Source organism: Trichogramma pretiosum, unplaced genomic scaffold, assembly GCF_000599845.2.
Source record: "Trichogramma pretiosum strain Unisexual culture from Peru unplaced genomic scaffold, Tpre_2.0 scaffold23, whole genome shotgun sequence".
NCBI classification, from domain to species: domain Eukaryota; kingdom Metazoa; phylum Arthropoda; class Insecta; order Hymenoptera; family Trichogrammatidae; genus Trichogramma; species Trichogramma pretiosum.
In genome coordinates, this window is record NW_019641629.1 from 7,700 (window position 1) to 79,334 (window position 71,635).

General features: G+C 41.3%; 6 protein-coding genes across 6 annotated transcripts; 4 read left to right on the forward strand and 2 right to left on the reverse strand.

Annotated features, from left to right (window-relative positions):
* Window positions 1–22,473: 22,473 nt before the first annotated feature.
* LOC111693695 (ankyrin-1-like) lies at window positions 22,474–26,898 on the forward strand. The gene is made up of 3 exons (XM_023459111.1): window positions 22,474–22,479; window positions 25,120–26,555; window positions 26,634–26,898. Exons 1-3 carry the CDS (start codon window positions 22,474–22,476, stop codon window positions 26,896–26,898), a joined length of 1,707 nt encoding a protein of 568 aa, XP_023314879.1.
* A 19,037-nt stretch (window positions 26,899–45,935) lies between these two features.
* Window positions 45,936–47,039, forward strand: LOC106652855 (protein ANTAGONIST OF LIKE HETEROCHROMATIN PROTEIN 1-like). Its single transcript, XM_014372010.1, has 2 exons — window positions 45,936–46,674; window positions 47,032–47,039. Exons 1-2 carry the CDS (start codon window positions 45,936–45,938, stop codon window positions 47,037–47,039), a joined length of 747 nt encoding a protein of 248 aa, XP_014227496.1.
* Window positions 47,040–52,046: 5,007 nt separating this feature from the next.
* LOC106652893 lies at window positions 52,047–54,916 on the forward strand. The gene is made up of 2 exons (XM_014372062.2): window positions 52,047–52,937; window positions 54,020–54,916. Exons 1-2 carry the CDS (start codon window positions 52,199–52,201, stop codon window positions 54,535–54,537), a joined length of 1,257 nt encoding a protein of 418 aa, XP_014227548.1. The 5' UTR covers window positions 52,047–52,198; the 3' UTR covers window positions 54,538–54,916.
* Window positions 54,917–55,163: 247 nt separating this feature from the next.
* Window positions 55,164–56,973, reverse strand: LOC106652904 (zinc finger protein 724-like). Its single transcript, XM_014372073.2, has 3 exons — window positions 56,796–56,973; window positions 56,621–56,726; window positions 55,164–56,551 (listed from the first exon to the last, which is right to left on the reverse strand). Exons 1-3 carry the CDS (start codon window positions 56,819–56,821, stop codon window positions 55,535–55,537), a joined length of 1,149 nt encoding a protein of 382 aa, XP_014227559.1. The 5' UTR covers window positions 56,822–56,973; the 3' UTR covers window positions 55,164–55,534.
* A 4,742-nt stretch (window positions 56,974–61,715) lies between these two features.
* LOC106652864 (tankyrase-1-like) lies at window positions 61,716–64,193 on the forward strand. Its single transcript, XM_014372022.2, has 2 exons — window positions 61,716–63,928; window positions 64,011–64,193. Exon 1 carries the CDS (start codon window positions 61,905–61,907, stop codon window positions 63,912–63,914), a length of 2,010 nt encoding a protein of 669 aa, XP_014227508.2. The 5' UTR covers window positions 61,716–61,904; the 3' UTR covers window positions 63,915–63,928; window positions 64,011–64,193.
* Window positions 64,194–65,578: 1,385 nt separating this feature from the next.
* On the reverse strand, window positions 65,579–67,222 carry LOC106652845. Its single transcript, XM_014371999.2, has 3 exons — window positions 66,949–67,222; window positions 66,285–66,829; window positions 65,579–66,208 (listed from the first exon to the last, which is right to left on the reverse strand). Exons 1-3 carry the CDS (start codon window positions 67,085–67,087, stop codon window positions 65,606–65,608), a joined length of 1,287 nt encoding a protein of 428 aa, XP_014227485.1. The 5' UTR covers window positions 67,088–67,222; the 3' UTR covers window positions 65,579–65,605.
* Between the last annotated feature and the right edge of the window lie 4,413 nt (window positions 67,223–71,635).

Here is a 71,635-nt window from a genome sequence, read left to right on the forward strand (position 1 = left end):
GGCACTGGTTCTTGCAGTCCAAAAGCAAACCAAAATAAGCGAGAAAATCGGCTCCCAGGATCGCAAGCGGCACGTCAGCAATGACAAAGTGCCAAGGCAAGTCTCTTCGTAGGCCAATGTTTATTATTGTGTTTGAGTCGCCGTACGTGGAAATTGGCGCGTGATTTGCCGCGTAAAGTGTCAACGGCTGAATCGCGAGAGGCTTCTTAGCCGATGACTTTGGCAGGAGAGAGACTGTGGAACCTGAGTCGACGAGGAAGAGTAGCTTACTGCGCGTATCGCGTATATGCAGGCGTGAATCTGCGCCCGGGCGTCCTGGTGCCTGTGTCCGAGGAGGGCTTAATTGTTTTTTGGTACAAGCGGTGGATCGAATGCGCACGGCAGAGTGCAGCGTTCGGCATCTTTGCCATACTTGCGGTGGTACCAGCAGATTTTGGGAGTGCCAGGTGACTTGGAGCGTGTGCGGTGTTGGCTGGTGTCTCTGCGACGACTTGAAGAGCGACCTCGCTGCTGGGAGTTTCTTCCGTGCGAATAGGATAGCTGCGCGACGACTTGTGCCATCTGTGCTTCCAGGGCGGCGAGTCTCTGTGCGAACATCTGCGAGTCCGCTGGCTCCTGCTGGCTCGACCTCGAGACCGCCATCACTGTGCCTCCGGCTTCTATCAGCTTGTCCGCCGCTTCAGTCAGCTCGTCCATCGAGGCCGTCTTGAGGATGCTCAAGAACATCGACGCGGATTGCGGCAGCAGGTCGAGCCACTTGACTTTGAGCGCATCTTCTAGCAGCTTGTCGCCGGCAAGGGATTTCATTCGTCGCCACAGCACCGACGGCTTGTCGCTGCCAAGTGAAAGGCTTGTTAAAAGCTGGTGAAGTTGCTTCTCGGTCGAGTCGGTAGTACGGTTGAGGATTGCGTCCTTGAGCGTCTTGTACTTGGTCTCGGCGGCCGGTGGTGGGTCGATAACATCCATGAGTTTGACGGCTGTCGTTTGATCGAGTGCGCCGACGACGAGATTAAATTTCATGTCGTCAGACGTTATGTTATTGGCAGTCATGACGCACTCGGCTTGTGTAAACCAGGCTTTCGGAGCTGTGCGCCAAAAGCGCGGCAACTCGAACTTTGTTGACATGTCGTGTGTGTTTTTTTCGTCCTTGTTTTCGGAATTTTCGGAAGACGCTGGTGTTTCAACAATTGATTTATTTTCTTCACTTACTTGATCCTTCTCTGTAACGGTTTTTTCCAATTCTCCGTCACTCGTTGAGGAATCGGCCGAATCGTGCGGTGATTCGTAAGGCGAAATGTTCTTGTCACCAGCTGGTTTATCCGCTTGCTTCTTCTTTGCGTTCTCAAGCTCCTCGGCGCTCTTCTGGAAAGATTGACCAGGGATCCCTTGAAGGCGGGCAGATCGTCTCTGTTCCTCGTCGTTGGGTTTATTGAGTCCTCGTCCTATTCCGGCAAACTTGCGGGATTCGCTCATGCCTAGAATGGCAACAGTCGAAAATTTTCTTCCGCGTCGGCCTTTGAATTTTCGGCAGATTTTTCACGAGGGTGTCACCACTGTAATTCTCGGGGTAGGGACGAAGGAGGAAAGATATCGTGCGTGTTCAATTAGATGTGTGGTTTTATTGCCTATACCTTACATACTAACTTAAAACTAAATAACGAGTATTACATCAATTAACAATTCCCCCTCTCGCCGCAGCTGAGGCGGCTCGACGGGCAGAGGCGCGCGTGACGCGCGCGGTTGACTGAGGCGCCACACATTCACTTTCTAAAACTTTAAACGCGTTTTTCTCGAAACTATGTTTTCTGAATCGAGCGGCAAGATATCTCGAAAAGTACTGCAGTTACAGGTACGCTTTTTTTTTATTTTAAAGCTAATTAAATTGTCTGGAGGTTGAACCGGAGGAATTCGCCCGGTGTCTCCTCGGCTCTTTTCTGTCCTTCTCGCACGTGTACTGGACCACGCTCCTGGCTTCACATCATCAGTCCGACGGGCCACTGCTCATCATCTACCTGAAAACGCGCGAGAGAAGGGAGACACACACGCACTCACTCATACATACGCGCGTGCGCAGTCTCGGCACAACGCATTACGAGTGCTCGACTCGCTTACTCAGGCGAGCTTGTGCTCTTTCACACAGTTAGTCTTCGGGGAGCAATGCGAGTATTACTTTGTGTCTCTCTGTGTCTCTCTGTGTCTCTCTGTGTCTCTCTGTGTGCAAGTGAACATTCATCAGTTTTTACTACAATATAGCCAGTTTAGCTAGCAGTTTCAACCGTTGCGGCGTCAACATAATCGATTTTTATCTCAAGGTACAGAATTTATTGATATTACACCCTAATACAACTTTATCAGAAGTTTTATTTTGGTGTACCGATGAACATATTACAATATTTGCCAATTTGAAGTATACAAACATGTTTATTTTTTTTACTTTCATGGTCCTTTAATTAATTAAAGTGTCCTTTAATTTCTACAAATTTCCAAAAAATTTTGAAAACATCATCAATCGCCACATGGAATTGGTTTTAGTATGGTTACTCGGGCGACTGTGATATATTAAGTTTTAATCAAGCGCCTGCCACGTATTAATTGTTTTAACATTGATAACGATTTTGCTGTCGGCTTGTTGCAACCCTCAAAGTACCTTTGAAGATCAACTGCATAAAACGTACGGCCACGAGGAACGGCCACGTGTCGTTTTCGCTTTAACTAGTTCCAAACCGTGTCTATAGATGGCGTACTTGTTCTCTCTCTGCTCGACTAAACTACTTTCATGCAGCCGACATGCAGCCGAATATGATACACGTATATGATAGACGGGATTAATATCGAGCGTCGCCTCGAGTCGTACAGTTCGGCTACATAACTTTTGAAATTAAGAAAACTACATTCAAAATTTGGCAAAGGATAATCATTGTTCGGTAACTAGACATCCAAATTTACTGTAATGCAACATTCTTTTTTGCATTTGCGGGTTTTTTTACCAAACGTTTAAAATCGAAAACGATCTTTTCACGCGCGACGACAAAGTGTTTTCTGATCCAAAGTGTTGGACCTTTATTACGTCTTGTTTTGATTGATTCAAAATATTCATTATTTAATTATCATTGATAAAAGATAGATTCGAGAGAATATTGATTCAATTGAATGTACGATGCGTTATGAAAAGTGTATGAAATATGACCATGAGATAAGTTTCTTCCCGTCTCTTTGCACCAAATCTGTTCAGGATCACGCGCCGTCGTGAAGTGTACCCACTCGTCGAACAATTTCATGATCGTCAAGGCTACGCCACGATCCATCTCGTATCCCCGCTGCTCGAGAAACGTCAGTACCAGCAGAGCACGACCCACTCTGTCCGCCTTGGTTAACAAATCGTCGTCTTCGCGGTAACCGAGCGCCTCGTGGAAGTCGTTCCTGCTAGGAAAAACGAACGCGGCTAGATCCGCGCCGTTGGCCAAGAGCAAGTGGACCTCTTGCGGCAGAAGATTCGCCACGGCCAATTGCAGCGGTGTACGGCCTTGGTCGTCCACGGCATCGACCTCCAGCAGCTCCTCTTGCGATTTGCACATCTGGAAAAATTTAAACGCCGTGTTTTCCTTGAGATCGTCCCTGCTGCAAAGCAAATGAAGAGGCGTCTGGCCCTCCTCATTGGGCAGATTCGGGTCGGCTTGATTTCTCAGCAACAATTGTACCATATACCGGTTGCAGCAGCCAGCAGCCAGGGCCAAATGCAGTGGAGTGTTGCCCCTCTTGTCCTGGTCGTCGATCCGCACCTCCAGATCCATATCGAGGGCAACCTCGAAGAATTGCGCCGCCAAGCCGCCGTCGACGTCTCTCTTGCAAATCAAATGCAGAGGCGTCGATCCTTCATCGTTGTATGCGTTAGGATCAGCGTCTCTTCTCAGCAGCAACTTGACCAATATCAAAGAGCCACCGGCGGCAGCCAAGTGCAGCGGCGTATTGCCCTCCTTGTCTCGGGCATCGACCTCCACTGTCGTCTGGACGGCATCGATCATCTTGAAAAATTGCCTGAGCAAGCCGTCGTCCTTGTCTCTCTTGCATATGACGTGCAGAGCGGTATATCCCTCATCGTTGCCCAGATTAGGGTCGGCCTGTCTTCTAAGCAATGCTTCAGCCGCCCTTCTATTGTTGATGGCCAGTGCCACATGCAACGGTGTGTTACCTAATTTATCCTGTGCATTGACTCGCAACGGCCGATGTGACTCTGACAGGATCTGGAAAAATTTGTCGGCCAAAAAGTCGTGGGCTACCGCCGAGGCAATAACGTGAAGACTCGTCGTTCCCTCTGAATTCGTTCGACGCGGATCGGCCCCCTCTTTCAGCAGCAATTCCACCATCTCCCTTTTACCGTGGACCACTGCAGGAATATGAGATCCCGGGTCTCGGTGTTGCGAGGACGGTACGGGCCAGGTGATGAATAATTAGAGCACAGCTTGATTAACGAGATGGATTTATTCAATGCGCTCAGCTCGAGAGCTGCAATACAAGTGACGAGTTCCCACTGCCCGCTCTCCGCGCCACCTAGCTGCGCAGCGGAGAGAGGGAAAGGAGGGGAGTATCCCCACAGTGGTATAGGGTGGAGAAAAAAAAAAATTCAGCGGTGTCCATCCCTTCGAGTCCTCGGCGTTGACATCCAGCGTCCGTCCGACGTCTTTGCAGGCCTCGAACAACTTGCTAGCCAAGGAACGAGAACCGCGCTCCCTCCTGCAAACGATATGCAAGCCCGTCTCTCCCGCTCCATTGGCCAGATTGGGATCTGCCCCGTTTTTCAGCAGAAACTCGGCCATCCTCCAGTGACCTCTGGTCAGAGCCTCGTGCAGCGCCGCTTCGCCCGAGCTCGTCCGGGCGTCGAGCGGCAGCGGCAGATACTCGTCCCTGCAGAGCTCGAGCAAAATCTCGGCCTGACCGTCGCAGTCGCCTTTGCGGCAGATCACGTGCATGGGAGTCGATCCATCCGCGTTGGCCAAGCCGGGATCTGCGCCTCTCCTCAGCAGCATCCGCATGACGCCGATGCAGGCCCCGGCCGCGGCCAAGTGCAGCGGTGAGTCGAGCGTCTTTTCCGCGAGGACATTGGGATCGGCCTGGCCGCGCTCCAGGAATAACTCGACGATTTTTTCTAAGCCGCGCCTGCAGGCCACATGAAACTGCGACAATCCAGACTCGACGTCGATGTAATTCTCGTTGTAAATGTCGAACAATCGCTCGATTATGTAACGCCCTCGTTTGATGGCGCGATGCACCGGTGTGGTGCGATGCAGCACCAGCCTGACGCCGCTCTCGTCGAGCTCGGGCTCGTCTCTGTAGCCGCTTGCAGCTACGAACCTGATGATGGCTGCTCCTTTGTTTTTCCTCGAGCGCGCCAAGCCCTCGACGAACATCAAGGCTGCCGAGAGGAGAAGATCGATTTCTTCGGGCTGAAAGATTTCCCGGAGATTCGGATAATCGCCCTTCCAATTCCTGATCAAGAGATCAAGTTGATGGATGAATGCCCATAGATGCTCTTCGATCGACCAATCAACGACGTTTTGCCGTAAGCTCTTCAAGGGATTTGCTACCTGAAGAATTTTCAAAAAAACGATTTTTTTTTATTACATTTTTGAAAAGTATATGGGCTATTTCACAACAGGTATTGTAGGCCAAAAAAATGAAGTTGAAACGAATCATTTACTCTTCAAGAAAACAATGAAAAATGAAAATCCTGAACACCACAGCCCCCTAGGTCCAACCCTCATTTATCTACAGGAGCTCAAAGTTGGACTTTCATGTTTTGAGGATATTCTGCATGTTACTCTGCTTTTCTAGGGTGCATATGAAAAAATTTCCAAACCATGTTTTTTCATATAAAATTTGACGTAGAATTCAAATCTGTACTCAAACAAGACATTCATAATCTCAAAACCCCTTAAAATTGAAAAAATAGTGTAAAAAACCATGAAAGTCAAAAAAAACATGTTCGTATACCTCAAATTGGTCAATATTATAAGAAGTTCATCGTTACACCAAAATACAACTTCTGATAAAGTTTAGTATCTGAGTCACCATTATAGACAATGCAGGGGGGCGCAGCCCCCCTAGTTTGTATATATAGGCAATAATCGTGGCTGGCCTGGCCTGCACAGCGCGACTCCTTTTTTTACGCGTCGAGCTCTCGGGCGTGTATACTCGCGACAAATGCATATACACAGGCACACCACCTGCGAGTGTAAGAAAAAGAAAAAAAGCAACAATGCATATACACAAGAATGTATATTCGCGAGGCGCGAGTAGAACAGCAGCTCGGCGCGCGTATCACACATCCGTATAGGCGCTTACGTTACATCGCGGCCTGTATAACCTCGAAACGCGCGTGTCGTGCGCGCCCGAAACTCTCTGTGTGTGTATATAGGAGCAGCTTAATTGGTAGGCTGCGAAGCAGCGAGTACCGAGCGGCCGCTGACTGCTGCTTTTCTCCCCAAACGAATTTACTATCCTTTTTCAGTAACGCGCTCAACGGAGCTGCTATTTGGGCGAAGTTACGTACAAAACGTCAAAAATAGCTTGCCGTTCCAATAAATCGCCGAACCTCGTGTTCGTTTCGCGGAGCTGGAAATTCTGATATCGCGACTATCTTTCTCTCTCCCGGCTTAATTTCATTTTTGCCAACGATCAATCCGACGTATTCGACTTCCTCGAGACCGAAACGACATTTACGTAACTTAAGCATCAGTCGAGCCTCGCGTAATAATTGTAAAATTGTTTCTAGCTTTTCTAGTAATTCGTCCCATGTTTTCGCGTATACAAGCATGTCGTCAAAAAAGAATAGCGCGAGCTTATTCAGAAAATTGCCGAAGACCTTTTTCATCAGTTTTGAAAAATAAAACGGTGCGTTCATAAGGCCGAACTCAGCTCTCACGAACTGGCCAGTCTCGTCGGGTGTAATAAAAGCTGTTTTCCCTTTCGCGCGCTCCGTCAACGGAATTTGCAAGTACCCTTGTGCTAAATCTAAAATCGCGAAAATATTTGCGCCGTGCAACTCTTCTAAACCATCGTCTATATTAGGCAAGGGAAAATTCATGCGAACGGTATTTTTATTTAGCCGCCGATAATCGACCACGAGACGTTTCGATCCATCAGGCTTATCAACTAGCAGACACGGACTCGCGTACGGGATTGCGTTTCTGTGACAATGCCTGCTGCCTTCCACTCGCCAACAATGTTTTTCATCTGCTCTCGTTGCTTTGCACTGGCTTTATGCGGTTTCGAATGAACGGGCGTCGCCGAAATAAAAAGTAAACGTAAAAAAAAAACGTAAAATAAAAAGTAAATTTGAAATAAAAAGTAAACGTGGATGAAAAATAATTTAATCCCTTGAGAGATTCAAAACGCAGTCTATTCTTTTGACAGGAAATGATCTTTCAAAATAATTAATGAATGCTCACACATGCATGCGTTCGATCATGCGTTCGATCAATAAGAATAATTAATTAATGCTCACACATGCATTGCGAATGATTTTTTAGAATAATTAATTAACGCTCACACATGCATTGCGAATGATCTTTTAGAATAATTAATTAATGCTCCCACATGCATGCATTAGAGGCGTGTCACTCGATCTTGTGACAGTGGACTAAATGATTAATTGTTTTACTTGGAAAGATGAAAGAATTGCCCACATAAGATCTCTGTTTGTTCTACGGTTGTAATTGATGTTCACTCGAAGGCGACGGACACGCTGCATTTACAATTTAAAAGTAGGCAGCACTCGTGTACGCGCGTACAAGCTCCCGCGTAAAAATCTGAACAATTGGCAATATATGTGCAATATGTTGGCGATTTATATGTGCAATATATCGGCGACGTCTCGCCGAGTCAATCGCCGATATATTGCAACTATAGAGGCAAATGGACACCCGCTCATATATTGCCGATATATTGCGGATACATTGCTAATAAAAATTAAAAATAAATAGCAATGTGCTGCCCAAATATTGCAACCTGTAAAGCAAATTTAAAAAAAATCATTTTCAGACAATATTTTGCAGTCTAGATTTTTTTTATTTTTCATACTTGTTACATTGTAATTTTTTGATATTTTTTATTTTTTGGAACATAATAAAACATTAAAATACATTTTTTTACATATTACACAACTCATTTAAATTTTAAAAGCATGGAGTTATAGTATAGCGATATATATATACACATGATTGAATTGAACAATTTTTCGTGGCAGTTCTCTTCATTCGTCTGCTATCGTTTTGTTGCACAGAGAGAAAATATAAGCGTTAGAGGGGGGACCTGTAGTAAGCGAAAATTGCTGGAACACTTGCCTGACCCAATCGCTGGCTGTCCGGCGATGATCGTAGGAGACTCCAGCGTCGCTTTGGCCGCTCGCACGCTGGGACTTGAGTCGACCTATTTTGTGAGAAATTCGACTTGAAAGGTTTCCCGGGGATTTTCTTTTGGAGATGTTGCTTTTCCCTCCTGCTCATCATCGCCTTCAATGCAGTCTTCAGAAATGTTGCTACTTGCTCTTGATTCTCGTCATCGTCGACGTAGTCACAGAGATGTGGCTGCTTGCTTATGATCCTCGTCACCGCCGATGTAGTCTTGAACGACGTCGGTCTTCACTTCTGATCCTTTTCAGCATCTGGAACAAAACGAATAAAACGCCGTTTTACAATCCACATGAAGCACCAAAATAATTATTTTTGTAATACTGTTAAACATCAAGTTCACGTAAACTTCGTGTCCATCACCGCGACTTTTCTGCTAGATGTCAAAAATTCACGGTTATGATAGTTTGTTATGGTCGAAGTTTGACGTAAAAAAATAAACATAAACAGTGTCCTTGTGCCCAAGTCTATTCAGCGAAAGTGGACAGCTGGATCAGCAAAAGATATTTTGCTGCCACGAAAAAACCTTTTGCTGTCCCAGCAAAATCATTTAGCTGCCGCGACAAAAATTTTTTCCTGCCACGGCAAAATTGCGAGCGAGAAAGAGAGAAACTCGGCAGGTTCAATGCGTTGCGCCTCTTACGTACTCATGAAAGAGGGCCCCGAAAGAGGGAACAGGTGCTCTATAAATGCTAAGCTTCGATGTTAGCTTGTACGCGCGTACACGAGTGCTGCCTAATTTTAAATTGTAAATGCAGCGTGTCCGTCGCCTTCGAGTGAACATCAATTACAACATTAGAAAAAACAGAGATCTTATCTGGGCAATTCTTCAACCTTTCCAAGTAAAACAATTAATCATTTAGTCCACTGTCACAAGATCGAGTGACACACCTCTAATGCTTGCATGTGTGAGCATTAATTAATGATTCTAAAAGATCATTCGCAATGCATGTGTGAGCATTAATTAATTGCTGATCCAGCTAGCCACTTTCGCTGGATTTGGGTATCGAGCCAGACCGAAGGAACTCGAATTCATATGTCACGCGGGATGAAATTGTAAGAAAAGCCGCCAGAGTGCGCCGCGCCGGACACGTGATGCGCGTTAGTAGAGGCACGAGGGAGTTTTCCTGACGAGTGAGTTTAGGCACGCGTGAGTAAGAGAGGAGTGAGGAAGAGTGAATAATGAGAGTACCTGCGAGTACCGTGTGAGAATTGTGTGAGAGAAGCGAGAGTGCGTAGTGCAGTGAAGAGAGAGAGAGAGAGAGTATCGACTTCCGTCGTGTGAAGTAGTGTCGCGTGTTGGAAAGCCGAGTACACGAGCCGAGACTCTGGTCTAAGACCGCCATTCGCGACATCAACTAGAACTAATCACCGTTTCGACCCGAGCCAGACCACAGCCCAGCCAAGAGCTATTTCACCAGAGCCAGATTGTAGTCATCCAATTTGTTTGGTACGGTAACATTATTTGTAAGGTCTGTGTGAGAGTATGTATGCGAGTAATATAAAGCCGGTACAGTTGCGCCATTTCTTTTAATAAACATTTGACATAATTATTTAAAAGTAAAATACAAGAAACTTTTATTTATTTCACCCAATGTTGCCTTTCCTTTCACTTCCATTTCTCGCGTAAACGGCCCAGTTCGAGTCCACGCATTCATCGTACGGTGGTGGCAGGGCCTCGAAAAGCCACCGTGTAGCAACTGTAGCCCGTCTAAGCTCCGCCCAAACGCTCAGAGCGAATAGACGGAAGAGAAATCTCCCCCCCCCCCCTCTATTTAGCATACGTAACTAGTGAATATTGCTGCTGCTGAACTACTCGCCGCAATGGTACCAATGCTTAGTAGCTTTTGTATAGCCAAGTTAGTTTGCATTACTTTCTAATCGTTTAAAATACGCTACCCAACCAAAGTGACCCCGAGCATTGACAAAGCGTGGCGTTGTCTCGTGTTAATTCTCATAAGAAAAAGTGTTCTCTCCAATATCTAAACAATAACAGACGCTGTCTAAATGTAAGTCAAAAGTTTATTCATTCTTTTCTTTGTACCTTATAACGGCGCATCCGCGCGGGTGACGCATTTTCTTTTAATTTAGATTTTTCGTCTCGGTGTGCTCGTCGGCTTTACCGCAAGCGCGGAGTTCGCGTGTGAATACAAGCTGTGCATCAGTAACAGTTGTGTGATATTGTGTACAACAGTTCAACGTCCGATGTTGCCGAGTGAATTTAGAACTCGGTTTAAAAAGTTACGATGCCGTCTCAGACGGCCAAAAGTGCTACGCTGTGCCCACTGCGCCGGTAATGTTCTACACACGTCGTCTAGCGACAATTGATATCTCCTCGCGCACGTCATCAGTCTCGAGATAAAACTATCCGGGTTTGCTTTGCCTGCGTCGCGAAACACGAGGCCCCATTGCTTGTACAATTCGCACGTATTCTTTTCGCGCGCCAATGTCGAATTGAGCCCTACACTACCGTTCCACGCCAAATTGCCAAAATAGCTTCTCTGCTTGCCACGCATTTCACTTCGCGCCGACGGGAGATTGGCCGACTTCGCGTTATACAGTGCATTATCTTGCGACGCGTAAGCACCCGCGCTGTACGATCGTCTACGCATTTCGTCTGCTTCCGAAGTCGCGACTATCTTTCTCTCTCCCGGCTTAATTCCATTTTTGCCAACGATCAATCCGACGTATTCGACTTCCTCGAGACCGAAACGACATTTACGTAACTTAAGCATCAGTCGAGCCTCGCGTAATAATTGTAGAATTGTTTCTAGTTTTTCTAGTAATTCGTCCCATGTTTTCGCGTATACAAGCATGTCGTCAAAAAAGAATAGCGCGAGCTTATTCTGAAAATTGCCGAAGACCTTTTTCATCAGTTTTGAAAAATAAAACGGTGCGTTCATAAGGCCGAACTTAGCTCTCACGAACTGGCCAGTCTCGTCGGGTGTAATAAAAGCTGTTTTCCCTTTCGCGCGCTCCGTCAACGGAATTTGCAAGTACCCTTGTGCTAAATCTAAAATCGCGAAAATATTTGCGCCGTGCAACTCTTCTAAACCATCGTCTATATTAGGCAAGGGAAAATTCATGCGAACGGTATTTTTATTTAGCCGCCGATAATCGACCACGAGACGTTTCGATCCATCAGGCTTATCAACTAGCAGACACGGACTCGCGTACGGGATTGCGTTTCTGTGACAATGCTTGCTGCCTTCCACTCGCCAACAATGTTTTTCATCTGCTCTCGTTGCTTTGCACTGGCTTTATACGGTTTCGAATGAACGGGCGTCGCATCTGCCGTTTCAATAATATCCATCTCAACGTAATTCGTGCAGCCTAATTCACGGTCTGATCGCGAGCAACATACGCGATACATATTTAATAATCGCAACAGCGATTCTTTCTGCTTAGCGTCCACGGTCGGACCTACTACGAAATCGGATTCTACGATCGGCTCATTCTCGACCTTTAGCTCTGGAATGTTTCCTTGTATTAAGTTACACCTAATGCTCGGCAACTCATATCGTTTGTATTCACAGATACTAATTTTTCACTTCAAAATTTTGAATTGGCAAATTCCATTCTTTTTCGTCAACTTTTACAATGACAAAATTTACAGAGGCAGGCGGTATATTCGTTGACTCAAGCACAAAAGGTCGTACGCGTCTATTTGTTTGCACAGGCTCGGGGTAATTCGCGAACGGATGATTATCTCTCGTGCGGAATTCAAGTTTATCATTGATTTTATAATACACTACATTCGGCAGTTCAGTAAAATTTTGACCTACGAGCACATCGTACGGCAAAATATCATCAGGCGCGACACGAAAAATTACGTCTTTCTCTGTGCATTCGTCGACTTGTAATTGCTCTTTGATAATGCCACACGAAATTACCTCGCATCCGGGCTTACCAATACCTTTCATAATATTAGGCGTTTTAATGAATTTAAAACCATGTTCTAATACAAGTGATGCTTTTATGATACAGTTCGAACTTCCCGAGTCAATAACCGCGCGTATATTTTCAACGTTGCCAATTTTTACATTCTTAAGAAATTTCGCGGATGCGTCGGCGCAAGTTCTATTTATTAATTTAGCTTCGGCAGCGGGCATCTTTTTCGGTTTGTCGCAATTTTTTGAGATGTGTCCGGTGACACCGCAATTATAACATGTAACCGCGCTTTTACAGTGTTTTGCTATGTGGCCGGTCGCGTGGCTCTTATAGCATTCAATGTTAGATACATCCTTCGACTTTCTGATGCTGTTGTCTTCTTCGACTCCGTTTTCGCTTGATTGCTTGTAATAGCCATGCTGCTACGCTGCATCTTACCGCCATGCTTGCCTTTTCGCCGATCGTCGTGCGCTTTTATTTTGCTCGGTGCTGTCTGCGAGTCGATGCATTGCTTTCTCGCTTGCTCCAATCCCNCGCAAAGATTCCCTCAAATCTCACATAAGCACAGTACATAATCGTAGAAAACTCTTTGAATGAGAGATGTCAAGATGTGTTGTGAATAATTTTGGATACCAGAATGTACAAAATAGATACAATCACAGTACATGATAGCTGAAAAGCTCATACTAAACAATTATTTTATAATAAAGGCATACTTTAAAAAATGAATATTCAAAGCCTTAATTTATTTCAAACATGAATACACCTGGAAATTTACTGATACATCGGATCACGCTCAAATTTTGGTTTTAATCTTTTGTTTAACAATACTTCAAGAGGCATGGGTAAAGAATTGTTATACCAATGTGCCATTTGTGCTTTAAGATTTCGTGCAAGCGCTGCTCAGTTAATGACAAATCCATTCTCATAAAATACGACTCGGGCTATAGCTTCGCACATGCGTCTTTACTCATCAATCGTAGTGTATATTATACGTGTTTGTTTATTCACATTCATTTTTTTTTTTATTTAATTTGACTTTAATTGTCAATTGAGACAATGAAAGTTGAGACCGCGTCAGCGATCTCGGCCACTCGCTACCAAAACTTACAATTAGGCCCAAATTTATCGATGAAAAATTAAAGAAAAAAATCCATTGGAATTAACCTTTATTTGACACACTTTGCATGCTTTGAATGCATTGTTAATAAATAAATCAACTCTTAAATATTTCTGTTTAAAACTTTTTTACAAACTTTTGAAAAGTTTATTTTGAAGACTGTATAAGTTTGATATTGAAATATTGAAAGTAAATTTGTTAACAATAAATTTAATTTTGATCGATTTGGATACTTTAAAACAACGTAGAAAAAGCGTGGGGTTGAGTCTGATCCAGTGTATCGATGAAGTAAGGGTTGAAACTCAAGTATACGAACGAATTTAGTTCTGTTCAAGAATTGCAGTTAGGAGCGAAAATTCGATACAATACCTCGAAATAAATTAAAATTCAAGTAAATAACATAATTCAATTAAAAATATACACAATAAAACACCGCTGGTAATTCATTGGCAAAGAACTAACTCCTTAAAGTTTACTTGTTCTTTTTTTAAGTATCAAATTTAAAATATAGGGCTTTTTCACAGTCATCAGTGACAGTCAAAAATCGACCAGCTGATTTGCCTGGAGGCAAAGCGACCGCCCATATACTTTACATGTTAAAGTTGGTTGGTAAAAGTACTTGTAATTAGTTTACCGTGAAGTAAAAAAATAAACAAAAAATATCTGAATAAACAAAAAATATTCTTTCGATTGGTAATGTTAATTTTGAGGTCAAAATTGAAATACTAGAAGAAATATTGACTTAAAAATTCAAGTCAAGTTTTGACTATGAAAAAAATTTTTATGGCCCTTTTTAAGCGATTACAAGCGATTCGAAAAGACAAAGACACGGCGCCGCGCGTGTGCCGCCGCTGGCGCACGGAAAACAGGTCCGAGCGCACCGTCCCGCGCTATTCTTCTCGATATCTTTAATACTTCTTATCATTTCTCCATCCTGGAAAACATGGTTTTCGAAAGATTTTTGCCTTCTCATTCGATCGGTGCAGTTTATTTTGAAATCGGAGGATACATTTTTTGGATAAATCGACTTAAACATTCAAGTCGAGTTTTAACTAAGTTTTAACTAACTCTAAATGCACACACAAAAATATCAACCTTAACGAAAGATGGCACGAGGCTGTGCTTGATTCTGTCGTATTCACCTACACTACCGTATTCGAAAATATTTTCGTTTATATCCAACATTCTGGGCACTTGCACACAAAAGAAGAACACAATTGAAAATATTTTTAAACTTTTTATGCAAAAGAGTCACTGGCTATCTTCCCGCACGATTTTCACGCTGCGACATCGAAGCGTTCACTGACTGCGCTTTGACGAGTGTACTTCCCTCGTGGTAGAAGCTACACGAGATTATCTTTCGACGAAGCTCACTTTCTCCGATCGACCTGATCTCTCTTCGTGGCTTCGCTCTGAGCGTTTAAACGGAGCTTAGAGTGGCGCTACAGTGACCACTTACACGCAATCTTATGGAAAAATAGGACGCGTTCTGAAAAAATGCCAGCGTCGGCCGCTCGAACTAAATTTTTCTTATGAGAATTAACATGAGAAAGCGCCACGCTTTGTCAAGGCTCGGGGCCACTTTGGTTGCGTAGCGTATACTAAACGAATAGAAAGTAATGTTAATAATAAAAAATTAAGTACAAATAAAGTTTTATGTGCCAACATCAGCGAGCAAAAGAACGATGGAAGATCTTCTCAGTTATCAGAACGATGAACGACAATAAAATAGCAAAGGTCAACATGAAGAGCGGAAACTTTACGGTTCCTATCGTTGCTGATTGAAAATTATCGATCTCGTCGTCGGGTCTTCCATTTAAAATCCATTTCTTTTTAACGGCACTGAGCAATCCAATGAGATAAAACTTTTGCAATCTGAATTTTGAAAAAGAGTTACAATGAGTATTGGAAATTTTCATTTGAGTCTCTGGTAGAAACGCTCAACATTGTATGGCTATTTTTTGACCAAAAAAAACTTTTGCAAAAAAAAGACATTATATTTATATGAAAACTCTCTATAAATACCTATGATACAAACGAGTTTCGCGTAGCGACCACGTACCACTAACGAAAACATTATCTCATCACCAAGCATGGCTCTTTATATGCCAATTTATTTACTTAGCCGCTTACAGATTTGCATTTAGCGTTGTTCTAGCGATGGAATCTCGAAGAGTTTGTAAACTCATAAAAAATTTCCGAAACAATTGAATCATCATTTTCAGGTGATTTAAAATACGCTGAACATTTGTATCATAATTTTAACTCGCCAAAAACAAGCCAATCAATGATCACTTTTTTTTCATCATGCCATTATATAATGTTGAGTATTTCTACCAGTGGTGAAAAGTACATTACTGAAAGTTAATGGCATTCAGATAGGGGCTTTCCTTCTGAAAAATAAGACCCATATTGATCATTTGTCCTCTGTATATCGGCACTAGTTTACATTTCGTAGGCGGTAGAAATCCCTTCGTATTTATTATTACTTCGTCAAAATACATCAAAAATGAACTTTTATCAGCACACATCTTCAATACAAGTGAGATAATAATTTTCGGATAATTTACAGAATTTATATAATTAAAAAAGTTTACCTTACTCTTTTATATAGCTTCTTCATTGATATGTCGGTCACAAGATTTTTTCGCAGTTTTCGAACTGCTTCACTATCAGAGCCCTTTGAAACAAAAATAATTACTTGGACAAATAATTTTTTGAATAATCAATTAATTCATCCTTACTAATATTTTTTGAACGTAAACCCCTGTGCCCAATGTTAATAATTTGTGACTATCAGCTTCGGCGATCTCGTCGAGAGTTGGTGACGCGGGTTTGTAAACAGCTCGGTAGCTCGTAAGTTTAGCCGTAAATATTGCGTAGAATATTAAAAACTGTACCAAGAGAGTGAGGTGAGTTATTCGTCCTGATATTCCTACAGGATTCTCTAAAAAGATAATTGATGTGGGTTCAAGTGCTAATGATATTTGCACCCGTGTCTATATACGTACGCGTCACGTTTCCAGTAACAAGTATTGAAGTTGATTCAAAAAATTGATCCATGCATTTTTGAACGATGCTGCTTGAATACCTCACCTTATCCATGAGCGTTATAACTGTCAAGATAATCGACGAAATCAGCACGATACCGTAAAAAGCTTGTCTCGAAGAGGGCTTGAGGGTCTGCGCAATTTTTTTTTCATTCAGAGAGCGATAAGAGTCGTTAAGATCGATTATAATTTCTTAGAATCACTCACCGAATACTTCATAAAATCGTGAACGTTGTTATTGCTGCGTTTTATGAAATACGACATTCTCGTTTCGACCAGAGGCATCGATAGATCGAAGCGTTTTAGCATGTCGGCGGTGTATATGAACAGGCCCATGCCGATGTCCGTCTGGTTGGACGCGAGCTTGCCAAGGATGCCATCGGAGGTGTTGGTTTCGGCGTCGTAAGTGCCTATCTTGGGCTCCAAAGGCTGCCAATCGATGGTGAAGTTGATGCGTCGGGCTATTTCCGTTACCAGCTCGTAGCACATTCCTCGTATTTTGCCGTTTTTGTCGACGTTATCCTACGATAGATACAAAGATTACAATTAAAGATGCTCCATTGTATGATAGAAAAGGTCGATATTTTGTGGCTCATTTTGTCACCAAAGGAATAATTTCTTAGTCAATTCATTCATCACTTTTCTGCGTGTTACTTTGACTTTTACAAATATTTTTACTTTTCTGCCAGCAGGTTTAAAGTTTTAGGATTCTTGAAGCTGTATTGGTCTATTGAAAATGATCGAAAACTAGTATTAACTTTAAAATCAGTTGATTGGTAATTTTCAGGTTACTTAAAATGTTCTTTATATTTGTAAAATTAATGTTACAGGAAAATTGCAAATAACTAGTTAATTAAAAACATTTGAAATGTAAATTAACGTACTCGTTGAAGGGTGACTTGGATGGTCAAGCCACCAAGATCCTGTCTACGATCCCTGAACAACGACGCGGTCACGTACTCGTTTCTCCGATCCTCGTCGTTTCTGTGCCATTTCACCAGCTCGTAGGTCTCGGTCTTGTTCGGATACACGGAGTACCACTCGCGAATTATTTCCGAGTCATGGCACTTGACCAGCACCTTGGAGTCGAAGACCAGGTTCAGCGGATTTCCCTCTGGATTGTGACAGATGCGGGCTTCCTGCTCAAAAATCATGATTACACGGAAGATTTTGGCGGCGGGTTTCAGGCTTCGAGTCAAGTTGGCGTAGGCGCGAAAATCTCTTCTCGACTGCATTACCATGAAGAGCAGTGGATCATTGATTTTGCTGTGATAGTATCTCAGATCCATCGCCAATTGATTTCTTTTTACGACGGACGAGTAGATTGAATTGCTCGACAGCCATTTGATGATATCAATGTCGCGTCTTGTTCTGTACAAATCTATGTATAGAAAAATAATTGGATTTTTTCTTTTTTATTATTTTTGATAATCGTGAAATACGCTACCGTTGACGTCCGTTCGAAGTGTGACGACATATTTCGCAAAGTAAATATTGGAGAAGTTAAGAAAATGCTGTAGCAAGGCTTTTTGATAGTCATCAAATCTCGTAGTTAGAGCCGGTATGACAAATAAAATAATAAATTTATAAATCCGCATGACCGATTGGCTTGTGTATCTTTTTACAAAGTACGGCAGTTGATCGTGTGAAAATACTGGGGACATTGATTTTTCAAGGCACGCCACGTGCCTGTTGCGAGAAAGAAAGAAGGAGGGGGAAAAGCTTTTAACGCTCGATAACAATGGCTCAAAAGCACAATCAGTCGAAAATTACAAGGTCTATCGTTTGTGTTGAAATAGAATCCGATATGGTTTACACTTTTTTACAATCTTGATAATATTATCCTCGCTTTTCATTTCCAGAAAGGACAGGAAAACTCGGCTTTCATGGGCGACAATTGCGTCACACTTAGACTCGTAGTAATTGGGAAATCGCGGTCCATCGGAATATCACGAAACCAAAGGGCTCGGCCGAGCATTACAAGTGGGATAAAATCATGGGAACATCTTGCTTAACAACAAGAAACATTTTGAAAATTTTTTCTATTTAAGTATAATTATAAATGATGTTAGAAAAATTTTGTTTGTGCGGAAAATCTCCTCCCATGGCAGTCGAAAAAAATAAATTAAAGAAATATCTTTACAACATATTAAAAATCACAACAAAACGTTTTTATTTAAAAAGTTTTAATAGCATTGGAAAATAACTTTGAAAAATATTTTTTTTAAGATTGAATAATGTTTTATTAAAATTATTTTAATATTTTCTTACAAAGATTTTTTTATGCATTGAGAATTTCGTGAGATTTTCTTGTTTTCTTATATTCGGCTTTACCTCGGCGTCATTATCACGGCCTATACTTCATTTTCTTGAATTTCAAAATGTTTAATTGATGAAATATTACTTTTCGTCACCAACAAATTTGATGAACTGAAAAACTCATTTACTTAAAATGTTCGTTAAACATTCATCAATTTGTAGTTATATTTAGGTAAATTTATAAAAATTAGTGTACCCCAACACTAAGATTTATGATTTAGACATGTGCACGAAGCTATATAATGACTCGAGTTATTATTTGACACGCAACACGCGAGTGAGAGATAGAGACGCAGAGATACACAACGCTACATTGTACGTTTAAAAAAATTATTTTCGTGAAAAAAGAGGTTTTTCAGCTCTAGGCTGAATGGACATGAATGGAAAATTCTGAGAAAATTCAAGGAATCGTTTTTTGACGTCAGAATTCAGAAAAAAATACTCCGGTCTGGTACATCGAACCATTTCACCGAAAATCAAATAATTTAAATTTTCAATGATTTTTTCTGAAGGTCTTAGGCACTCAAAAAATCTGAAAAAATTCAAGGTCGTTCGGATTATGGGACAGTACTTTTGTAAATTTTTTCAGATTTTTTAATTGCTTCAGGGTTTCAGAAAAATATTGATAAAAAATTGACGTTTATAGGGGAGAAAGGTGGTAGGAGGAGGGGGGGGGGGGGNGAGGGGGGAGGGGGTCCAAAATTTTGGTTTTGGCACTTTTTTATCATGTACCATAACATACCAAAATTTCAGGAAAATCCATGAACCTCGCCCGCAGGTTTATTTGAAAAATTCTGAATCTGACCCATATATATTGTGTAAGAGCTTTATTATATAAGATGTTGCTACTGTGTAGGTTCGCAACCAACTAACTGTAAGTATACCAGTGTATAGTGAGGTTTACGGATATGACCTCTCGCGGGTATATATGGTAGTAATTACCGGATAACAACAAAAACTGCTTAAAATTTACCAAACAACCTGTGTGAATTCTTAGCAGGTTTTGTCCTCGCTGCTGTGATCTGTACATATGATCTCGCGGCAGTTTGGTTAACACCTGCTTAAACCTCAATCTCGCGGCTACCGAGATGCCAAGCATCTCAAGTAATCTTTTACTCATAAGAGGTTGGCTAATACTCAAGCGTTTTGTCCTGGGCTTCCGTACTGGACTCATCAGTAAGGCAAAATGTAGGGAAGCCCTGCCTTAAACGCTTGGGATAGTGGAGGTGGAGCCAGTATGTATAACGTATTATCCAAATAACCTAGCCACTTGTGGGAACCTTTTAATAAGGTACAAGAACTACCTTAACAAAGATACTAACATGCCTGCGTTTCGTCCCAGGCCTACCTACTAGACTCATCAGTAAGGCAATGTAGGAAGGCCTTGCCTTAGACGCTTGGGCGAGCATATATATATATATATATACTCGCTCCAAATAACCTAGCTGGTTTGGTTGCGGGAAGTGGACGAGCATCCGTGACTGATACGAGCTGATCGTAAGTCAGTCACATATCCACCGTAAGACGTCCAGGATTCCCATCAGACGTTTTCCACCTAAAATTTTTAATTTTATAAATTTTACATATTACACGTGAAATATTATTATGTGCATAAAAAAAGTCTACTTACGTCCTGCCGCTTTTTTCAATTATTGTCTTGGCCAAGGTTGGGAGTTTACTAACGCCATCTTTGCTGCCTTGGCCCCGACCAGTGACCACTTGAATGCATTTAGAGGTTTTATGGATCTTCAAAAATTTGTCCAAAACAATTTCTGCCTCTTTTTGTTTGAAATAATGCAAATCTAACGTGTGAGAAAATCTCTTACACGTTAGATTTAGTTGCGCAAATAAAACAAGCAGCCTCAGGGAATCCAAAAACGGGTGAATCTTTTTGTTCGCCCACTTCCTATACGCCGCCATATCGATGAATTTTTTAATTTGCTCCTCAAAAATACGGCAAGACTTCCTCTAGAAAAAAGAAAACATAAATTGATAAAAAATAAATGAATGCATAGAATACATATAAAATAAAATACGATAAAAAAATATAAAAAATAAAATGAATAGTAATATGAGCTTACATTTTTTACATCCAAATTAACATATTGTTGATATAGACATTGGACGAACGTCGTCAAGGCTCTGAAATTGGTGATGTCTGCTTCATTGACCTCACTTTTCGAAGCCTCAATTCTTATATTTTTTAACCATTCTTCAAAGTTTGCCTGCACTTTTGAGCAGGAGAAAGTTAAAAAATATTTTAAATCGTATTCAACCATCTGAAAAAATCAGTGAAAAATAAATGACATTAGAAAGGTATTACATTAGAAAATTATAATTAAATGCTCATGTTAATGATTATGTTCTACTCATGTATTGTATGGCCGTACACGAGTACGAGCAATGCGCGATGGCTTACGGCCCAATCCGCCAGAGTGCGTTGTGTGCGCGAGCGCTCGAGCAGCGAGCCGTGTGTGAGTCACGAGTCAGACGAGTTGCAGCCGCAGTGCCGGATGGACGCGCGCTGTACGAGCAACAATAAGTAATAACTGAGGTAGCACGAGAGAGTGAGAGTGATTGAGCACGACCACAGGCCTCTCTTGAATTATTAAATAAAGTTATATTTTGTTATTGATTATTTGCTGGCTACCCTCATTATTACATCTCAGAAGTGGGATAAAGAATCGAGTGTACGTATTGAAAATCTCGATAGTAAAATTTTGTTCGTTTCGGAGCAAACACAAAGTTCAGTGTGTGAGCTGAGAAGGTGCAGTTATCTATATGAAACGACGTGCTACGAGTGAAACGTTTCATAGTTCGAAAAGGCTGAAATTGGAACTTGTGAACTGTGACATACGACCTGAACCATCAAGAGATAGTTCTCTACAAGAAGCTGCAGACGCATTACTTGGACTCGGTAGGAGCGGACAAAACCAAGGTGAAAATTTGGAGCACCAGAACCATTGTACGACGACACATCCGTCGCAGAACGACGAAAACATGGACGCGAATCCTGCTGAGTTCATGGCAAGCTTGAAAACTATTATTGAGCAAAACGCTGCTCTTATACAAGGAGTTATAAAGCAACAACAACAGCAACCAGCCACAGTGCAATATGGCGTGCTTCCTGATTTGTCGCACAATATAAGAGACTTCGATGGTCTCGAAAGTTCTGCTGATGCCAAAGCATGGCTGAGACAAGTCGAATCGACAGCAACTCTGCATAAATGGACGGAAGGCATTGCATTTGAAACGGCTCGAAGTCGTCTTACGGGCGCAGCGAGAAATAGGTATTATGCCAACATGACCGAAATCGTGAACTGGAGGACATTCCGAGCATTTTTCTGAGATATCTTCACAACCGAGAAATCTCTCACAGATAAGTGGCAAGAGATGAAACAGAGAAGCCAAGGACAGGATGAGGATGTGCGAAAATATTATTTCGACAAGTTACGTCTGTGTAAGGCATTGAAATTCTCGATTGATGAGATAAAGACACAAATGGCCGTTGGCCTATGGCCGCGAAACACAGCAGCAGCAGTTATGTCTAAATCATATTTCGACGCGAACGATCTACTCCGAACAATCACGGAATTCGAGGGATTGGAGCAAGCGAGAAAGCAATGCATCGACTCGCAGACAGCACCGAGCAAAATAAAAGCGCACGACGATCGGCGAAAAGGCAAGCATGGCGGTAAGATGCAGCGTAGCAGCATGGCTATTACAAGCAATCAAGCGAAAACGGAGTCGAAGAAGACAACAGCATCAGAAAGTCGAAGGATGTATCTAACATTGAATGCTATAAGAGCCACGCGACCGGCCACATAGCAAAACACTGTAAAAGCGCGGTTACATGTTATAATTGCGGTGTCACCGGACACATCTCAAAAAATTGCGACAAACCGAAAAAGATGCCCGCTGCCGAAGCTAAATTAATAAATAGAACTTGCGCCGACGCATCCGCGAAATTTCTTAAGAATGTAAAAATTGGCAACGTTGAAAATATACGCGCGGTTATTGACTCGGGAAGTTCGAACTGTATCATAAAAGCATCACTTGTATTAGAACATGGTTTTAAATTCATTAAAACGCCTAATATTATGAAAGGTATTGGTAAGCCCGGATGCGAGGTAATTTCGTGTGGCATTATCAAAGAGCAATTACAAGTCGACGAATGCACAGAGAAAGACGTAATTTTTCGTGTCGCGCCTGATGATATTTTGCCGTACGATGTGCTCGTAGGTCAAAATTTTACTGAACTGCCGAATGTAGTGTATTATAAAATCAATGATAAACTTGAATTCCGCACGAGAGATAATCATCCGTTCGCGAATTACCCCGAGCCTGTGCAAACAAATAGACGCGTACGACCTTTTGTGCTTGAGTCAACGAATATACCGCCTGCCTCTGTAAATTTTGTCATTGTAAAAGTTGACGAAAAAGAATGGAATTTGCCAATTCAAAATTTTGAAGTGAAAAATTAGTATCTGTGAATACAAACGATATGAGTTGCCGAGCATTAGGTGTAACTTAATACAAGGAAACATTCCAGAGCTAAAGGTCGAGAATGAGCCGATCGTAGAATCCGATTTCGTAGTAGGTCCGACCGTGGACGCTAAGCAGAAAGAATCGCTGTTGCGATTATTAAATATGTATCGCGTATGTTGCTCGCGATCAGACCGTGAATTAGGCTGCACGAATTACGTTGAGATGGATATTATTGAAACGGCAGATGCGACGCCCGTTCATTCGAAACCGCATAAAGCCAGTGCAAAGCAACGAGAGCAGATGAAAAACATTGTTGGCGAGTGGAAGGCAGCAAGCATTGTCACAGAAACGCAATCCCGTACGCGAGTCTGTGTCTGCTAGTTGATAAGCCTGATGGATCGAAACGTCTCGTGGTCGATTATCGGCGGCTAAATAAAAATACCGTTCGCATGAATTTTCCCTTGCCTAATATAGACGATGGTTTAGAAGAGTTGCACGGCGCAAATATTTTCGCGATTTTAGATTTAGCACAAGGGTACTTGCAAATTCCGTTGACGGAGCGCGCGAAAGGGAAAACAGCTTTTATTACACCCGACGAGACTGGCCAGTTCGTGAGAGCTAAGTTCGGCCTTATGAACGCACCGTTTTATTTTTCAAAACTGATGAAAAAGGTCTTCGGCAATTTTCAGAATAAGCTCGCGCTATTCTTTTTTGACGACATGCTTGTATACGCGAAAACATGGGACGAATTACTAGAAAAGCTAGAAACAATTCTACAATTATTACGCGATGCTCGACTGATGCTTAAGTTACGTAAATGTCGTTTCGGTCTCGAGGAAGTCGAATACGTCGGATTGATCGTTGGCAAAAATGGAATTAAGCCGGGAGAGAGAAAGATAGTCGCGATATCAGAATTTCCAGCTCCGCGAAACGAACACGAGGTTCGGCGATTCATTGGAACGGCAAGCTATTTTTGACGTTTTGTACGTAACTTCGCCCAAATAGCAGCTCCGTTGAGCGCGTTACTGAAAAAGGATATACTGAAACGCGACACGCGCGTTTCGAGGTTATACAGGCCGCGATGTAACGTAAGCGCCTATACGGATGTGTGATACGCGCGCCGAGCTGCTGTTCTACTCGCGCCTCGCGAATATACATTCTTGTGTATATGCATTGTTGCTTTTTTTCTTTTTCTTACACTCGCAGGTGGTGTGCCTGTATATATGCATTTGTCGCGAGTATACACGCCCGAGAGCTCGACGCGTAAAAAAAGAAGTCGCGCTGTGCAGGCCAGGCCAGCCACGATTATTGCCTATATATACAAACTAGGGGGGCTGCGCCCCCCTGCATTGTCTATAATGGTGACTCAGATACTAAACTTTATCAGAAGTTGTATTTTGGTGTAACGATGAACTTCTTATAATATTGACCAATTTGAGGTATACGAACATGTTTTTTTTTGACTTTCATGGTTTTTTACACTATTTTTTCAATTTTAAGGGGTTTTGAGATTATGAATGTCTTGTTTGAGTACAGATTTGAATTCTACGTCAAATTTTATATGAAAAAACATGGTTTGGAAATTTTTTCATATGCACCCTAGAAAAGCAGAGTAACATGCAGAATATCCTCAAAACATGAAAGTCCAACTTTGAGCTCCTGTAGATAAATGAGGGTTGGACCTAGGGGGCTGTGGTGTTCAGGATTTTCATTTTTCATTGTTTTCTTGAAGAGTAAATGATTCGTTTCAACTTCATTTTTTTGGCCTACAATACCTGTTGTGAAATAGCCCATATACTTTTCAAAAATGTAATAAAAAAAAATCGTTTTTTTGAAAATTCTTCAGGTAGCAAATCCCTTGAAGAGCTTACGGCAAAACGTCGTTGATTGGTCGATCGAAGAGCATCTATGGGCATTCATCCATCAACTTGATCTCTTGATCAGGAATTGGAAGGGCGATTATCCGAATCTCCGGGAAATCTTTCAGCCCGAAGAAATCGATCTTCTCCTCTCGGCAGCCTTGATGTTCGTCGAGGGCTTGGCGCGCTCGAGGAAAAACAAAGGAGCAGCCATCATCAGGTTTGTAGCTGCAAGCGGCTACAGAGACGAGCCCGAGGTCGACGAGAGCGGCGGCAGGCTGGTGCTGCATCGCACCACACCGGTGCATCGCGCCATCAAACGAGATCGTTACATAATCGAGCGATTGTTCGACATTTACAACGAGAATTACATCGACGTCGAGTCTGGATTGTCGCAGTTCCATGTGGCCTGCAGGCGTGGCTTAGAAAAAATCGTCGAGTTATTCCTGGAGCTCGGCCAGGCCGATCCCAATGTCCTCGCGGAAAAGACGCTCGACTCACCGCTGCACTTGGCCGCGGCCGGTGCCTGCATCGGCGTCATGCGGATGCTGCCGAGGAGAGGCGCAGATCCCGGCTTGGCCAACGTGGATGGATCGACTCCCATGCACGTGATCTGCCGCAAAGGCGACTGCGACGGTCAGGCCGAGATTTTGCTCGAGCTCTGTAGGGATGAGTATCTGCCACTGCCGCTCGACGCCCGGACGAGCTCGGGCGAAGCGGCGCTGCACGAGGCTCTGACCAGAGGTCACTGGAGGATGGCCGAGTTTCTGCTGAAAAACGGGGCAGATCCCAATCTGGCCAATGGAGCGGGAGAGACGGGCTTGCATATCGTTTGCAGGAGGGAGCGCGGTTCTCGTTGCTTGGCTAGCAAGTTGTTCGAGGCCTGCAAAGACGTCGGACGGACGCTGGATGTCAACGCCGAGGACTCGAAGGGATGGACACCGCTCAACTTGGCTCTGTTTCACGGTAAAAGGAAGATGGTGGAATTGCTGCTGAAAGAGGGGGCCGATCCGCGTCGAACGAATTCAGAGGCAACGACGAGTCTTCACGTTATTGCCTCGGCGGTAGCCCACGACTTTTTGGCCGACCAATTTTTCCAGATCCTGTCAGAGTCACATCGGCCGTTGCGAGTCGATGCACAGGATAAATTAGGTAACACACCGTTGCATGTGGCACTGGCCAACAACAACAGAAGGGCGGCTGAAGCATTGCTTAGAAGACAGGCCGACCCTAATCTGGGCAACGATGAGCGATATACCGCTCTGCACGTCATATGCAAGAGAGACAAGGACGACGGCTTGCTCAGGCAATTTTTCAAGATGATCGATGCCGTCCAGACGACAGTGGAGGTCGATGCCCGAGACAAGGAGGGCAATACGCCGCTGCACTTGGCTGCCGCCGGTGGCTCTTTGATATTGGTCAAGTGACTGCTGAGAAGAGACGCTGATCCTAACGCATACAACGATGAAGGATCGACGCCTCTGCATTTGATTTGCAAGAGAGACGTCGACGGCGGCTTGGCGGCGCAATTCTTCGAGGTTGCCCTCGATATGGATCTGGAGGTGCGGATCGACGACCAGGACAATAGGGGCAACACTCCACTGCATTTGGCCCTGGCTGCTGGCTGCTGCAACCGGTATATGGTACAATTGTTGCTGAGAAATCAAGCCGACCCGAATCTGCCCAACGAGGAGGGCCAGACGCCTCTTCATTTGCTTTGCAGCAGGGACGATCTCAAGGAAAACACGGCGTTTAAATTTTTCTAGATGTGCCAAGAGCAAAAGGAGCCGCTGGAGGTCGATGCCGTGGACGACCAAGGCCGTACACCGCTGCAATTGGCCGTGGCGAATCTTCTGCCGCAAGAGGTCCACTTGCTCTTGGCCAACGGCGCGGATCTAGCCGCGTTCGTTTTTCCTAGCAGGAACGACTTCCACGAGGCGCTCGGTTACCGCGAAGACGACGATTTGTTAACCAAGGCGGACAGAGTGGGTCGTGCTCTGCTGGTACTGACGTTTCTCGAGCAGCGGGGATACGAGATGGATCGTGGCGAAGCCTTGACGATCATGAAATTGTTCGACGAGTGGGTACACTTCACGACGGCGCGTGATCCTGAACAGGTTTGGTGCAAAGAGACGGGAAGAAACTACACGGAAAAACTTTTGAGCGAGCCTCACGCTCGAAACTCGTTGAGACGCGTGCGCGCTCTATCTCGAGCACGATATATACTCGATCTCGAGCGCAAAACGCGCTCGAGATGTATCGAGTGTAAACAGCGCTCTAAGCTGAGCGGGAAAACCACACGTCTCGTTACTCCGTCGATCTCGATATACACCCAACCCAAAATCTCCTGTATAAGGCTGATTCTCTCTCTGTTATTTGTAATTTTTTAATACAATCATTACAATAACTTGTGTGCAAGTGGAAAAGAAGAGGAGTCAGTGATACCTGACCTAAAGATCTATAAACAGCGCCCTAATCTGAGCGGGATAACCACACGTCTCGTTACTCCGTCGAGCTCGATGTAAACACAACCTCAAATCTCCTGTATAGGCTGCTGCTTCCTCTATTATTTGTAACTTTTTATTTTATTATTACAATAACTTGTGTACAAATGGGATAGAAGAGGAGGCAGTGTACTTGACCTAAAAATATTTCTTTATTATTTATAAATGATAAAAATTTTAAATTTAAAAAAAAAGTTTACTGTACAATAAAAAAACATTATTTTCAACTACTCAATAGATCCTTCAATAAGTTTTTTACGCTTCTTGACACACAAAAATCCTTCAAATTAAGTCGAACCACTTCCCGCCAAATGTCTGCCAAATGTCTCGGTTCAAAAGTTACACATCTTCCAGACCGCCACTTTTGCTCTATAACAAGGAAGCAAAAGTTTAACTTTTCGTTTTGAATCTTAACTTTTCTCATATCAGGTGAATTTCTACTTTTTTTTATTAAATCAGAGCTTGACTGCTTTGCTTTCAAAATACAGAAAAAAAAACCAAAGCTGCACAAGTTGATAATACTAATTTTTTCCTCTGAGAGCCAAAAATTATCAACAAAATAGTGTTTACGATTTTTTTACGATTTTGTAGTTATTTTTTGAAATATTTGATATTTTCATTCCTGAAAACATAAAATACTTAAAAATGTGTCATTGAAGAACGATTTTTAAAATTATAAATTATTCAGTACATAATAATTAAAAAGCTATAAACGTTACTAGCGATAATTAAATGCATAATTATAATTATTATTAACATAAGCGTATAACTGATACTATTAAAAAAATTCAAGTTATTAAAAATAAACCCAGCGAGACTTACGTGCGATTCACGCTCAGGTTGAGTCGAAACATCACTCAGCGCTAGAGCCGAAAATGCACTCAATGAGACTCGAGCGCAAATGGCGCTCGAGCTCGAGCACGATTCACGCGCAGTCTCGAGCGCAAAACGCGCTCGAGTTGCGTCGAGCGCAAATCGCCCTCAAGTCGAGCGGAGATCTCGCTCAACACAGAGCATAGTTTACACACAGCATAAACTCGAACGCAATTAGCTCTCGAGGTTCGAGCGTGAGGCTCGCTCAAAAGTTTTTCCGTGTAGGCAGTTCTACTACCAAAGTTGCGCTCGCTCGAACGGACGGACGGACGCTCGGTTTTTACGGGTTTACCCCTGACACCAAACGCGAATATAGATGTTTCACATCAAAAAAACAAGAAACATCTTTGACCTTAATTTGCTATGATTTTTCCCGCGAAATCAAATAGCTTTATTGACTTTTTTCAAAGAAAAACATTGAAAAATTCGTCTGAACCAACTTAAGGTGGCTAGTCAGTAAAATGGGTCGACAACAGATGTTTATGAAACTTTGTAGAAATGTCATTTAAAGTGTCCTTGATATGCTGTAGAAATTTCAGCCTGGGTTATCGAACTAATTTTTAAGAACCAAGCCGTTGAAAATAGCAAATTTAACATGGGCTATTATGGGAGTACACCATAATTTCATACATTTTACGCCATAACTTTTTTATTCGACGACAGATCTTAACCAAAAACGAATATGTTATGCTTCAAGTCACTATACCTTTCGATTGGTATGTTAAAAATCACCCCTTATCGAACTAACTAATGAGTAATTAAACAAAAATGTGCGTAAAATCATTGATTTCGAATAGTGCGAGCGGTTGCCTGCCTAATGCAAGAAAGAGACAGACATACGCCTCGCTGCACTATTGCTATGATTATTGAATAGCCACCTCAATGCGCGCGATAGCATTTCATTTCGAAATTCGAATCATCAAGTATCGAAGAGCATTTCGAGTTTCTGGCTTTTCCGTCCTCTCGCAGCTGCGCAACTGCAGCTTAACTTTTACTTTTTTTCTTTTCTTTTCCTTTCTCTTCATGGATGCTAGTTCTAGTGAATTCGTTTGTACACGTTCGAACACGTCGCCACACAAGCATAGTGCATACACAGCAAGATTTAAAAGTATTAGTGTAAAAAAGTATAATTAATACAAAATATTTCAAATTGTAAACAATTGTGTGAACTGTGCGTGAGTAAGTAAAAATTACGTTCATCTCGGAACAAGACTCCAGCAAAATTATTCAAAATGAAAATAAAGAATCCGACAAGCATGATTTCGAGCAAGCGGATGCCATCGTCAATCAAGAAAAAGTCGAAAATTCAAGGAATCTATTACCTTTAGAACGACAAATACTAGAGGTTATTATATAATTTTTTATAATTGTTTATATTATATAGTATATTACTGCCCTAGGCCGCGAAAAACAGAAAAGTCCCAGCGCCGAAGCAAAGCCGAAGCCGATAAACACGTGCTCTGGGGCTTTCTTTTTTCGCGGTTTAGGCCTGTATTCTATTTTTCATACACAGTGGGTCGAAAATGGCTCCTTCCGTTTTGCGCATATGAAAAAATTTCTAAACCATGCTTTTTCATATAAAAGTTGGTTTAGAATTTAAATCTGTACTCAAAAATGACATTCATAACCTCAAAACCCATTAAAATTGAAAAAATAGTGTAAAAGACCATGAAAGTAAAAAAATAAACATGTTTGTATACCTCAAATTGGCAAATCAAAAGTTGTATTAGGGTGTAATATCAATAAATTCTGTACCTTGAGATAAAAATCGATTATGTTGACTTGAACTGGCTATATTGTAGTAAAAACTGATACACACACACACACTGACACACAGTACCGTGCTACCACGTTGCTTCCCGAAGAGTAACTGATACACGGAGAAATATGTATGTGGGGATCCGACTGTGGCAGTCTCCCCTCTACGCGCGCCTCCCCCCGCTCGCCGCTAGGAGCCGCGTGTACCAAGTCAGTGTAAGCTGAGACGCGTGATCAGCTAGTCGCATCGACGCTAAGAATAAACGTTAAGTGAATCAATCACGTCTCTTCATTTAACCTATCTCTCTGCCACCCTGGAGGCCTGGGGACCTCCAACGAGTACCTCTCGCTCTCCTTAATCTCCTCAGTGGTGACCTCGACAACTGCTCTCGAAGACGAGCAGGTCAACTCGGCAGTGAGTAGTGTTAGTGTTTTAGTGCGTCTCAGTAGTGTGCGAAGAAAATTCTTTGTCGCGTGCTGCAATTTGCACACGCCATTTTTCGCAACTCTACCCTCCTGCATCGAAAATTCAATCGTGCAGTTTTTCTTTTTTCGTGTTGCACTTGCACACGGCGTATCATTTTTTACCTAAAATAGAAGAAAAAGTCTCGTACTACGAGCCGCCATTGTGCGTATAAAACAAAAACTTTTCGTGTCGCGACCCGCACACGACTCTCGAATTCCGAGAAAAACCCACACTACGAGTGATATTAGTGCGCAGTAGCGGCGATCGTCGCAAATCGCATGCGGCCGCTTGATTTTTTTTCTCATTTCTTGGAACTCAAGTGGCATTCTAAAGTCTCAAGTGCGCGGTTTGAACTTTTTCATTGTTCGTGCTGCATCTTGCACACGATCACACGTTACCTTTTATAACGTGTTTAAACCGCATTTCAACTATAATAATTGTGCGCGTTAATTCAATCGTGTGTCAACTTGCACACTACGATACACGCCATATTTTTTTGGTTGCGACGAGAGCATCGCGCAGTGCGAATTTCGTGTAGCAACTTACAACTCGTAATCGCCACGGCACTCGCGACGCGCGACGCGAATTTTCGAGAAGACTCCACCGACGCATCGGCAACTGCCACGCGGTGTAGAGTAAAGCATCGTCCGGATCATCGGCACGGCGGCACAGCCACGTGCGGCTCCTGCGTCACCGGCGTTTTGGCGCGCAGCAACGTGCGCGCGTCGGCCATCTTTGCAACAGCGAAGCGAGGGGAGAAGAAGGAGAGCGGAACTCGACGCACTTGCCATCTTTGCCACTAGCAGCGGCGCGGCGTCCATTTTGTGCACAGCGCGATCTCCCGTCTCTCTCTCGCAGCGGCCACAGTGACAGCAGCCGACGACTCTTCGACTCGACGCAGCGGCGCTACGCAGCGACGACTAGCTTCGAACATCGACTCTTCACGTCGTGAGTCAGCGTGTCGCAGTGAATCTTTAGTGCACTTGACATTTTTCGGGATCAAATATTATTTTCTTTCCGTCTTTCAGTGAACAGTGCCTATGCTATTGAACAATAAAATTAATTTTAAGATTATTTCAATAGAAATATTCACAACATACATATTTTTTTAGAAATTAAGTGCGGTAATCATACACATATTTTTGAAAAGTTGGTGCGATAATCCGTGACTCGTGAGTTCCGTCGGACCCTCCCAAATAGCAATCACAATAATTAAAAAAGCCTTTTTAGTTGTGTTGGACCCACGCGAAGCTGGACGACAGTCTTTGACCCTCTCGTGTTTCCCTTGCTTTGCCGTCGGTCACATAACCCCACCTGTCACTACTAGTGCAGACGAATTTTTTTGGGTGTTCAGTAAATTTTTTTTCTCTGTTTCGTGCAACAGAAATAATTTTTTTTTCGTCTCTTTCACTCCCTTTGATTGATTTTTTTGCGACCATGCCGAATTCAGATAGCGAGTCTAAAACCCCATTGGGCGGTAATAATCTTAATTCTTCACTCATCACAGAGGATGGTTACGATCCAAGTAAAATTGAAACACGGCTTAATAGCCGCATGAAAATTTTTGAAGATTCAATGAATTCCCTTCGCGACCAAATGAGCACCCTTGCCTCAGTTATTGAGAAATTGCATGTCACACGTACAGAGCAGCCTGTGAATGAAATCATTCCCAATTCAACCGCCTCTGGTACGAGCACCACCAATACGAGCACTACCAATACGAGCACCACCAATACGAGTACTATCGATTCGAATATGAGCACATCCAAAGTTGTTGATACTAAGATCCCACTGGCTCCTAGTAATCACGAATTTAAATTTCAACTTAGTCCCAGTCTATTTGACCCAAATGCAAAACCTTTTTCGCAGACTTTGTATAATGCTGCTCGAGCTTCACCGGTGCCTACCTCTACGACTCCTAGCTTTGGGTACAACCCTATATCAGCCACAGGTCTTTATCAGCCTCCGGGAGCAAATTCCAATTCTTCGGGATTTTTCGGCTACCATAGGCCAGTAGAGGTACCTACCTTTTGGCACCACGATCCGACTTCGTGGTTTGAAGTGCTCGAAGGAGAATTCGAAGTTTTGAATATCACAGAAGACAGAACGAAATACAGCTCTCTGCTTAAAGGGCTTGGTACTAGTACCTGTAAATCACTTTCGTCGGTTATAAAATCGCTGCCTGCCACTGGCAAATACGCGAAGCTAAAAGAGCAGATTATAAAAAAATATTCACAAACAGCTCATCAGCAGATAGACCAGTTATTTAAACATTGTTCGCTCGGTGACAAAAAACCTTCGGAATTACTCTCGGAAATGCAAGCCCTAGGTAAGGATCACGTGCCTAAAGAAACACTCATGCTCCTTTGGTACAGACTTTTGCCTAGTGGCTTGGCGGTACTGCTGGACGAATCCGTCACTAGTGCCAATGCCACAGCAGTAGTGACCAAAGCAGATCGTTTGCACGAGATTCTTAAATCATCCAAAGGTGACTCGCAGATTTCCTGCCTGGATCCTCCTCAGTCTTCCGAGGGCGAGTTCCACGATAAGGTGGTGAGTTCGGTGGTGGCAGCTACGTCTCTTAAACAAAAATCAGAGCATAGACCCTCGCGTTCTAAATCCACGGATAAAAATAATAATCGATCGAATTCCGCGAGAAGGTCAAAATCGAAACTGCGTTACGGTCCAAATAAGGACTTATGCTATTATCACGGTAAATACGGCAAGGACGCGGATTTCTGCTCTACTCCACCTTGTCCGTGGGAAGATAAGTATGCAAGCAAATGTAACGACCAGGAAAACTAGAATCCCCGGGCGCGTGCGAGGCTAGCGTTCCGGGCTACCTTTCTTCTCATTCAAAACGCCTCTTCGTCAAGGACTTGAACTCTGGCGATGTGTATCTCATTGACACAGGCGCAGAGATTTCAGTTTGTCCAAAAGGTGATGCAGACGACTCTGCCCTCACCGACATGATGTTGCATGCAGCCAATGGCAGTTCGATTAGAACTTACGGCTCATGCAACATCGATTTGGATTTTGGGCTTCGGCGTAAGATGGAGTGGTCGTTCGTGCGAGCAGATGTGCCTTACTCGATTTTCGGCGCGGATGCACTTGTGCACTTTGATCTTTTACCGCATTTGAAAAATAAGAGATTAATTGATAACATCACTGGCCTTTTTGCTCACGGTCATCTCGCTTCGGCATCAGTTCATGGTATTAGCATTGTTGATCCTTCACATCCGCTCGCACACATTCTGCAAAAACATTCTCAGGTTTTTAACCCTCAGGCCGTTGCTGGTGTTAGAGCAACCAAAGTTTTTCATACCTTGCCTACCTCTGGTGAGCCTATTGCACAACGTGCGCGGCGATTAACGCCAGAAAAGCTAAAGGCTGTGAGGCAGCAATTTGCGAAATGGCGTGAGGAGGGTATAGTTCGTCCATCAGACAGCCCATGGGCCTCACCCATTCACATTGTGCCTAAAAAAACACCTGGAGAGTTTAGAGTTTGTGGTGATTATAGGAGGTTGAATGCGGTAACCAAACCCAATCGTTATCCCGTCCCAAATCTCCACGACTTCACGTCCATTTTACACGGAAGCAAAATTTTTTCTACTCTTGATTTATATCAAGCTTTTCACCAAATACCCATGGCACCGGATGATGTGCCCAAAACAGCACTCATCACACCTATAGGATTATTTGAGTTTCTCTTTATGCCATTTGGGCTCCGCAATGCAAGTCAGACCTTCCAAAGGTACGTGAATGAGGCCCTGGGTGACTTACCGTTTCTTTTCGTTTATATTGACGACGTGTTAATAGCATCGCGAAGCAAAGAGGATCACGCAAAACACTTAGAAATTATGCTCGATCGGCTGCAAAAATTTGGTCTCCGACTCAATTTAGAAAAATGTGTTTTCGCTCAGCCTGAAGTAAGCTTTTTATCGCATAAAATCAATGAGTTTGGCTATTCTCCTCTGAACGACAAGGTTCAGTCCATTTTGGACTTTCCGCAACCCTCTACCATCGACGAACTTCGGAGATATTTAGGATTGTTGAACTTTTACCGATCTTTTATAAAACGCGCTGCCCATATTTTGGCCCCTTTGAACGCTCTCATTGTTGGCGCAAAAAAGAAAGATTCAACACCCATACTCTGGTCAGAAGCAGCCGATCTCGCTTTCAAAGAAAGCAAACAAGCATTAGTCAACGCGACGCTTCTCTCTTTTCCGCAAGAGAACGCGAAGCTACGGCTGGTCACAGACGCTTCGACCATCGCAGCAGGCGCAGCTCTTGAACAAGAGACGGTGTCAGGGTGGAAACCACTAGGTTTTTTTTCAAAAAAGTTTACTTCTGGCCAAAAGAAATACGCACCGTACGATTTAGAGTTGACGGCCATATTTCTCGCCATTAAAAACTTTCATTCACATCTTGAAGGACGAGATTTTGACGTCCTATGTGACCATAAACCTTTGCAATATGCGTTCACTCAATCGCCGGAACAGGTTCCCTTGGTCAGACAAAGGCAATTGTCCTTTATCTCGCAATATACTACTAGTATCAAATATTTGCCTGGTAAGGACAATCCGGTGGCTGATGCACTCTCACGCATCGACACGGGCAGTTCATCGCAAGACGCTGGCCGTGTGGATGCGTTTGCTCTGCCCACCGACATTTCGATGAAACGTCTCGCTGAAGCTCAAGGCGTAGACGAAGAACTTGCATTTATAATTAGTCAACCTGACTTCGATTTGAAATTGCGACGTTTGGAATGGCTAGATCATGCAAATGAAGTTTTTCACATTTATTGCGAGATCGGTGATGATATCATTCGTCCTTATATTCCAAAGCCGCTCAGGCACGAAGCAATTTCCCTTGTTCACAATTTGTCTCACTCTGGGCCAGGAGCAACCAACAAATTAATTCACAGAAAATTTGTGTGGCCGAACATGTCCAAGGACGTTAAAAATTTTTGCAAGTCCTGTCTTCCCTGTCAACAAAACAAAATAGCACGCCACAACAAATTGGTGCCGGCTAAGTTTGATTTGCCTGACCAACGGTTTGCCCATGTTCATATCGACATAGTTACGCTCAATGAAAGCCACGGGTACTCCCACGCGTTGACGATGATCGATAGATATGCGCGTTGGCCGGAGGCTACTCCGATTCGCGACATGCGGGCGCCCACGGTTGCGAAAGCATTCGTGGAAACCTGGATCTCTCGATACGGCGTGCCTTCGACCATCACCTCTGATCAAGGTCTGCAATTTGAGAAAGACGTTTTTCGGAATCTTTGCCAAATTCTTGGCTCGAATCACATTCACACGACTCCGTACAATCCCCGGGCAAATGGTTTAATTGAAAGGTGGCATAGGGACTTTAAAACAGCGCTCATGTGCTTCGAGAAATCGGGCTCGTGGATAGAAGCTCTTCCTTTCGTAATGTTAGGTTTAAGAACTCGCATCCGCTCGGATATCGACGCGAGTCCTTCGGAAATAATTTTTGGAACTACCCTTCGTCTTCCGGGTGAGTTCTTTTCCGATGAGAGTGCGGAAAATGACCGCAAACATTTTACCTCCGAGTTTCGAGCGCACATGCAGCAGGTGAAGCCAGTCTTGACAACTCTTCACTCTGAAACTCAGCCGTTTGTTTACAAAGATCTCAACTCTTGTTCTCACCTTTTCTTGCGTTCACCGCCAATTAAAAAAGCCCTGGACCCGCCCTACATTGGCCCTTTTAAAATTCACGCTCGCCCCTCTCCACACTTCTTCGTTATCAAAATGACGAACAAGCAAGGACGCGAGGAGTTAAAGACTGTCTCCACCTTACGTGTAAAACCCGCGTTCGGGACCTTTGACGATTTAAACTTACTTGTAAGAGAAAATAATCCTTATGACGACACTGTCGAGCAGGAAGAGATTGAATGTGATTATACGCAAAATGTACCGGAAAACTTTGTTGAATCAGAGCCGACTGATACTAGTGTTAAGAAAAACTCGGTACCAAAGGCATTGCCTAAGATTAATAAAAAACCTAGTACTAAAACTAAACAAGTCAAGTTCCACTTGGAACACTCGTACGATAAGAAAGCCGACTCGGCTAAGACTAAAACCAAAACTAGATCTAAAAATAAAACTAAAAAAGTTGATACTTAATTTTCTATTTTTGTATTTAGCTTAAGAAATTGCGCTGCGCGCTGAAATTACTAATTGCTAATTCATTTTTGTATTTCTAAATGGTTATTTTTGTTTACAGTGCACAGCACTAATATTGTTGTTTTTGTCATGCGACTTAGCCATAAAATTACTTATCTCTAAAAATCCTTGCTAAAACTGTGCAAAGCACTAAAATTAATTATTTTTGTGGTCAAATTGTAAAAAAATTTCTGCTCTTGTCAATTCAAGGCAAAAATTTTTTCATTTTCACCCCCGAGTACTGTGGGGATCCGACTGTGGCAGTCTCCCCTCTACGCGCGCCTCCCCCCGCTCGCCGCTAGGAGCCGCGTGTACCAAGTCAGTGTAAGCTGAGACGCGTGATCAGCTAGTCGCATCGACGCTAAGAATAAACGTTAAGTGAATCAATCACGTCTCTTCATTTAACCTATCTCTCTGCCACCCTGGAGGCCTGGGGACCTCCAACGAGTACCTCTCACTCTCCTTAATCTCCTCAGTGNAGGTATCTAAAATAAGTAACCAAAATAGTTTAAGGATAAGAAATGAATATTTATTGCGCTTAATATGCTTAATTTTATTATTTTAACGTTTATTTATTATCTAACACTTCTAGGGTATATTCACACAACCTAACATAACAGGGCATGTTTCCTAACTGTCCTGAATCACCAGAAAAAGTTTGGGCCAAATCCATGACCCGAAGGTATGAAGGTCTTCTTGTCAGTGATAATGTCGAAACTAGCTCGATTGATTGATTGATTGATTGATTGATTGATTTATTATGGGACCGGGGGGTAGAACCCCATGTGGCCCTGAAGTAAATTACAGATAGTAAATGATAAGAATTATAAAAAAAAAATACATAAATACAATGAGAAATTAGCGCAGATGGGTAATAGATTACATGGAGATAGACAATTTAAAACGGCAAAAAGAAAGAAAATAAAAATAGAGTACAGCACAGTTATTTACATATTTACATATATACAAAAGCTCAATGACACCCAATGAGCGCCGACCCGAAGTGGGACAAGCTATAATGCGGGAGCCGCCCGCCAGCTCCATCGCCAGGCCAGGGCAATCGAGCTCGACGAGGCTCGAGCGCGATTCACGCTCGGTCTCGAGGCTGAATTGCGCTCAGTGCTGATCATGATAATAGCTCAGCAGAACTCGTGAGTGATTCGTTTTCAGAACTCGAGCGTGAAAGATGTTCAAAAGTTTTTCCGTGTAGTCAAGTGAAACATCATCACAGAAAGAGAAAGTAGTAGTATATGACTACATAAAATAGCTGAAATAAACGTGCATCTGGTGGCCCAGTGGTCTAAAACATCCGACCTCTGCCATCGACGGAGTGGAATAGCCGGGTTCGATTCCTGACTAAACCGTTCCGGAGCGCCGATCAAAAATTTGCTTAAGAAGGGTCCTTCCGTTAAGGGGGGAACCTTCTTTTGCATTTTTCGGCAAAAGTATAGACATTTTCTTGAATGAAATGAAAAAAAAAATTAAAAAAATTCAGCATTTTTCGTTATACTTACTCTTACAACGCAAACATTTAAATGACAAATGAATGATTTACATGCATGCGAAAACGTAGATTTGAAAGAAAAAAAAATTAATGAAAATTCAAAACACGGGTTACTCATACTTGCGTCTGCTCATAAAAGGATCCGAAATCCATCACAAAATTCAAATTTTCAAACAAATTTTCTGAAACTTCTACTAACTATTTCTTGTTGAATTTATGATGTCTTGTTTAATCATTTAAAAGTTAATTTTATTCCTATCAAAAGGTACTTTTATACAAATTTTCAAAATTTCCATACTTACAGTATGGAAATGTTGCATGCAATAAGTGCTAAAGAAATTGGGGGTGCGAGGCAATTTGATAAGGCACCAAAAAACATTCCATATGATGGACCACTAGCTCGTCAAAACTGCGAAAGTAAAGTTGACTATCTAACGAATTCGAAATTTTGTGAATAACAAATTTTTGAAAAACAGTCCATAAAATTTACTAATTATTTTTCAATGACAAAGCTGAATATTCAAACACAGCTTGTAATAAATGATGGAAGGATTTCAAGTTTTTGTGAATAATTTATAATTTTTACGAATATAGCTGGAAATTATTGCAGGCACATGATTACATCATTCCCAAAGAGGATAAGTGTGGATTTCATCAGTGAAATTATGACAAGGGTCTAATTTTTTCTTAGTTTTTTCTTGGCTAATGTAAATATTTATAGAAACTTATATAGATTTTTGAGTTCAAATTGTTTCTAAAATCTCAATAAAAATTATGTCTATATGATAATCTTATTTTGCACGTCGAGACTGCAAGGCCATTGAAAAATTGAATGAGATATTAATGTGGGACATGAAAAGTATAGGAAAAAAACAGAAGTCAAAGAAAATTTTATATACTGATATATTTATTCAATAAACAACATGAAAAATGTACAAAATCAACAACAGCAGTCATTTAAAACCACCAGCTTNGTGGTTTGGTGGGCGCGCGCGGATAAGACGGGTACGACGATCATTCAGAAGACATCAGAAGTTGTGAGGTGCGCACGCCGAAGCTTGTTTATATTTTGATGTTGCACCGCGATTTCCGATGCACGCACGTGAATACGCCGCCCTGAACGCTTCACAATACGTGAAGCATACCCGCATCGTGTTTCGACGTGCTCGCCTTAAAACTTAACGCGCGCGCCCGCCCTCTCGCGTCGCCGCATCTTGTTTTGTAGTGAGAATATTTCTCCGTGTGGCCCGAAAATCGCTCTTCCCGCTTTGCGCAGCGGCAGGGAAGTAGTCACTTTCGGGCCGCTGGTATGAAAATGTTTTTTGGTGCCTTATCAAATTGCCTCGCACCCCTAATTTCTTTGCACTTATTGCATGCAAAATTTCCATACTGTAAGTATGGGAATTTTGAAAATTTGTATAAAAGTACCTTTTGATAGGAATAAAATTAACTTTTAAATGACTAAACAAGATATAATAAATTCAACAAGAAATAGTTAGTAGAAGTTTCAGAAAATTTGTTTGAAAATTTGAATTTTGTGATGGATTTCGGATCCTTTTATGAGCAGACGCAAGTATGAGTAACCCGTGTTTTGAATTTTCATTAATTTTTTTTTTTCAAATCTACGTTTTTGCATGCATGTAAATCATTAATTTGTAATTTAAATGTTTGCGTTGTAAGAGTAAGTATAACGAAAAATGCTGGCTCACAATACTAAAAGTAAAGGAAAAAAATTCGCAGCAAATGTAACTGATTTCATGTAAAAGTCAATAATAACCATAACCGCTTTGTTTTTTGCACAATCAGACGGCAAATCAAGACCTCGATGCGAAAGAAAAAACAAATGCAAGTCCTTATATGCATTGAGATCTTGAATTCATTTTTATATTTTAATTTATTTGGATAATGTTATGAAAACTTTTGCGCGGAGATGGAAAAAAATACTATGTCCTACATCTTCACTGCAGCTGTTTGAATAATTTAGAAAGTCTTTAACCCGTAAAAAAAAATTTTGGTTCAATACGATGACAAAGCGTATGTATTGTACTCATTCAACGAGAATTCATATACATTAGTATAATTTATTAGGATAAATTTCTGTAAGGATAGAAAGTGCATTGTCATTGACACCGCTTGTGTCGTACACACGTAGGCGCTCAAATTGCGTTAAATGTATCATTTCCGTTCGTTAATGAAATAAGAAACTTTTAACGTCAAAAGAAATTATGTAAATAGAGGTACGGAGTTATCCGACTCCCATTATACTTTTGGGATTCGAGGTAAATTCCATATGACACCACAGTCCGAAATTTTTACAGCTGAACAGATTGAACAGCTTGTATAGAAACATGAATACCACGTATTGTAGATCAAACAAACCGCGCTCGTATGCTCATGTGTAAAATTTTCTTAAAAGTACTTACAATGAGTTATATGCGGATAATAAAGTTACATCGTTTTGCGCACTCGCACACAAACGCAATCGCCTATATCGTAAAATGTCTTTAGTAATAGCACAAATTATATTGCGCATTTTATGATTGATTAATAATAAAATTGATCGATCGCCGTAACATTATTTTAAACATTTTTATCATTTTTACAACTATAACTAAATTTAAATTATAAATAAAATAATTCAGAATAATCGTTAAATTTCTGAATTGAATGATTTCTTATAAAATCTTAATATCTCAATAGGTCCCACCATTAATCATTAATAAATTATGGGAAAAAATAGTTTTTAGGTACCAGAATCGAGTGGTATAACTATTTTCGGGGTGCGTGTTTTGTAAAAAAGCTATATAAGATAAACATGGAATTCGCATCCATTGTTGAGTGAATTTTAATCGAATTTTGCGTTTCACGTGATTAGTTTTACTTTAAATGGCACAATTTATGTAGTACGCTAGTGCTTTTATTAAATGCTAAAAAATCAATATTTTAACCAAATTTAGGAACAAATATTGTCCTAGAAATATGTACTTTTTCAAATCCTCGTAGGCTCTCAGCCAAATTTGATGGGTTTTATGAGTCCTTTTATGAGCAGACGCATGTATGAGTAACTCGTGTATTGAATTTTCATTGATTTATCTCAAAAGCACTTTGTAAAATAAAAGTGACACTTATTAAATAGTAATTTACTCGACTATACCATTCAATTCTTTAAAAAAAAGACCGAGTACTGAATTGTGGCTGGATATTGTGGGAGTCACATCAGGATAAGTGTTAATCGTACTCAGTGATAATGTCGAAACTAGCTCGACTAGGCTCGAGCGCGATTCAGCCTCGAAACGGAGCGTGAATCGCGCTCGGGCCTCGTCGAGATAGTTTTGACATTATCACTGAGTACGATAAATGATCGAATCGTAGCTTTGATGGTACTGCCAGTTGACAATAGATGGCATGACAAATTTGGGAGGTGATTAGGTAAAGTTAGTCAAGTGAAACATCATCACAGAAAGAGAAAGTAGTAGTATATGACTACAAAAACTAGCTGAAATAAACGTGCATCTGGTGGCCCAGTGGTCTAAAACATCCGACCTCTGCCATCGACGGAGTGGAATAGCCGGGTTCGATTCCTGACTAAACCGTTCCAGAGCGCCGATCAAAAATTTGGTTAAGAAGGGTCTTTCCGTTAAGGGGGAACCTTCTTTTGCATTTTTTCGGCAAAAGTATAGACATTTTTTTAAAGATAATTTTATAATTCATAAAATGAAAAAAAAAAATTATAAAAAATACAGCATTTTTCGTTATACTTACTCTTACAACGCAAACATTTAAATTACAAATTAATGATTTACATGCATGCAAAAACGTAGATTTAAAAGAAAAAAAAAATTAATGAAAATTCAAAACACGGGTTACTCATACTTGTGTCTGCTCATAAAAGGATCCGAAATACATCGCAAAATTCAAATTTTCAAACAAATTTTCTGAAACTTCTACTAACCATTTCTTGTTGAATTTATTATATCTTGTTTAATCATTCAAAAGATAATATTATTCCTATCAAAAGGTACTTTTATACAAATTTTCAAAATTTCTATACTTACAGTATGGAAATGTTGCATGCAATAAGTGCTAAAGAAATCGGGGGTGCGAGGCAATTTGATAAGGCACCAAAAAACATTCTATATGATGGTCCACTAGCTCGTCAAAACTGCGAAAGTAAAGTTGGCTATCCAACGAATTCGAAATTTTGTGAATAACAAATTTTTGAAAAACAGTCCATAAAATTTACTAATTATTTTTCAATGACAAAGCTGAATATTCAAACACAGCTTGTAATAAATGATGGAAGGATTTCAAGTTTTTGTGAATAATTTATAATTTTTACGAATATAGCTGGAAATTATTGCAGGCACATGATTACATCATTCCCAAAGAGGATAAGTGTGCATTTCATCAGTGAAATTATGACAAGGGTCTAATTTTTTCTTAGTTTTTTCTTGGCTAATGTAAATATTTATAGAAACTTATATAGATTTTTGAGTTCAAATTGTTTCTAAAATCTCAATAAAAATCATGTCTATATGATAATCTTATTTTGCACGTCGAGACTGCAAGGCCACTGAAAAATTGAATGAGATATTAATGTGGGACATGAAAAGTATAGGAAAAAAACAGAAGTCAAAGAAAATTTTATATACTGATATATTTATTCAATAAACAACATGAAAAATGTACAAAATCAACAACAGCAGTCATTTAAAACCACCAGCTTCATCCTATTCCCAAAATGGCTTAATTGCTCTTGGTGTCAATGCATCTCTCACTAGGTCCTCTAGCTCCGGGAACTCGTCCCGCACTCGCCGGTAGAATCTCTTCACCACCTCCTCGCACATATGCCTGTCGCAGGCCTCGAACAGCGGCCCCGTCGGAAGTCGCCACAATTTTTCCGACTCGGCCAGATTGAAGTACGTAGCGTACGTGACTCGTTTCTTCGCCACCTCCTCGGGTCGCAGAAACATCAGCTCGTGGAGCGTCAGGTTCGGCCGGACCATCGTCACCTTGGCCATCGTCGCGAATCCCACGCTGCTGTCGAAGTGCAGCATCGCGGCGTTGGCGGACAATCTGTGAACCAATGCGTTCCGGTTGAACAAAGTCGCGATCGTCCTGGCATCGTTGGCCTTTAATCGGTAGCCGTGCTTTTCCAGCCGCTCCAGGCAGGCCAGCACGCCCGAGGCCAGTTTCAGTCTGTGAAGTCCGACTCGGCGCTTGGCGTGCCACTCGAAGCACTGGTCGAAGTGAGTGTAGCTCGGGAACTTGAAGCCGGACAGATCGTCGTCGAGTTGCAGGAGTCTCTCGACCAGATGCGGCTGATGATTCGCCACGGCCCATTCGAGCGGTGTACGGCGCCTCTTGTCCCTGAAGTCGATCTGCACCACACGATCGATTTCGCCGCAGACTCTGAGCAGCGTCTTGGCCAAGTCGTCGGCGGGTAGTCGTCTCCGGCTGATGCAGTGCATGGCGGTGGTTCCCTCGTTGTCGGGCGTGTTGGGATCCGCGCCTCGTCTCAGCAACAGCTCGATCGCGTCCTCGTCGCCGTGGTACAATGCGTAATGCAAAGCAGTTCGTCCTTTCAAGTCCCGGGCGTTGACCGGACAGTAGCCGGCCATGGCGTCGAGAATCTCCTCGATCGATTTGCTGTCGTAATTTCTCCTGCACATCAGGTGCAGTGCTGTCAATCCCATCTCGTCGGTCGCATTCGGCTTAGCGCCTTTCTTCAGCAGCAGCAAGGCCGACTTCTTGTCCCTACGGTTCAGAGCCACCAGCAGAGGTGTCCGACCCCAATCGTCCAAGGCGTCGATATTGATCGACTTGCTAAATTGTTTGTTGACTTTCAAGAACATCTCTACCAGATCGTCGCGGCTTCTCTTGCAAATGTCGTGCAAAGCCGTCTCTCCCTCGGCGTTGGTCAACTGTGGATCGGCGCCTCGCATCAGCAGGAAGTGGATGATCTCCTTCTCGCCCCACTGCGCTACCAAGTGCAGAGGCGTTTCACCCTTTCCCCGCCACGGAAGATTGGAATCTTGGCCGTGGTCGAGAAATTCCTTGACGAATCGCTCACAGCTCTTGAACATGCACGCCACGTGCAAGTGAGTCAAGCCCGACTCGCTCGCGTAGTTCACGTCGAATCTGGGATAGATTCGAAACAGATGGTCGATCGCGAAGCCGAACAGGAGGACGTCGCTCGCCGCGTAATGCAGCGGTGTGGTCCGCAGCAAAATTACCTCACCGTCTTCGTCGAGTTCCGGCTCGTCCTCGTAGCCGGTTTTGATCAAGAATTTGATCACCGTGATAAACGGCCATCGGATGAGGCCAGGTTTCCTCACGCATTTCATGGACTCGATGATGAGCTCGTCGATCTCTCTGGGACGAAAGATCTCTCGGACATCCGGGAGCGGATCTTTCCAATTGAATATCAAAGTATTGAATTTACTGAAAAAAGCTATGCGCTCTTTTCCCGACTCCCAATTGACGGCGCTCTCGCGTAAGCTCTTCAATTGTTCGATATCGCTGCAGTGATACATCGTTGAAACACTTGCACAAAACACACAGACACGATCGTTTATGATATTCAAAAAAATTAAGGATGAATCCTCTTTACCCAAAAATCACTCGTTGCAATGGATGGTGTGTGATCTACCTAATAGCTGTACACGCTACGGCGTCGTAAACTGTACTAATGCATCGGATGAAAGCGTAAAGAACACATGGCCGAAGTCTATAGATGTGAAAGTATGGGCCTCGAGTCTCGACTGCAGCGCCAAGCGCGTAGTAGCGGTATCATGAACTGGGGGAGGTCTACAAATGTGTACGATTGCATGTATTTACGAAGGCACCCACCATAAACAACTGATAAATAAACAATCATTGATAATACAACATTACATTGATAAAACAAGCATTTATGCGAGTTACTCTATAGACAAATAGCTTATTATCTGTAGGGAAACTCTGACTAGCATTGACCGCTCACAGTTCATTTGCCTGACACCATGGGCGCTACATGTCACAAACTCGAGGCCAATAGTCTCGAGCTCGATTGCCGTGCAGACGATACTTTTATAAAAATTTTCAAAATTTCCACGCTTACAGTAAATGAAAAAAAACGATTTTTATGAGTATTCGAAGTATGGCAAGTTTATCTAAAATTAAATTCAAGTCTCAATATTAGTTCACACTCATCAGAATCCGAGAGTGTTTCGCGCTTGAGACTGAGCATGAATTGTGCTCGACTCAGAGCGCGAATGTATCTCTATGCATTCGAGCGTGAAACATGGTCAAAAGTTTTTCCGTGTAGGGTCGTAGGCTTCATCTGCCGGGACAGGGTCGTGAAAATGATCGGGAAAAACGCAAATATACGGCTAAAACAATACTATTTTTATTTTCTCAACGTTACAAATAAAAGGCTTTCTAGTTATACAACTTCATTCTTCCACACTCGTATAGATTTTTGTGCATGGGCTGCTCTTATTCAGATCTTGCTCACTCTTTCGTTATGTCAAAGTCGACCGTAAGCGATTTGATTGAAGAAGTGCTGGCTGCTTTGTGGGAAAAACTACAACCCCTGCATATGCCTAGCCCAACCAGGAAAATTCTGATGGATTCCGCAGAAGAATTTTATTTTCAATGGGACGTACCGCATTGTGTTGCTTCCATTGATGTTTGCCACATTCGCATTAAAAAACCACCTAAATCTAGTTCGAATTATTTCAATTACAAGAAGTTTTTTTCGACACCATTACAAGCTTTAGTAGACGTAGACTGTAAATTTATTAGTGTAGATATTGGTGGATACGGCCATCAACATGACGCTGCAACTTTTAGAGCTAGTTCGCTTTACAGAGCTTTCACAAGTGGTCGACTCAAGTTCCCGGACGACGACTTTTTTCCCGGGTCTCAAGTGATTGCCCCATACTTCATCATTGGAGATGGGGCATATCCCTTGAGCAGGAACCTTGTCAAGCCCCACCGTGGAAATGAGTTGTCAGCAGAGGAAAGATTTTTTAATGAAAGGGTATCGAGGGCGCGGATGACCGTGGAGCGAGCTTTTGCCCTGCTCAAACAAAAATGGAGAATTTTCTACAAACCAATCGAGCAGAGTTTGTATAAAACGAAGCCCATGGTGAAAGCAGCTTCAGTTTTGCACAACACGATAATCGATTTGGAAACTCTCCATTTATATCCGGCTCCGATAGAAAGGGATGCCATCCAAGAACCATATGAACCATTCACTGGCAACGGACACGACCTTCGAGAAAAACTTACCAACTTTTTTTTGAATAATCCTATATAAATGAAATATATATATATATATATTCATGAAATTTTAGGTGAAATATTATGCTTTATTAAAAAATGTATCAATTTTTACTAATCATTTGTTAAAAGTGCTTTATTGAATACTTTATTAAAAAGTAAATTGAACATTTCCAATTTTTTTCATTTATTTTAATGTATGCATTTACATTTAATGTAGAAAAAATTAAATAAATGTATGAAATATTAAAATTAAACAACATAAATCATTTATTTAGATAGGACAAAAGGTTTTTTTACGGAGTTAACATGTCACTCAATCTTCCAACTCACAGGAATGTGAAAAAACGATCTTGTTCAAAGTTTCTGGATTCAAGCGATTTCGAATTTTACTTTTTTGCAATCTTACTTGAGAAAATAAATATTCTGATGAGACCGATGTTGCTAACTCAGCTACATATTTGACGGCCAAAGGGTCTTGCCTTGGAAAAGCTTCTCACTTTTTTTCCCAAAATTTTATGGGATCTTCATCGCGATCGAGCCTCGCCAATTTATAGAATTGGACAAGCTCTGGATGCAATTTATTGTTGTCAATATCTCTTTGAGTAATTAAATTTTAATTTTTCCTTTTCGCAACGCGTAACAAAAATTTCCTCGATACTTGTCGAAAAAATAATTGTGCTATTCGATATATCGAGACTAAAGGCTAAAAAAAGTATCGAGCGATGTTTGGCTCGCTACTTAAAAGTTATCGACACTTTGTAATCAAGAGCCAAGACATCGGATCTCGGTGCACTGTCATCTCGCGGCGCACAAAACGCACTAAACCGAGTTCACGCGCGTTCCGCGTTCCGCGCTCTACAGTCTACTCCCGACTACCGCTGTATACTGAACCTTGCTAAGCCGAGGTTACTCTCGAGACCAACACCAGCATGATGCCGAGCTGCGTGCTGGTATAATGTCGCGGCAAATACCGCGACTATGACCGGAATCAACACCGAAGCTAAAACCGACGCACTCTCGGCTCGGAAATGTGGCGCTGATCGACATGCTCTCAAACTGTGAGCTCGTTATACGGAGGCCTCGTGTGTTGGAGTAGCAGAACCTTCTTAGTGGAATCTCATTCTAAGAAAGCTATTGATTCACTCTTTATAAAATTCTAGCAAAACCCTGGCAGAAGGTGATGATTTTATGAGGGTATCGTAGCATTGCATTTACCTCGGCACATTCTGCTACTGCGAACGCACTATAACATTAATTGAATTTTTATGTTCATTGCACTAGACAATTATGAAAATTCAATGACGATTAAATTCAGACTCGACCGCTAGATAGTGAGTTGCTTTATCAGTAAATCTGCAAGTGACAAAGTCAAATTAATTGTAGAAGTTGAAGCAAAAAAAAATTCTCTAATAACTAAAATTTCTTCATTATTCGCCTTTATAAATAGATTTTTTTTATTTAACAGCTAAAGGTACAGCATCCCAAAAATTCATTTGGAACTTCGTGGGAGTTTGGGCAAGAAAGACTTGTATGTCGGTCCTCTGATAAAGTCTTCTCGTCAGTTTTGGCCAAAGTTAAAAACAAGTTTTTCCCCTGAAATGTGTAAAAGGTTCGTTTGTTCAAGAATGCGAGCATAGAAAACAATTTTAACGTAATGTCTTGATGGAAAATGATTTTTTGAATAAGACCATTTTTTATTATAGACTTGAAAAGGGCGAACAATGCCAAGTTTAAATTATTTTTTTCCAAGGTCATTTGAAGATTACATTAGGAACGAATGGTAAAACGATACTGAAAATGCGTGTGTCCTCGGCAACAGCGCAGAATAAGGAGGGTAAAAATAATGATAATTCCGCGTCTAACGTATTTTTTGACGAGTAATCCAATGGCGCTCAGTGATAAACTCAGTTCTCTTAACATTGTCGTGCAGCAGCGTCAGCTAATTTTGATAATTTTCGATGACTTTTTGTTAAAAGAAATTTTAAATTTGAAGAAAATTACAGAATTTTATTTATTTAGATTCATATACCGATCGTTAAACCACAACAACGGGCTTTGGATATAACCAGACTGAGCCATTATACTCTGTTTCCGCTCTTAAATATTCATCGGGGCTTGAATCACCGGCCTTCTCTGGCCGCAGACGTTGCAGATCGAGCCGACCTGGGCTCGGCAGGCCTCGTCCATCAGGCAGATCACGTTTATCAAGTCTTGATTGTCGAGGCGCCTGACGATCGCGTCGCAGCAGATGGGCGGCAGATGATTGTGCGCGAGCTCGGCCACGGACTCGAGCGCCCAGCGTCGCAAGAATCGTCTCCCCGCCAGTTCGACGATCAGCACGAGACAGAGGAGCGCGTGCTCCTCGGGCACGGCCAGGAAGGTCTCGCGCGCGAACCTCGCGCAGTCCCGGGGGCTCGCGCGCTCCAGCGCCTCCTCGAAGTCCATCTCGAGCAGTTCCGAGAGCGACAGCTGCTCCTCCTCCCTGATCCAGATCTCTCGAGCCGCTCGGGCGAACTCCTCGTCGGCCGCGTACCAATCGGCTTGCCAGAGCGCGAAGTGCTCGAACACGCCCGTGTTGTCAAGGCATCTCGCGACGAAGACAGCCTCGCCGCGCGACAGCTCGTAGCCTCGTACCTGCAGATGATCGAGGACCGCCAGCGCCCGGGTAGCCGTCTCCACCTCGATGTTGTAGCAGTCCCTGGCCATGTGCTGAACCAGGTAGCTTCGCGCTGGAAAGACGAAGCTCGCGAGATCGGCGCCGCGATTCAGCAGCGCCTCGACCAGCTCCGGCTTCGAGAACGCCACGGCCAGCTGCAGCGGCGTCCTGCCCAGATTGTCGCGGGCGTCGACCTCGACCGGCCGATACACCCGCCAGCTGCAGCGGAACAGCAGCTCCGCGAGCTCGACGTCGCTCCTGTGCTGCTGCTCGCCCTCGCCCTCGCTCTTCACGCAGATCACGTGCAGCGGCGTGAATCTCGCCTCGGATTCCATGGCCAGATTGGGATCGGCGCCGGCCAGCAGCAGCGCCTCGGCGACCTCGGCCCGGTCGAAGGCCAGCGCCAGATGAAGCGGCAGGTCGCCCGTGCCCGGCCAGACGCAGTTGGGATTCGCGGGTCGGGGCGGATCGAGGAAGTCGCGCACGACCTCGGCGCAGCCGGCCATGCAGGCCACGTGGAGATGGCTGCAGCCCGAGGCGTCGCGATAGTTGGCGTCGCGGCGGTCGTAGATGGCGAACAGGTCCGCGCAGACGAAGTGGTACTGGAGCTGGGCGGCGTGATGCAGCGGCGTCGTGCGCAGCAGCGTCAGAGGTCGACCCTGCCCGTTCAGATGCAGCCTGTCCCGGTATCCACTGCGAGCCACGAACCGGATGAAGTTTTTTTCCGGACGATACTTGTCGTGGTCCATGGCGACGTCCGCGAGCAGCCACTCGATCTCGTGCGGCTCGAAGATCTCGTGAAAGTTGGGGGGTGGCTCGTCGCGCCAGTGCTCGACGAACGGGTCGATCTGCTGGAGAAATTCGCGTCGCTCCTCGATCATCCTCCAGTTGGTCCTCGCGCGCAGAGTCCTCAAGAATTCGTACTTCGCTTGGTCGCGATCCCTGAACCGATCCCACAGAGCCGCCAGCAGTTGCAAATTTTCTTGGTACTTGCGTTCGGGGTCGTTGTTGGCGCCACCGCTTCCGTCGCTTTCCGCGTCGACTTCGTGCTCGTCCATGTGAACTATCTCGATGGACCGGTGGAAGGGTGCCATGTCTTTTTTACGACAAAAGTACTGGCTGGAATAATCGATCGGGGATCTTGGCTCTCTGTTGGGGCCGAGACGTCGCAACGTGTACTGGACACACACCGTACGATCTGTATCGAATGTAAACACGTGCGCGAAGCTAAATATCACTCGTAACGCGTATGTTGTCGTTTTCTGATTATATACACATTGATTATTTTTATGTGAATTTACGATTACCACGACGGTTCGTTTTTTTTTTTTCTAGTTGGCTGTTAATTTTTAACTATCAAAAAGGGCTTTGAGTAATCACAAGTTCAAATCGTGAGCTTATATTTCTTGAAACTGAGACGACGAAATGAATCCTGACTTTTTTTTTCCTTCCAAAAAGTTAGCGGGGAAATACTATAGACCAAGGACTTGACTCGCAGTGCATACTGACGTTCAGTTTTAGCAGCGTGTGGCACGTGGCTTCCGAATACCTCGATTCCAAATCGTGACACAGATCGCTTCCATGCGCGCAAATTACAATAGGTGGCCAATACACCTTCTTCTTGATATCCGGAAAAAAGCAAGTCGATATGAGAAATTTCACAACAACACGAGCAAGGAACTCGAGTGGATACTGAGCAATTTTTTTGGATTGGCAACGTTTGGTAACTTGGTACTTTTGATAAGCTGATCAATGAGCATACCGAGCACATGGTTTTTTGTCAGAGTAAATATCGAATATATCCATGACTTTGGCAGCAAAATTTTTGATCGACAAGCTGCTTTTTATACCACTGATATTGTTTAATAGTGGTTTCAATCGTTCCTTGTTCATGGATAAAATTTTCTAATTATTATCGTCGGACAAATCTCGTATGAATCTTAGCTCAAAAAGAAATAAATGAAAACTAACAAATTAAAACAGAAAGATGTAAAGTTTCTCTCGAAGATAAAATATATTGCGACCCTTGATACGTCGCATTTTTTTAGGCCACTTATATGAACCTTAAACTTTAACGATTTAACTGCGTGTCTCGAATGCGACGTCTATTGTCGACTCATCGAATCTATTTTGTAGCGAGGCTGGTCAACGTCTTAAGTGCTTTAAGTTAGAGTGATCGAATATTTTCCAAACTTTTGGAATCTTCGCTTCTGGCCCCTCAAAGTGTATATTAAAGGCCATAAAAGAAAAAACTGAAAAATAATATATAATCTATTTTACAATGGTTAACTGGTGAGCCATGAATGGAAAAACGAAGAATAAATGGGCTCCGATTATATAATACGTTCGACGCTTGTCCTCGACACCTTTTGTTCATTTTTTGTCTCGTAAATAAACTGCATCGATTGTCAAATAGAGTCCGACAAAGCATTAAAATCTCTCGGATTCGAAGCTTTACTTCTTCCTTACAATATAAACTTTGCCATACTTGCATAAATACATTTCGTCAATTACACGTCGAAGCTAGACCATAATTTTTCCGCCGGCACTCGTAAATTATCGTATCGATACAGCGTTATATTATGATTCGGTATCGGACGTGACTCGAAGTCTCGAGTCATCGTGCCACACGACGATCGTGCGTACAGCGTAATAATAAATAATATTGGTAAACACTCGCGTCTCGCTGTCTCTGTGCGGCGCGTGTATCGACGTCAGTCGCGAGCGTAGCGCGTATTATCACGAGCGTGCGCGCGGTGCAGCAGCCTCTCCATCGTCTGTGTTTGTGTCAACTATATCGTTACGATTGTCTTTTTTGTTTGTTCTGTTTAATTTCCGTAAAAATGAAGGGTTTTTACAAATTTTCGCTGCTCGTTCTCAGCGCTGGCTGCTGCTGCTTGCTGCACCTGCCCGCTTGCGCGCTGGCCAAGTGCCTCATGCAGTCGGGCAAGATCGGCGTCGACAACTTGGCCTCGAATCTCGTGCTCGGCCCGCTGGTCTACCAGTACGGGCCCGCGTCGGGCGCCGCCGAGTTCCGCTACCCGGAGACGGGCGACCGCTGCATCTATCGCCACGACGGGCCCTGGCTGCACTTCGCCTGTCCGGGCAGCTCCATCGACTACCACATCGGCTCCAAGTTTCTGCGCAGCGAGGCCAGCACGAGCTACCTCTACTACAAGGACAATCCGTACGGGCTGAGGATACACAATCACAGCTTCGACGACGTGCACTTTCAGAGCGACTGCTATCCGGTGTGCCGGCTGGCGCCCGAGCCCCTCATGATCGACGTGTCGCGCGGCCAGAGGCGCAACTTCTCCGTGGGCTACTACGTCAACGCCCTCGACTTTTTGGAGGTGCTGCGCGTGCGCAGGCATCTGGGCAACGACCTGTCGGTGGCCGCCACAGTGGTGCCCGCCCTGGCCGAGGCACCGCGACTGCCCCACCCGCCCAAGTTTCAGCGGGGCGCCATATTCGCCGAGACGAAGATTAAGTTTTCCGAAATTTATAGTCTCGATTATCAGAGAAAGATATTTAAGAACGTTTGGACGAACGATACAGTGATGGATCAATACTTAAATGAGAGTGAGTACGCAGTAAGAACTCATGAGCACCTTTAAGTAATAAATTAAAATAAGTAGAGTCACCTAACCAGTGATTGAAAGCACTTTTTAAAAGAAAATTATTAATTGATAACGACATTATTCATAAACGATGAAATTTTCATGCTATTCTTGGGTATTATTGTTAACTATTCGAATTGTTATCAGGTCCAGAATCGATATAGTTTAACGATAGGAATTAATTTACGAACGCATCGTTCGCTAAGCCGTAAAATATGGTCATTTTGTACATAATCGCTGAAGATCGTTAAAATTTGAAAGATCCATTGTATAAGAATGAGCAGCTCAAAACCTTTTATAACAGATTAATTACCTTTAAAACTGTCATTTATATGTTAAACAATTGCATTTCCAGGGAAAAATCAAGTTTTAATTAGAAAATTTCATTCTTTTTCAACTTTCATTTACTGGTGTGGCGAATAGTTCGCACTTGCCCAGTAAATGAAATACAAATATAAGCATATTTTGATTGGAGTTTTGAACCAATCCTCATCAATGAGGTCTTATAATGTTTGTCAAATGGTTCTTCTCTACTCAAATGAAACAAATTTTTAAAAAAGATCCCTGAAAAATCACCAAAACGTGTCCTATAACATGAAAAATCATAACATGACCATGAAATACTTTAATTATGTCATTTAACACGGGTGCCCTTATTTTAATCATGTCAATATGGCAATAAAGAGATTGTTTTGGATGATAAATTTATGTTTTAGTTTCTTATTCATTCACTGGTAAAGCACGTTTTTTTTTCATTTTCATAAACTTTTATGAATGAAAAACTCAATTGAAAATTCTGTAAAAGTTCTAATAGGTAGAAGAAAGTATGAACTTTGACAAGCTATTGGTTCGATTACCTAAAATTGACTAAAAACATGCATCCGAGCTGCTTAAAAGCAGAATTTTTTTAAACCTTTCAATCACTGGTCGAGTGACTCTATCTAAAAATTTTTCGCCTTGTCGATAAAAGTTTAAAAAAAATTTTAATCATACCTCGGAAATTATAGTACGCGTAATAATTACTTAATTTTTCTCCCTCCCCAGATAATCATTTAGTGATGACGCAGATGATAAGCGACGACGACCTGTACTACATGACCCAGCAGAAGGCGGCCTACTACTACGAGAACACGCTGCCCATGTGGCTGAGCATAGCCCGGGGCAATTGGCGCCTGATCTCGCGACTGATTCGCGAGCTGGCCGACTCGACGGATCGCGCGCTGCGCGTCAAGGTGACGCCCACCGGGGCGCTGCGCATGAACGGCAGCCGCCGCGGCGAGCCCGTGATGATGGGCCGCAGTCTGGCCAGCAGCGAGACCCTCGTGGTGCCCCAGACCGTGGACAAGTACGTGATCGATCCGCAGCTGCCCCAGCGCCGGGGCCTCGTCTATCGCGTGCTGAACGACCCGTGGCCGAGCGAGGACGTGATCGCCCGGGCCCACGAGGGCTGCGACCTCGTCGAGGAGTGCCAGCTGAGGCAGCCTCTGTTCAAGGATCGAGCCAGGGGCTACGTGATCTGCTGCCGAGTCGACATGGCCGACCTGGAGATTTTACCGGACTGATATGTGTGTGTGTTTGTGTGTTTGTGACGTGTGTTTAAACGCGGACCATTTCGTGTGTGTTTTTTTTTTAATCTTATTTTCGTGAAGTTTTAAACGATTGATTGATTGTAACGATTAAGCATTTGTTTCGATAAGTGCCACTGTGATGTACTAATATAATTTTTTATATTGTCGAGTTGTATTTTATGTATGAGTTTAAGTGCGTTATCGAGCACCAACGTGAATACAAACGACTTGGCGAGTTCTTTTTAGTATACAATAACGTCAGCACTCGACTCCTCCTTGATCCTTGAATTAAAGATGTCCTAGATATGTACACTGTGTCGTATATATGTATAAATAAACTAGACGACATTCGTTTGTCTACTTTAACACTGTACATAATCGGTATTGAGTATTTAACGAGCGTCATCTAAATCGTTCTGAAATGTTCTGAAAATTTGAATTTCAACGAGACAAAATACGATACATTGTATATCGTTTCTTTATTATTTTTTTTTACCCCTTTATAGGTAAAAGAAAACCTGCTGCTAATACCTTGGAAAGTTTAGAAATATTTTCTACTTCAAGGAACAATGATGGATAGGAGTTGAATAGGTATTTCATTATAACCACAAAAATTATAGTAGTTTGAAATGCTTTATTATTTTTAACAAAGTTAAATATTATATTACTGCCCCAGAGTTACTAGTGCGAAAATCGCTCTTGTCGCTTTGAGCACTTTCGGGCCGCTGGTTTGAACAAATATTTGTATGCAAAATTTTTTAAAATTGCGCTAGAGTATTTCATGCGAAATTCGAACAAATATCACGATCTTAAGATTTTTAACGAGTATGTACTGAATTTGTATGAGAATTTAGATTACCTTTCATTCTAAATGATTTTTGACTAATTTCACATTCAAAGAATTTGCTGCAAATATGTACTCCGATAACGTGAGTTTTAAGATTAACTTTTTATCCAAATGATTTGTAACAAATCTCGCATTCGAAGTTTCTTATTCTAAGAGTTTGCTACGATTATGTACTGAAGTTATGTGTCTACTAAGATTACCCTTTTCTGAAAAGGTTTTGTGACAAAAGTCACATTCAAAGGGTTTGCTAAGATAATGAACAGCATTTATGTGAGCATTGAGGATACCTTTACGGTAATATGATTTGTTGCAAATCTCACATTTGAAGGGTTCGCTCTGATCATGTACCGAATTGATGTGATTAATGAGGTGATCCTTGCGACTAAATGAATTTTGGCAAATTTCACATTCGAAGGGTTTTCTACGTACATGAACTGCATCTACGTGTATATTGAGATTACTCGTAGATGAAAATGATTTGAGACAAATCTTACATTTTAAAAATTCGCTACGAATATGTATGGCTTTTTTGTGATTTTTGAGGATTTGCAAATACTTAAATGATTGGTGACAAACGTCACATTCGAAGAATTTGCTTCGATCGTGTACTGCAATCATGTGAGATTTAAGGTTAATTTTTTGACTAAATGATTTACAACAAATCTCACATTTGAATGGTTTTTTGCCGGTATGAACTGTCATGTGACGTTTGAGATAACTTTGGTAATCAAATGATTTCTGACATATTGCACATTCATGTGATTTAATATTCTTACGTGTCGAATTAATACGTGTATTTAAAGATGATTTTTCTTGAGACGTGTTTTGACACAAAATATCCTTATCAAATTTTCTTTCTTTTTCAAATACATTCACCTCCTCGAATTCGCCAAGATTTAATCGAGACTTCTCTCGAAATTGATATGTATCATCGTAATCGGCTTCTTCTTCAATTAAAATCGTAGAACTTTTTTCACCCAAGGAACTGGTTTGAGCTTGGTTTTCTGTTTTTACAGCAGCTAGACAGCTCTGATGTTCGGTTTTACAGATGCTTGTCGATAAAGACTTCAGTTCAGGTTTAAAATCTTTGCACTCATACTCTATGAATGTTTCTTCACCTAAATTTTCATGCAACGCCGTAGCCTCGTTGATATTACTTGTCTAAAATTAAAATAATGCAATATTTTTAACGGTGGCAGAGGATAATTAAATTGAATTTACCAAACTTACTGATGATTCATGAAACGACAAATTTTCAGCTTCGCAAGAGTCCACAGAATCGAAATTATCATCCTCATTTGCATCGTACCAAGTATCATTCGTTTCTTGCTTAACCCTGAAGTATGATTAAGTGTAATCGAGTGATCGTTTGAAAAAATATCACGGCACGAGTAAAAAAAAATACCTTATTGTCTCCTCTCTGCTTTCCATCACTCGCTTAATTTTATAAATGTAATCACTTTAAATTTTCACGTTGTGCATTGGAAAAATATTCGAGGTTATATATGCCTCGAGTGTGCCAACACTGTACCTCGATTTCATCGATTTGTAAACAACTTGCTTGCAGCAGGAATTTAGCTCCACACCAGCGACTGTAATACGCGATACTGGTACGTTCCCCCTCTGCCGTCGATCGGTCGTACACAGTAATTTAGCGCAATACTCGCGTGTCATTGGAACTATACACCGAAATCGTAATGAGAATGTCATTAATGTAGGCGCAAAATTTACTTAAACATATGTGAAATAAGTATATGTAGAAAAACATTCGAACAAAAGAGAAATAATTTACTTTTCAAGTAAATTAGTTCTCGAGTCTATTATAGAGCATCTGCGGGCAGAAAGAAAAAATTTGAGATAATAGACGTTCAAGTAAGAACATCTTTCATCGTTATTTCTACTCTAGTAAGAGAAGGAAAGATCCCTACCATTCTGAAGGGACCTCAGCATTCACAAATGTACTGGACTATCGTGAGTACACTACGGTCTACATGGAAAGTTAAAAAAACACATGGCCAGAAGCAAGACGATTAGAAAGCGTCTATGACGGTTAGAAGCGGTAGCTAGTGGGCATTGTAATGTGAGCGGAAACGGGACAAAACATATGTATGCGACTAGACGATCAGTATTTAAAATGGAAAGGCGTCTTTCGTGCCGCATGCACAATCTATATTATGTACAAGTCTGGCACATAATCATCTATCGGGCATACCATTCGAGAGCTAAAACTCGTAAAACTCAACAATTTTCTTGTTCGAAGCGTATTTGATGTGCGTGAACTTTATTAATTAATTTATTTATTTTTGCGATCTTCTTTACCTGGAGCATGGATTTCGCTCTATTTTTTTCAACCAGAGAATTATGAACTCGATATGCGATAAAAAAATAAGTATAGGACGGTAAAATTTCATCCGGACGTAAGATGAAGACAATGAACTTTTAAATTTCTCCGTCATCGTGTGCAAGACGGGAGTTGTTGGTAATGTCGATCACCTCTGCGTTATCGGCGAATAGCTGTAGCCGGCTCATGATGTAGCAACGTAACATGTATTATTTCGCTGCTAAATAAGATAGCTTACTGCTTAATTTTAAATAAATTTTCTTGATGCTTGTCTACCCTACCAGCATGTTTTCAAAGAAATTATTTTTATTAACTCCAAAAAATTCAGTATAATCATGCAAATATCGTGTGGAATAGTTAAAATTTCAAATATTACGTTTACAATTGTTGTACACTTCAACTCGCGTAAAAATCAATCGTGTACTATCCTTGTTTATACAAACTATACCGTGTTATATTTTCTTGATGATCGCTTAACCAACCTGCGTTACTCGCTTTGCTCGTGATGCAAATTAAAGTCAGCTTACACCGCTAGGTGGTGAGTACCATTATTTATAAATCTGCAAGTGGCAAAGTCAAAAAATTGTATAAGACGAAGCAGTGTTATTTCCTTGGTATATTCAGAAATTCTTTTTTTAATCTGAGACCACCGTTCTTGAGCTCGAACACTCGTAGGACTTTGACATTTTGGCAATCGTATGTTTTTTTAAATTTGTGCCAAAGTGTCGAGTCTCCAGCTTCGTTGCGCCGGAAAAAACACGCAGCTCGCACTCACAGCTTAAATTTTTGATATTTTTCGAAAAAAACACTCCGTTTTTCTATTAGCGTCGTCAAAATGGTCTGTGATTTATGACAGAGTCTTAGTCCGTCATTTAAACTCAGACTCCTACGTAGAAAATCGATTTTTCGTACTCAACGAACGAATCAGGAAAAAAAGGCCAAAAAAATACAAGTTTTTTTCCGAGACACACCGTTTTCGAGTTTAAGATTTTGGGAATCGTATTTTTTTTCAAATTTGTGCCCAAGTGTCGAGTCTTCAGCTTCGTTGCGTTGGAAAAAGTGTAACTTGCTCTCGAAGCTGTAATTTTCGTTATTTTTTGAAAAAAATATTCCATTTTTCATTAGTAACTACTTATGTTAGCTTATTCGATGATTGTCCGAATTCGAGGTTGTTCACAAGGAGAGCTTCATGGGTATTTTTTGTCGTATCGCTCATACTTTATCAAACCTTTTTGTTTTGCCATTACGCCGAGATAGAATTAAAGTTCATGCATTCGACATGTCGCCATTCTAACCCCGCTCGATGCATCAGAAGCAATGCACACGCGCTCGCTTTGTTTGTTTACATTTTTGAGCGCATCGATACTTTTGTTGTCATTCGTCAAAACAACTGCCGAGCGTGGATCCTCGCAGGACCTTTCATTTATAGATTTTAGCGTTTTACTTCGTCGATTATCTCGCTTATTATTGAAAATAGAAAAAAATTCCAAAGAAACTTTCGACTCAGAATTTTCTCAGCTACATGGCTATGAAGCGGTGGAAGGTACTTTCCGATCACCCTGTATGTATGACTGTATTATTTCATTTCTATAGTACATGTTATATTAATAAAAACCGCTGCAAATTCATTTGGAAAGAGCTTTATCCTATAAGAAAAAAACTATGTAAAAAATTTAAAAAGTTATTTTATGCATTTATGGCAAATAAGTTATTCCGGCTTCAAAAGTACCACGATCGATTATAAATCCAATTGAATCTGATACTCTTAAATGTCATGTTTTCGAGATTTTGCTGTGCACATTTGAGAACTTAATGTAGTTTACAAATATGTAAACGAAATTGTTCTACAATGCCTGGTTCAAATTATGTTTTCAAGCCTATTAAAGCAAAGATCTTCCTCTAGCAGGAAGCAAAACTAGATCGATAAGATACTTGCTTGATAGGTAGGTATACAATACAAACGTCATGAAATTTATCGCATTTAAAAAATCACGAAATTTTAAACGGGGAAAATTAATATTTTTAATTTTGTATGGATTATATGAATTTAAGAAGGAAGTTTAAACATTAACTTATATTAATTTTCTCAGCTGAAAAATTCGTGATCTTTCAAATGAAATCGATTGCTTGACGTTTGTATCGCGTTGCAATTGTTCAGAAAATTGTTCAGTCAACATAACCAATTTCAACGTTTCAACTTTGTAGCAAACTGTTGCTCGGTTTGTTGTTGTAAACTGCTGAAAAGTTTCAATTTCGTAATGGAGAATTACAATAGAAGTAAGTAATTAATAAATACATATGTTAATTAAATATAATATAATTGGGGTAATGTGTGCGTGGTAATTTTTTTTATTATTATTTTCAAATTGGCGATTCGTGCTTTTTTATATTAAGGTGACTCGTCAGCAACCGCTCGCACTATTTGAAATTAATGATTTTACGCACATTTTGTTGAATAATTACTCATAAGTTAGTTCGGTAGTGACTTGATGCATAAAATATTCGTTTTTGGTTAAGATTTTTCGTTGAATAAAAAGGTTATGTCGTAAAATGTATGAAATTATGATGGCCTACTATAAGAGCCCATGTTAAATTTACTATTTTAAACGGCTTCGTTCTCAAAAATTAGTAATTACTATATTTAATTTTGTATTAATATTTACAGTACATCAAACAGAGTGGGAAGTTATTTTTCAATTCCGGCTACGCGAAGACGACAACAACGGCCTTTGGATAGACGAGTTCGACCTGCCGTCGATCAGTCTTCACGGCAGGTGAATGTATACGTGCAAATATACAGTAAGTATAAAACGAAGCCTCCTAGCAGCAAGATATGAAATAAATTTAATATTAATAATTTTGTAACTTTTTTTCAAATACCAACGCATTCGCTGTGGAGTTCTTCCAGAATAATTTTCTGGAACTTTACGAGAATTTGGAGGCCCTGTTAATTTCGTTCGACGACGTACACTTGTAAGTATCGGAAAAAAAATGAATTGACATTTGGATCCAAATTTCAATAATAAATTTTTTTTTCAGCAAACGTCTCATATAATTTAACATTATTTGTAACAAATATATTTTTTACTGTAGCATAAAGTTAAAGCAAAAAAAATCAAAAGGTAGAAGCTCATTCGATATGAAATAGGTGAATTTCGATGGGTTTTAAACATGGTGTTCATTAGCATACCTATTTGTACATGTCTTGTGTGTTCAGTGCCATGTATATTTTCATTTTATTACAAAAAATTAATTAATTTATATTTAATATATCGTTGAAAGTATTCTCAGACATGTGCCAGTAGTTTTAAAATTCATGATGCTAGAATGAGTATTTGAAAGGTACATTATGATCATTATTTAGTGAGGCGGAATAAAAAATTTTGTATCAAAGCGGTAATCACACCAAGTGATATTAGAAGGAACTTTGATAACATGAGAAAACTGAGAACGAATCATTCATTAATACGCTGAAAATGTTCACTAACAGCCTACGAACTCTGACTTATGCTTGTACCAAAATTTTCACTTTATCACTTGCAGATTTACAACTGTTGAGGTATTCGCCATCTAGCAGCGAAAGCTCAATAAAATAGTACGAGAAAAAGAATGAGTGGCTGTAACGGAGTAACGATGAAAATTAAAATTTTTTGATTTTCATCGTTACTTTGAGAAAAATCTTTTGGGAAAAATCTTTTTAAAAATTTTACAATTTTTTCTTAATTCTCAAGCATGCACAAAGTTTTGACAATTATTAATGTGTGAATTTATTGCATCGCGGCTCAATTAGTACATAATAAAAAAAAAGAAAGAAAATTGACGTTCGTTGCATGGAAATCAGTCGCATTGATCACTCGAGTGTCGTGTCTGGCACAAAATATATATTCAATTCGAAAATAATGCCGAGTCGAAAAGCCGAGTGTCGTTTTGTTTACACTATCGCACGGGCGCGCTCGGCTCGAGAATGCGATGTTTGGGCGAGGATCGCGCGCGTGGTTATTGTATACCAGTGTCGAATCGCGAACCGAGTCGTTGTCACGACGCCGAAGCGATAGTTGCAAAGAAATTACTTTGCATTTAACGCAGCGAGTAATTATCGTGTGAAAAATTGATAAAAAATAGGTTGTACCGTGAGCGACTGTTGGTGTTTGTTTGTACTTGTGTGTGCGCAAAATGTCGTTAATGCACACCATCGAGTACCTCGACTTAGTGCATCAAAGCGACGATGAAAAGCGCAAAATGTCGTTAATGCACACCATCGAGTGCCTCGACTTAGTGCATCAAAGCGACGATGAAAAGCGCATAAGATTAGACTCAATACTGAAGAGTAAGCGTGAAAATGCCAATTATCTTAACCAAGCGAAATTGCAAGTACTGCGTGAAAAGGTCAACTGGGAGACGGAAGCGGAGCGACGTGCTTTTCTCCGTAGTCTTGACTTTTTGATCAGAGATCGGGCGGGTCAACTCCCGAATTTCAAGGACATCTTCAGTCGCGAAGAAATGGATCTTCTTCTCTCGGACGCCCTGAAACCCGACGACTTTCACAATTACGGTTTGGGATCGCGATTTATCAGCTGCGTGCTCGAGGCCGGCTACAAGGACGAGCCCGATCTGGACGAAGCGGGCAAGCCGGTGCTGCGACGCACGACGCCGGTGCATCGCGCACGAAGTCGCGACGTCTTCGGCTGGGAAACGACGATCCGTAAGCTCTTTAAGATATACGACAGGTTCGACGCGAACTACCGGGACGAGTCCGGCTTGACGCACTTTCACGTCGCCTGCGAGCTTGGCCTCCGCGACATCGTGTCGAAATACCTGGACCAAGGACAGGATCCCGATTGCCTGTCTGGAAAATCTGACTCGGTCGATCCGCCGCTACACTTGGCTCTGGCCAATAACGAGCGCAACGTCGTCTCGTTGCTGCTGAGACACGGCGCGGATCCGAACTCGATCAACGAGGCCGGAGAGACGCCTCTGCACGTCATTTGCCGGAGACGATACGACGACGACGACGACGAGCTCCTGAAGATATTCTTCGGGACGAAGGCGAAGCTCGACGTCCGAGACAAGCGAGGGGACACACCGTTGCACCTGGCACTCGTGAACTACAGACTGAAGTTGGTCGAGCTGCTGCTGAGACGGGGCGCCGATCCGAACGTGCCCAACGAGGAGGGATCGACTCCTCTGCACGTCATCTGCAAGAGTCATCGCTTTCATCACTTCATGGAGACGTTGTTCGACGTCTGCGACGAGGTCCGTCGGCCGTTGTGGGTCAACGCTCGGGACGAGTCGGGCCGGACGCCGCTGCACTTGGCTCTGGACGGGGGCGCCGAGGACAAGGTCGAATTGCTGCTGAGGAGAGGACGAGCCGATCCGAACTCGGCCGACGACGACGGATCGACGCCTCTGCACGTCATCTGCACGAGGGGCGACGCCGACTACTTCGCGGAGCTGTTCTTCAGGATCAACGACGAATTGGGACAACGGGTGCGGATCGACTCGGTGGACGGACTCGGCAGGACGCCGCTACAATTGGCCGTGGCGAAGATCTTTCCGGGACTGGTCGAGATTCTATTGGATCGCGGCGTGGATCTGTCCAAATTCGTTTTTCCCACCGAGCGTCAATTCGAAGAGTCTCTGGAGACGTTCGAGGACAAGGAGAAGACGGATATCAAATTCGAAATAGCGTCGGACATGCTAGAGGTCTTGGAGTGCCTCGAAAAAAATGGATACGAGCTGACGCGAAGCGACGCCCTGACGCTCATCAAATTCTTCGTCGAGCACGGACTGTTCGAGATCTCGTCGGACCTCGAGGAGCGTTGGTACGACGCCAAGAGGTTCGCGAAAAAGGCCAAGAAGATCGCGGTGAGATCGAACTTGTCGCTGTACGACCTCGTCCGACTGCGGCCCAAGGAGGCGACGAGACTGCTCACCGTCAGCAGGTACTGCGAGCTCGCCTACTCGGACGAGCTGCGCGAGCTCCGGCCCGAGAGATGTCGCGAGGCCTGCATGACGCGACTGAGCGAGAAGATGTGGAGAGGATTTTTCCGCCGTTGGACGCCGGAATTTTTATTCGCGCTCGCGCGCCGCCGCCTGCCGATACCGTGCTGCGACCTCATCTTCGATCGGCTGACGATGGAGGATTGGTTGAGATTGTGCCTGGCGGCCGAAGAGAAGAGCTGAATCTCGCGATGAAGGTAATTTTGATTTTTTTTTTCGGACCGGAATTAAAAATTTCTTTCGAGTTTTTTAATTAACCTTCTCTCGTTAATTTTTCAGGCGACGAAATTGAGGAACTGTAAAGACTCATCTTTGTTATTGATCTTGAAATATTTTTGTTAACGCGCAAGATTTTTATTACCTGTAAATTTTTAATTTTCGACATGTAGAGTTTGTACGGTGCTAAAAAATAAAATTTTATGAAATAAATCGTATACTCGATGTTTCAAAACTACAGCAATAGATCGGATTCGGATGTTTATTTAAAAGATAAAAACTTCATCCAGCTTATCATTACGTTCAGGATAATGCAAACTATATGATTCAAAATTTTTCATTTTCAGTTCTGTCATCATTCTATTGATGATAAAAAAATTAAATAAAAAATGTACGACCTTTGCATTTACGATTTTTTACGAACTATCGAAATGCGATCTCGACAGCTCAAAAATTGAGAAATTCATTTGTTTTTCGTCGCATAATTGGCACTAGTTAAAAACTTTGAGAGCAAAGGTAATGAGCAATCGAAAGCATCGCCAGTGCTCGTAATTTTACCGATACGATACGAGTGTTTCGTAGTTCGAGGAAACTTTATGTATCGTTGGTTTTGTTTACCGTGTGACGACGGTTCAACGAGAAAGGAAAGTGCCCCCAAGATATCTTCGAAATAGAAGGCGTATGAATGAGAGCTTGGCATACTTACCTGCGTGTTTCAAGGTACGAGACCTGAAATTTCTTTGGCGCTTTTGAGCACTAAAATCATTTTCATAAGGCTAAAAGCAGATTTTTTTTAAACATTTTGATTGTGATCTGACCTCACGATAACATGTCTAAAACGATAATACTACTTTGAGTTTCACCGCTAGAAAGGTTTCTTTTGTCATAAACCTTTTTCCATATACCTGCAAGTTTAAAAGTAAAAATAAATGTATATATGAAAGTCAAAGCAAATTAGTCGAATAAGATTTCTTCGTTATCATTATCTTCATTAAATATTATTTTTCTTACTAAATATGATGATAGCGAATCATACAACAAAATACTTATTACCTGGCGCAGAGGCTACCGATTGTGACCGAAGCAGTTTCTCCAGGACTAGGTCCATCAATTATACTTAGGTTGGGTTGATCTCTGTGTATATACCTAACGTGAATATCTCAAGCGTAAAATTTTGAGTCAGAATCAAAATTATTCACCAGTGGGTCAGAATTGAGTTTTCCATTTTATCAATTATTTTGATGGAAAAAATTTAATAATTTTGATAAAAAAAAGATTTTGATATAATCATAATATTTATCAATTTTCAAAAAAATCCTAATTGAAGCTATAGATGACTCGACGAAATGGAGTACTGACGATGAACACATACTACTGATTTTTAACTACGACCTTGAGCACGCCCAGTTTTACACTATAAATCGATACTTTGAGGATGACATTGGATGTAGAATGAAAATGAAAATTTCCTGTAAAAATTTTGAATGATAATTTTGAATAGAAAGTTTTAATAATAAATTTTAATAAAATTTATGATACATATTCACAAATCATTTTGAATGATTTATTTTCATTAAGTTGAATATTTTCTCAGTAACACAAATACATAAATAAGATATTCTTTAACATCGAAAAAATTTTTAATGTTTTCTTTCTAATTATCTATTCAGATCAATGTACGATTCATCGAGTTTCCATATCCTAAGAACTAATTTGTGAATTCTAATAGGACGACTTTTTTTCAAATGCTCCTTCAACAAATTCAAATCAATTTCTTTCTCTCTCAAGCTGAGTGATTTCAGGTTCTTTGCCGTGTAAAGCCAATCGAACAAATGCTGCATTTCCAAATCGAAGCATCCGCTGATATGAAACTCTTCTAGATCGGGGAAAAATTTCAAGGTGCTCCCTGTCCAATGGTGGATGCTCACCAAACGAAGAGTTTTCAATTTACCTAGTTCGGACAAACGACCGATCTGAGCCTCGGATGTGTCTACGTGAATCAATGTGATCCACTCCAACGAGGAATAATTTTTCAATATAAAATCCATATTCTCATTGGTCAAGAGGCCACTCTCGAGTAGTAATTTTTTCAATTGTGGATCTGTCGGAAGAAAACTGTAGTCGCAAACTGCACCCGTATCGTACATTCTGACATTGAAATGAAGCTCCCGTGCAGTAGTGTAAAATGGTGTTGCTTTTTTCAATTTAAAATCGAACTTGTACAACCCCAAATCATCCAGTTGTGGAAATTGATTCAAATGCTGAAAAAATAAAAGTAACACAAATCATGAAATGAGAAACTTTTTTGATTGTCGTTGAATTAATTCATGTGATTACCTTGATCAATGACTCGGCATCAATGGGTTTTTCAATGCTATATAGACAAGCTATTTGTAATACCCTCAATGTTTTTGGTAAAGATCTTAATGTGGGCAACAAAAGTGAATGCTCTTTTTCAGTTTTTATCGACCAATGAAATTCTTTTAAATTATCAGCGTACGGTATCAAATGGCTGATATGTGCAATTTCGATACGATTACCGTAAGGTTCAATATCGATTTCTTCTAAATTACGGATATTTGCTTTGAACAATTTTTGCACCAAGTTTCGTGAAATTCGAACGTCGTACTCAATACTTTTCAACCTATTATTTTCAGATTCACTCAGTATTTCGAAAATTTGATTCAGGAATTTTGTGAACTCTTTTTTGGTAATCGAGGGAAAACCCTCCGTGTACAAAAAAACATGAGGTATGTACTTCAAATAGGGAAATATTTTTTTTACATTATCCGTGGTTTTTTGTTGCTTTGTGAAGTTGAAAAATTGCATTTTCGAAACATTTTTCCATGCCTCGTGAGAGAGTTGCTCCCATTGACGACAAACTGAAAAACATTAATTTTACAGTTATGATTGTAACAATTGTTAGTTATGCATATTCACATTTATAATAATAAAAATTACAAGACACTAAAATGAGAATAGTACATAACTGATATTTTACCTTGCGCTATGTTTAGAAGATCACTTGGTTCTAAATAGCTAAATATACCCAATAATGAATATTCATCTAATTCGTCAATTGTACAATTACTTGTACTTTGTTGACATTCTTCTTTTGCGGTATGCTCCATATTTCTCATTAATTTATAAAAAACACTCACACTATATACTTTAATTATAATTTAACCAAGAAATAACTGTTTTGTACAAATGCATCCCACCAAGTCGAGATCAAAAACGTATTAGTCGAACTTTTCTCGGACACGTGAGCACGGGTGTTTATCAACAATTGAGAGTAAATTTTGATTCTTAACAGCTGATTCCCCACTATCCGATGTCGAGCCGCATGAGAATCAGAATTCAAAAAATCGGCTCCAACCGAAATGCGGGAAATTTAAATAATGAAAAAAATTTTTAAAAGGTATATGAAAAACTTTTTAATCTTTTTGATAGTGAGTTTGGATTTCGTAGAGAATAAAGACGAGGAAATACACATTCGCTATTTTTTCTAGATGTATTTTACGGCTTATTTTGGCAGAATGAAAATTTAGAAATTTTGCTTCAAGTGCTTTGTAATAGACATCGCGCATGTGAGGCTTTTCACTCCAAGTGTTCTAGCGGGTTCTCTATAATTTCCCTATTTCTGGATCGATTTTCATTATTAAAAAATAGTGATGTAAGAATACTGATATTAATATAAAACTTAAGATAATAATATAAATAATAGGGGTATCAAAAGGTTAAATGTTTCTGCAATCGCGAACAATTGCATAAATGAACTGAACTTGACGCAATGTCGTTGATCTAAACTGAACGTTGTTGTCGTTGATGTCTACATTCGAAATTACTCGATTATTCGAATGATTTTTCAAAGAAATAAAAATTCGGAAATTTAAAAATGCTTTAAAATTATATTTAAGATCATATCATTTTTAAACTTACATAATGAATGAGCTGAAAAAACTCAGTGCCTGCGTTTGAAATTCCAAAATGTATGATAAATTCTGGGCTTGCTGTGGCTGCTTCTTGAATATAAAATATAAAGTATAATATAATATAAAATAGAAACAATCTGCGACGTAGCTTGAACCGCGATAATCATATGAATTAGTACTAGAACAGGGGCGGATCCAGCGGATCGCCCTGATCGCGCGCCCCCCCCCCCCCAAGAACGGCAAGGGAAGAAATGATTTTGAACATTTTTTAAAATATGTAACTTTTATTATATGTAAATTATAAAACAAATACATTTGTCAATTATTTATTATTAACATTTATTATATAAATTAAACCGAGGAAACATAAAATTATAGAACAAAATCGATCCTTTGATTTCTATTTTTCGCAAATCGATCGATTACTTTTTCTATATTTATTTTTACATTCCAATGAATATTCATGAGAGCTAAACCATCCAATCTATCTTCGCTCATGGTTGATCGCAACCAATCTTTTATTCTCCTTAAAGATGAAAAATTTCTTTCCGCACTTCAAGAGCTTATCGGAAGTGTCGCCAAAATTTTTAATTACGTTGCAACAATAGGAAACACTTCGTCATCACAATGATCTAATAATTCTAGTGCACTGCAAGAAGTGATTTTTTTATTCTTGCAGTGCAACCTATAAAATTGTAGCTCCGACGAGAGCATTTTTTTAAAAATGTCTGTCGATTTATTAAATAAATAAGCATATTTATTCGACAGGCGATTCAAAGCTTCTGCACACTCAGATTCGTCGCCATTTGTCGAAAACAAAACGAACAAATCAAACAAATTTAATGTTTCTTCGGGGAAACGAAACTTCAAGTCCTCGATCAAATTATCCAAAAGAGGTATGAAAATAGCTTTTCTATAATAATCCTCTGCGGAATCACATGGGTAATTTGACCGGTTTTTCTGGACATTGGCTAAACGGGGCACTTTAATTTCAGCGTCTATTTCCTCTGTGATGTTCTTTGCTTCCTCAAAAATATTAGAAAAAACTGCCACCGATTTATCACGTTTTCGACGCAAAATTGTCAATGTTTCTTGCAATATATCATTTGCTGATTTCATATTGGTTCAGGGTTTATTGCAAAAAGCGGCTTAATTGTATCGTACACGTCAACAAATTTGCTAAGCACATCATCGAAACAATGAATTCTCCGTTGGAAAGCGAAGATTTTAAAGATTTAGCTTTTGCTGCTGCGGAGATATCTTTCCATTTTGCTACACTTTCGAGAGTCTCGATGATTTTCGAAATGCAGCTTTGGAATTGGATTACTCCATCGTGACGCTCAACCCATCTATAGTCTCGCACAAACCATGAAGTTGATGGCCCATTACATTTTGTAATATGCGTGACCGCTTGGACGATGCCTTGAAAAAAGCAATAACTTCTTTCATGAGCCCAACCGAATTTCTCACTTCTTGCACTGTTGACGATTTACTTATTGATAAATTTAACTTATGTTTATAGCAGGGACAGTACGTCGCATTTTTCGCTTCGTCCAAAACGGTTTTAACAGCTCCACAATCATTTGATGTCATAACTGAACAGCCATCAGTGGTTATTCCAACGCAATAATCTACATTTATGCCCATATTTTTTAACTTTTTCAGTACAATGTGGCCCAAATTTTCACCACTTGCTCTCAATTCCATCGTTTGATCGAAATGTTCATTAATCTCACTAATCTCTGTATGCGCATCTAAAAATCCGATAAAATCTTCGTGAACTGATCCTTTAAAAAATATCGCAAATCAAGGCTGAGTTGAGAAAAATTCGCAATGTCGGTAGTTTCATCAAACATAATGCTGCAGTATTTAGCATCATTCATTTGACTTATGATGCTCGATAGAATTTCATCTCTACAGAAGCGAATTAACTCATTTTACGTTGTATTACTTGCGTATTTCGCACGAGAAGATAAATTTTCTAAGTGTGCTTTGAGATTTGAATCTCCACTGTTCATACGCAGCCTCAATAATTCGTGGAAATTTCCCTCGTTTTTAGAGCTCTCCTTCAATATAGATCCATCATCTCTGTGGCATCGAAAAGAAATGTTTTGCTTTCCAAGAAAAATAATTAATTCTACGATAGGAACTAAGCGTTTCCGGTTTTCTTTTACTTGCTCGAGTCTATCAGAATTGATTTTATTTATAATTGATAACTGTGGGTTATCAATTACTTTTAAAAATTCTTTGGCAGCAACAACCGATTCTCTATGGTACTTGTTCAATTCATGGGTTACAAGATTGCCATCTTTTCCTAGAAGCTTTGCGAATGTAACGAAAGGATCAGTAACTAGTTTACCTACAGGAGTATTTGTATCTTTCTTAAACAAAAAGCAAAATTTGCAAAAAAAAACCTTCTTTTACGTCGGAAAAAACGAGCCAATCAAATTTTCTCAGATATTGATGCCCAGCTCTTTTCTTCTTTTCCTTGCTTTCAATAGGTAGAGTAAGGAAAATTATAATTTTCAGGTGGCGACCAATGGTTCGTCAAAAGATTTTTTTTTAAAAAATCATTAATCTTAGCTCCTACATAATGTCCAATATCTAAAGAGAACGAGGACTTATGTACGTCTAGATCCATCACTCTATCAGCATCTTTCATAACTTCATTTTCTATGACACTTTGTTGTGACTCGTTTTTTCCACTAAACAGGAATAGATAAATGTTTTTATTTGTGAATATGAAATAAAATTATATTTAAGAAAAAATACTCATTTCAAAAATTAACATTATTTATATGTTCCAAGACGTTATTTGCATCATTTATTTCTTGAAGTGAACAAGTCGAATCAATTATTGGTTCTGAATGAATGAACGAATTTGCGCAGCTTTCAGTCGCGATTGAGTCGCATTTTTCTGATACACCTGTTTATATAAAAATATTGACGTCTTTCAATAAACAGAGTATATAATATTATTGTTTAATTTACGAAATTTTTCATTCCTCTCATCCTAGTAAATTCTTAGCTTTAGTTTCATCCTTAATAAAATCGTCTCGTAAACAACTGATAAAATTTCTTAAATATTTGAATAAAGCTATGGATGTATTGAGATCGCTCTCTTTTTTCTCGATTTCGAGACTCATTACGTGAATACGCTGCAAGATATCATGCAGAATGAAAGATATCACGCGAAATGCGGCTTGACAGCTCACTCGTTTTCGAAGAATCTTGCCACGGTTCAAGACAACTGCCGGTCTAACGCGCGCGCAACACTGGTTTTTAGATTCTACGGAAACAAATATCTTTTTCAATGATAAAGCAAAGATGAAGCAGAGGGCTCGAACGAAAAAATTGATACATACATTTACCACGTTAGTTAATTGCGTACATTATTAATTGCGTAAAAATGGTTTAATACTTGAAAAGATTATTGAATATACTAAAAAGATAATATTCGATACTTACATTCGAGTCACTTGACTTTTCATCGTCATTTTCCTGTGATATATCTGGTTCTGCAGCGCAATTGGAAACATTCGATTTGGTGCGAAATTCCGTCATAGGTATTGTTTTTGATATGACTTGATCTTCCTTTTCCTGTTTATTTTTCCTTTTTCGTAATTTTTTTGCACCTGAGTCTTGATTAAAACGTCGAGCTCTCAAAGCTAGAACAAGCATGACAATTTAGAAATTTTCAAAAAATATTGTATGTGTGCAAATAAATTGATATGTATGAAAAGTTTGTTATCC

Bases quoted from the DNA above. Each gene is read 5' to 3' on its own strand.
- LOC106652893 (XM_014372062.2), top strand. From the start codon at position 52,199: ATGAAGGGTTTTTACAAATTTTCGCTGCTCGTTCTCAGCGCTGGCTGC. The intron at 52,938-54,019 runs GTGAGTACGCAG...CTCCCTCCCCAG, and splicing joins GGATCAATACTTAAATGAGA to ATAATCATTTAGTGATGACG.
- LOC106652864 (XM_014372022.2), top strand. From the start codon at position 61,905: ATGTCGTTAATGCACACCATCGAGTACCTCGACTTAGTGCATCAAAGC.
- LOC106652904 (XM_014372073.2), bottom strand. From the start codon at position 56,821: ATGGAAAGCAGAGAGGAGACAATAAG. The intron at 56,727-56,795 runs GTATTTTTTTTT...ATCATACTTCAG, and splicing joins AGCAGAGAGGAGACAATAAG to GGTTAAGCAAGAAACGAATG. The intron at 56,552-56,620 runs GTAAGTTTGGTA...TTTTAATTTTAG, and splicing joins TGTCGTTTCATGAATCATCA to ACAAGTAATATCAACGAGGC.
- LOC106652855 (XM_014372010.1), top strand. From the start codon at position 45,936: ATGTCAAAGTCGACCGTAAGCGATTTGATTGAAGAAGTGCTGGCTGCT.
- LOC106652845 (XM_014371999.2), bottom strand. From the start codon at position 67,087: ATGAGAAATATGGAGCATACCGCAAAAGAAGAATGTCAACAAAGTACA. The intron at 66,830-66,948 runs GTAAAATATCAG...AATGTTTTTCAG, and splicing joins TCTTCTAAACATAGCGCAAG to TTTGTCGTCAATGGGAGCAA. The intron at 66,209-66,284 runs GTAATCACATGA...TTATTTTTTCAG, and splicing joins ATGCCGAGTCATTGATCAAG to CATTTGAATCAATTTCCACA.
- LOC111693695 (XM_023459111.1), top strand. The intron at 26,556-26,633 runs GTGACTGCTGAG...GATTTGCAAGAG, and splicing joins GGCTCTTTGATATTGGTCAA to AGACGTCGACGGCGGCTTGG.